A 70,411-nucleotide genomic window follows, 5' to 3' on the forward strand; every position below is an offset into this window, starting at 1 on the left:
TAAACCAAAATGCAGGGGATACCCACACTCTGGTGACAATCATTACAAAGATCCAAACCAAACATAGTTCATCATGACAAACATAGATGCACAGGATATAGCAAACTACCCTGTCTAACTAAAACTAACTAAGATCGAGGCTAACGCTAAGACTGAAGCTTCCATGTATATATTTCGTATTAATTACAAGATCCAACTCTAACGATCTATGGTTCTAGGTTGATCTTGGTCTTGCAGGCGGGATTGCCATAAGACTGGTGTCCACGCTGAGGTGAGCGGTACGGGTGCTGAGTCCCAACGGGAGCGGGGGATCCACCGTCCAGAAAACGACGTTCCGCGCGCTCAGCCCGCAGCAGGGCGATCTCAGCACGAGCCCTACTCAGCTCGTCTAATGCATGGTCCAGCTCCGTGTTTAGCACGGCGGCTAGGTTGACTGTGCTGCTCAACCTAGGATTGCCCTCACCGACGGGTGAGACAATCACGCCTCCTGTGCTGCCAGATGAACGGCGGGGGTAATACTTCAGGTCAAGACCGTCAGCTGCCCCACCGAAAACCGAGCAGTAGTGCGAAAGCGCACGCCGTGCAGCATCTTGCATGGCTGCCTCAGCTGAGTCCCGCTCAGAGATAGAATAGTGCTCTGAACAGGCCTCTGCACCCTGGAGACTGTCCTCCGGGCAGCGCACCAAGCAAGTCGCCTCCCAGCGGTCCGGGTAGACCCCGCGACTATGCTGGTAGACCACACAGCGATACTCGACGGACCAAGTATGCCGGTCAAATGCCCGACGTAGCAGGGTGTCGAGCGCATCATGGAAGTGACACCCGCGAGCAGCGTCGCGAGTGATGGGTCGAGCAACCCATCCTTCCGGCTCAGGATTAGCAGAGAAGTCGGTGTCGTGGCTCAAGCTGTCGTCGCCTCCTCCGTCGTCTGGGTCTCCCCCAGCAGCTACTCCAGAAGCTGGGGCGCCCAGTGGTGGTGCAGGGGGCGGCTCCAGAGAAAGCACAGGGGAGCAGCTCCTCACAGACTCTATCTCCTGGTGGAGCGAGAGGGAAGAGCTCCGCTGCTCCTGTCGTCGACGTTCCTGCTCCTCACGCAGGCGGTGGTGCAGTCTCTCCAAGTGGCTGGACTGTCCGGCCACGGGACGGCGAAGCGGACGCTCAGCAAGACGGGAGGGTAAGAAGGGGATGACTGACTTTCGTGCAGTGTGTCTAAGTCGAGCCATCTACAAAAGACATCGCAAGCAAAAGGGTGAGAACAGAATTAATATGACCAGCAAGTAATGAATCATAAGTAAATGAAGGATTGGAATAAAACATGATTTTTAGCAAGGTATAGTATATAGTAGAACATAGGTTTGGTCAGTAGGACCAACTTTTGAAGGGATATCAAAGTCAAGGAAGAGACAGAGGTCTATAATCCTTAGAACGACCATTCTACTCTAGGTTAGCGGTCCTACAGTCAGCACGGCTTTGATACCACTTATGTCACACCCGGTTTTTAGAAGGCAAACCGAATGCGAACCATGTACGTGCCAGGATCAGTTATTCACGTACACAGCAGTTACATAATATGGACATCATCACACAGTGCTCAAAATAATATTAAAAGGGGAAATAATAGTCGATTACATCATACGTCTGAGACGTCCATATAGTTCTTACAATAAATCAAAGTGCGGAAAAGAAACGTAGATAACGCGGCCTTCACAGGCAGCCGACTGGGGGTTGCCGCTAACCCACACCTAGAACTCGTCGTAATCTTGGAACTCCTGGAAGTCTCCTTCCACAGCTTCATCTTCGCCTGAGCAGTGGTTGCAATGCTGACAACCTGGGGGGGGGGTTTGGTGTGTAGAGCAAGGGTGAGTACACATCAACATACTCAGCAAGTATCCTGTTTGGCTGTAGTGGACTAGCTTTATGTGGGGATAAGTCAAGCAGTTGCTTTTAGTTGGTCAGGTTATTACTTACTAGTAGAAAGCCAGGTTTTAACATTAACCCAAGTTATTAGCCCAATGTATCCTTTCCAAACGGAAAGAATACCACTTACCAGCACCATAATCATAACCAGATTCAACAGTCTCATAACCACCTGTACCACAATATCTCTGATCAAGTACCACTAATCATTGGAGCTCCCTTGGCCGCTCATAACCGCGAGCACGGCTGATATATCAGTTTCATAACACTCTGCAGAGGTTGTGCACTTTACCCACAAGCCGTGATTCCCATTCTGCCCGGAGATCATGACTCTCCATTGATCACTACCAAGGTGATCCAGCAGGGCATCACTACGAAGCCTTTACAAAGATTCCCCGGGGCTGTAGCCACCCGTTAGGTTTCCTAAATGCACCGCACTCCTCCCCAAGGGGCGAACCCAAACTTGGCAGAGCGAGCCGCATACACCGAGCCCCATTGACGGCACGACGGCTAAGTGAACTACACCCCGGATCCTCTAATTATTCAGCTAAGGGCACCCCATTCCACCCTCATGGTTGCACTGTTTTCCCGGGCGGTCATCCATAGAACAGGTCCTTACGGAGAGGCACTCGAGAAACCGCTCGAGTCCCCTTGAAAACCACAAGTATAATCATAAAGAAGAGCGGGAAAACAGCGTATCATAGATAATCACATCATGTTCATTGATTAGAGTTGAGCAATAGCATCAGACTAAGTAGTAATAATCCGACCCAAATAGGTAAACAAGGACATGGATAACAAAAGCTAGTCAATCCTTAGGTATAAATGTGTAAAGCGGGAGGTGAATTAAAGAATGAATAGGACATAGATAGGTCAAAGGACACTTGCCTCCACCAAACGACTGCTGCTCAGGGGCTTCTCCTGCGAATTCCTCGGGCTCTTCGACCGGATCGTTCTCTATGCGAGCGCAAACATACATACATACATCCACATATTTAATACAAAAGAACAGTACACCATACAAGATAACAAATAAAGCGAATATGCATCAAGTATGACATTCGATAACGCATTTGTTATGGTTAGAAAGAAACGGGAAAGGTCTCGCAGGGGGGGTTAAATCTTATGCACTAATGACACAATTGGTTTTTAACAAAAGAATTCTGTTACATATACACTAATGGAAACCTAATCACTTTTAGTTGATCAACATTGCACAGGGTAAACAATTAACTACGTGCATCAATAGCATAACGGAATTTTAAATTAAACTTCCTATTTTCCCATAGCATGAACAGTGATTAGCCTACTTAAAATACAGTAATCATGATTACAGAAAGTAAATAAAATAAAATAAAAAAATAAAAAAAAAACAGAAGGGGGGGGGGGCGGTTGAACCGGCCCTAGGGCGGTTGAACCGGCCCTAGGCGGGGCGCGGGCGCGGGCGGCTGAACCGGCGGGGCAGGGGGCGGCGCAGGGGGCGGCCGAGCCGGGGGGGGGGGCGGCCGAACCGGCGGGCAGGGAGGCGGCGCAGGGGGCGGCCGAGCCGGGGGGCGGGGCGGCCGAACCGGCGGGCAGGGAGGCGGCGCAGGGGGCGGCCGAGCCGGGGGGCGGGGCGGCCGAACCGGCGGGCAGGGAGGCGGCGCAGGGGGCGGCCGAGCCGGGGGGCGGGGCGGCCGAACCGGCGGGCAGGGAGGCGGCCGAACCGGCCATGGGGAAAGGGGAGAGGGGATGGGGGAGGGAGGAGAGGGGGAGGGGGAGCTCACCGGGGAGGGGCGCGACGGCGAGGGGCGGCCGAGGGCGGCGGTTGGGCAGGGGGCGGCGGCGGCTTAGGGCAGGGGTAGGGGCGGCGGCTTAGGGAGAGGGAGAGAAAATGAGAGAAAATGAGAGGGAGAGGGAGAGGGTTTGGGGAAAAAGGGGAGGTGGGGGGGGGCGGTTGGGCCTATTGGGCCCAGGGGGGGGGCGCGCAGGGGCGGCTGGGCCGGCCGGGGTCGGCCCACGGCGCGGGAGAGAGAAAAAAAAGGAAGAGAGAGAGAAAAGAGAAAGAAAAGAGAAAGAAAACATTTTCGAAATCCGATTCTTCTACATGAATGCATTTGCACTTTCAAAGCAATCAAAGGAAATGCAAGGTTCGGCATGGTGCATCGAGCAACATAAAGCATTTAGGGTTTTTCTTACACGGGAAATCCAAACCGAATCCCGCTAGAACTTTGGAAAAGGTCAAGGTTTAGCGAGGGAAAAAGAAAAGGAAAGGTAACGCCCGAATTTTGGCGAGTAAAGAAAAGAAAAAAATTCAACTGCAAAATTCGGGGCGTTACATCTGCGAGGCGGTGTAGAATTCCCCCTTCATTCGCTACAGATGAGATTGTCCCGAAGCAGAATACAGATCCGGGACGCACGGTGATCTTGCTGTGGAAGGTGACGGCCATTGAGCTAGCTTGGATCGTCGACACACCCCCTACCTGGCGCGCCAGCTATCGGTGTTTTGGGTCCGACCGCACACCTGGGGTTACCCCTCAAGGTGTTTTTAGGAGTAGGACGGTGTCAACGACTGTAGCAAAATGGTTCGTGCCGATCGCACGAGGGACAGTGGACAAGATTTGCAGGTTCGGGCCGCTTAGAGATGCGTAACACCCTACGTCCTGATGAGTATTTGAGTGCGGTTACAAGAGGGCTCTCTGGAACTGAGGCACAGAGAGTTTACGTGAGTGGCTAAGTAAAGTAGGGTCGATCGTTCTGAAGGGGTGCCCCCTAGGCCTTATATACTCGACCGTGGGGCAGTACACGTGGATATGATAGCTACAAGTAGCTGAAAGATAGTAAACCTCTTGAGTTTATCCCTACGTAACCCTTCCCGACTTATCCTCGCATGGCTCTGTTGCATGGGGGCTTCAGCGCGGGAAAGTCGGGTCTCTGTTGCGATTTACTCGTTCGACGTTGTGGGCCGTCCGGGTTTGCTCCAATCCAGTCTTATGTCTTCTCCGCTTCGTTGATTGTCTTTCCCCAGGCCCACGAAAGAACGACCTTACGATTTATTGGGCCTTTGGGCCTTTCGTGAGGTCTTTTATCTCTTTAGTGGACCCAGGGGATATCTATCCCCCACAGGTACCCTCGGGGATCCACTTTTGATATAATTGGTTATTCGGATGCCGATTGGGCGGGGTGTAAGATTAATAGGAAGAGCACATCGGGGACTTGCCAGTTCTTGGGAAGGTCCTTGGTGTCTTGGGCTTCAAAGAAGCAAAATTTCGTCGCTCTTTCTACCGCCGAAGCCGAGTATATTGCCGCAGGCCATTGTTGCGCGCAATTGCTTTGGATGAGGCAAACCCTTAGGGACTATGGTTACAAATTAACCAAAGTTTCTCTTTTATGTGATAATGAGAGTGCAATCCGCATGGCGGATAATCCCGTTGAACATAGCCGCACTAAACACATAGCCATTCGGTATCATTTTCTTAGGGATCACCAACAAAAGGGAGATATCGAGATTGCATATATTAACACTAAAGATCAATTAGCCGATATCTTTACCAAGCCACTAGATGAACAAACTTTTAACAAACTTAGGCATGAGCTAAATATTCTTGATTCGCGAAATTTCTTTTGCTAAATTGCACACATAGCTCATAAGTATACCTTTGATCATATCTCTTTTATATGCCATGACTAATGTGTTTTCAAGTATATTTCAAACCAAGTCATAGGTATAGTGAAAGGGAATTGGAGTCTTCGGCGAAAACAAAGGCTTCCACTCCACTCCATAACTCATCCTTCGCCGTCGCTCCGAGCAATTCTTCGTCTTTGGTATAATCTTCACTCATATGTTATTTACCAAAGGGGGAGAAAGTAGCAAAAGGGTTCTAATGATTCCGTTTTTTTGTGATTCATGCCAAAGGGGGAGAGAGTATGAGCCCAAAGCAAAAGGATCGCACCACCACCTAATTTTAAAAACTAATGATTTTCAAATTGGTATCTCATTGTGTTCAAAAGGGGGAGAAAGTAGTATTTTCAAAATTGATATCTTAAAACCCTCTTGAACACTAAGAGGAGGATTTTATTGAGAGGGAGTTTTGTTTAGTCAAAGAAAAAGCATTTGAAACAGGGGGAGAAATTTTCAAATCTTATAAATGCTTCTCAAAATTCTTATTCATTTATCTTTGACTATTTGCAAAAGGACTTTGAAAAGATTTTCCAAAACTTTGCAAAAACAAAACATGTGGTGCAAGCGTGGTCCAAAATGTTAAAAAAATAATAATAAGAAACAATCCATGGATATCTTATGAATTTCTATTGGCTCAATTCTAAGTAATCTTTGCACTTACAAATTATGCAAACTAGTTCAATTATGCACTTCTATACTTGCTTTGGTTTGTGTTGGCATCAATCACCAAAAAGGGGGAGATTGAAAGGGAATTAGGCTTACACCTATTTCCTAATTGATTTTGGTTGTTGAATTGCCCAACACAAATAATTGGACTAACTAGTTTGCTCTAGTCTATAAGTTCTACAGGTGCCAAAGGTTCACAATAAGTCAATAAAAAGACCAAGGATGGGTTCGAACAAAGAGAGCAAGGGATAACCGAAGTGTGCCCTGGTCTGGCGCACCGGACTGTCCGGTGTGCCATCGGACAGTGTCCGGTGCACCAGGGGACTCCAAGCTGAACTCCTCACCTTCGAGAATTCTCAGAGGCGCTCCGCTAAAATTCACCGGACTGTCCGGTGCATCACCGAATAGTGTCCGGTGCCCCAGAGGAGAGCGACTCTGAACTCGCCAGCTTCGGGAATCTGCTCCGCTAAAATTCACCGGACTGTCCGGTGAGCCAGCGGAGCAACGACTACTTCACGCTCAACGGTCGACTGCAACGCATTAAATGCGCGCCAGCGCGCGCAGAGGACAGAGCACACGCGGGTGGCACACCAGACAGTCTACAGGACTTGTCCGGTGCACCACCGGACAGCTAGGCGGGCCCACAAGTCAGAGCTCTAACGGTCGGAACCCAACGGCCAGGTGACATGGCTGGCGCACCGGACAGTGTCCGGTGGCGCACCTGACTGTCCGGTGCACCATGCGACAGAAGCTTTCACCAAACGACTAGTTTGGTGGTTGGGGTTATAAATACCCCCAACCACCCCACATTCAAGTCATCCAAGTTTTCCACCTTCCAACTACTTACAAGAGCTCTAGCATTCAATTCTAGACACACCAAAGAGATCAAATCCTCTCCAAATTCCACACAAAGCCTTAGTGCTTAGAGAGAGTGATTGTTGTGTTCATTTGAGCTCTTGCGCTTGGATTGCTTCTTTTTCTCATTCTTTCTTGTGATCAACTCAATTGTAACCAAGGCAAGAGACACCAATTGTGTGGTGGTCCTTGCGGGGAAGTTTGTTCCCGTTTGATTGAGAAGAGAAGCTCAGTCGGTCCGAGGGACCGTTTGAGAGAGGGAAAGGGTTGAAAGAGACCCAGTCTTAGTGACCACCTCAACGGGGAGTAGGTTTGCGAGAACCGAACCTCGGTAAAACAAATCCTTGTGTCTCACTTCTTATTCGCTTGCGATTTGTTTTTTGCGCCCTCGCTCGGACCCGATTATATTTCTAACGCTAACCCGGCTTGTAGTTGTGCTTAAGTTGTTAAATTTCAGATTCGCCCTATTCACCCCCCCTCTAGGCGACTTTCACATGCACAGTTCGTGGACGCGTACCGGGAGCTGGGTGCGCGGACCGCTGCCTTCGAAGTGCCCGGTCAAGAAGCGGGCCTTCGCTTTCTGGAATGGTTGTAGGAGGAGCTGGGGGTGCTCCCGACCATCGTGACGAGTTTCATGTCCTTCGCCTCCCTCGTCACCTGCGAGGGGGCCGTGAATGCTTTGTCCCGTGAGGGGTGCAGGCATTACGAGGTCTTCGACCAAGCGGACGAGAACTTTGAACGTGAAATCTTCAAGGTCGAAGACCTTGTGCTGAAGCAATCGGCGGGGGCGCTGTTCGATAGGATGTGGGGCCCGCACGGCCGAGAGGCGGTTAGGGAGCGGTCCGACCGGGCAATAGATCAGGTAAAGGCTATTTTTGGTGTGGTTGTGTGTGTAGATGTGTGTGGTTTTGCTGAAGGAGTGTGCTGTTGTTACAGATGGCGCACGCCGAAGACATCGAGGACCTTGGGGGTCTGGACGGCGCGCCGCCTGAGGCCGCGGAGGCCGATCCGGTGCCGCCATCTGCAGCCAACAAGGGCCCCTCGGCGACCCCTGCACCGACTGCAACCAGCGAAGACCCCGCACCAGCCCTTGGGCCGACGTGTGAGGACGCCTCCAAGACGGTGGCCGAGCCGGCTGCCGAAGACTCCACGACCTTGGTCGGGTCGTCGCAGGTGGCTGAATAGGTGTTGGGGAGTTTGTAAATTTTATCTGTGTGATAGTGAAACTCGGTTGTTGCGCAGGTTCTGAGGTTTGGGCCTGCGCACGCAACCGCTACTGACAATACTATTTTTGTGGCGGCTTCGACCATGACTGCCGATGATGATTCGTTTGGCTCTGTGTCTAAGTGTTTTGAGTCTGATGATTCTGGGAGTTCGACTGCATGGACGGAGGAGTCTTCGGATGAGGGCTTAGATTATTTTGTTGCGATGGATGTGGCTGCGGCGGAGACTTCGCCGCGTGTGGAGGGTGCTGGGGATCTTCCTGGTACAAGTACTGGGTATAGGCAGCGAAGGGCGGTGGCGAAACAGAGAGTGAGTGAATTGCCGCGAAGTGGTAGGCGTCATCGTAGTGAGATGGAGAGTGGTCGTCTTCGCGTGGACGGGGCTGTTAAACGAGAGTTGTTATCCTCACCAACTGGGGCGAGTATAGGTGAGGGGGAGATGCAAAATCTGTTTGAAGGTGAAGAATTGAGGATAATGTTGTTTAATTACAGGGAGATGGGTATCATCCCGAAGGTTGAGCCGATGTAATATACGATGTCCTCGCTGTGTGTATGTAACCAAAATTTGTATGATAAGGCTGCGCGCCTTCGTTGATTCGGCTGCACCCGTAGGCTACTTCTGCACGGAGTCTTTTGTAAAGGACTTCGATCTTTGTGTATTTATTGTGCTGTTCCAGCTGCACCCTTAGGCGACTTTTTGCACGGAGAGTCTTTTGGAAATGACTTCGATTTTGCAGTATTCTGTTGTTCCGGCTGCACCCTTAGGCGACTTTTGCACGAAGAGTCTTTGGGAAAAGACTTCGTTTGTCACACTTGTGCTATTGCGGCTGCACCCTTAGGCAACTTTTGTGTGGAGAGTCTTTTACAAAGACTTCGATTGTCGCACTTGTTGTGCTATTCCGGCTGCACCCTTAGGCGACTTTTGCACGGAGAGTCTTTTACAAAGACTTCTATTGTCGCACTTGTTGTGCTATTCCGGCTGCACCCTTAGGCGACTTTTTGCTCGGAGTGTCGCACGCGAGGGTAGTCTACGCTGCCTCTCGCGGTGACTTTGGAGTGGTCGAATGCCGAAGACCGTTGATGCGGTCTTTTTCGACATGTATCTTAATTTTTGTGGGGGATTTTTGCAGATATATTACATGGCTCCGCCTCGTTAAAAACATCACCCCCTGGGAGGAAAAGAGTGCGAGCCGGAATGATACTGTTTGGTGAATTACAAGGGCAAGTTGGCCCTGAGGATTCAAACAAAAAATTTGTGAAGATTATCAATGTTCCAGGAATGATCTAGGTCTTCGCCGGATGACGTTGTTAGCCTGTACACACTAGGGGACGCCTTTGACTTGACGATGAATGGACCCTCCCACTTCGGCTCCAGCTTGCCTCGTGACTCTGTCCGGGTTGTGCGGACGAGTACGAGGTCCCCTTCGCTGAATTCTCTTGGGACGACTGCGTGGTCGCGCCAGGCCTTCGTTTGAGCTTGGTATTTGTTAAGGGCCTGTAGGGCGAAGACGCGGTCTCCGTCAATGAGGTCCTTGGAGGTTGGTCCATCTATGTTGGGGACGGCTGAAGTGCTTGTTTGTGGTGACCCATGCTTTATCTCCTGCGGGGTCATAGCCTCCGATCCGTATAGTAGGCGAAAGGGAGTGAACCCAGTCGCCCGACATTCGGTCGTGTTTAGCGCCCAGACTGCTTCGGGTAGCAGGTCGGCCCATTTTCCCTTCTTGTCGTCGAGAAGCATTTTTTTGATGGCAGAGAAAATCTTGTCGTTGGCGCGCTCGATGACGCCGTTAGTTTGTGGGTGATATACTGAGGCGAAGGCAAGCTTGGTGCTGATGGAGTAGCAGAAGTCCCTGAAGTCCTGGCCGTCAAACTGTTTGCCATTGTCGACTGTTAGCTCGGACGGGACTCCGAATCGGCAAACAATGTTCTGCCAGAAGAATTTCTGGGCGGTCTTCGACATTATTGTTGATACTGCCCTTGCCTCGATCCACTTGGTAAAATACTCGACGGCAACGAAGGTAAACTTGAGGTTCCCCTGGGCCGTGGGCAGTGGCCTGACAATGTCTAGCCCCCAGTGTTGAAGTGGCCATGTGTGAGCAATCAGCTTTGTGAATTGCGAAGGGTTGCCCAAACAAGGAGAGAACTTCTGGCAGGCTTCGCACGACCGCGTAACTCGATTCGCGGCGCAGATTATAGCGGGCCAGTAGAACCCTTGGCGGATCACCTTGGCAGCGAGGGCCCTAGGCCCTGAGTGAGAACCACAAGTTCCACTGTGGACTTCGCGCAGGATCTGGGTGCCTTCGGTTTCGGTGACACATTTGAGCATGGGTTGACTGACCCCCTTCTTGTATAGCTGGCCCTCAATAAGTGCGAAGTCCTGGCTTCGGTGCTTGAGGCGCTTGGCCTCGTTGATGTCACTGGGATGGTAGTATCCTTGCAGGAACAGGATTATTGGGGCCCGCTAGTCTTTGGTCATGATGAGGTTAACTATACGATGGCCCTCAGCGTCATTTGTTATTTGGAGACCCTCTGGATTGCGGACGGCTGGCGTGCCGATGACGTGGTAGAACACGTCAAAGGGCAAGGCTTCGCCTCTGGCCGCTGCTTTGGCCAATGCGTCGGCCTCTTCGTTCCTGGCGCGGTCCACATGCTACAAGGTGAAACCCTTGAATTGTTTCTCAAGGCTGTGAACAGCCGTAAGATATTGCATGAGTGCGGGGTCCTTTGCTGAATATTCTTTCTCAACCTGGCCAGCGACAACTTTGGAGTCTGTCTTGACAATGCAGGTGGCAACGCCGAGTGCTTTCAGCATGCGAAGGCCCAGAATGACGGTTTCATACTCTGCTATGTTGTTGGTGCATCTGTCGGATTCCAGAGCAAAGCTAAGGCGTGCTACGTATCTGTGCTTGACGCCGGTAGGTGATGTGATAATTGCAGCCGCACCTGCCCCCGCATGTCACCATGCGCGTCACAGTGGATGGTCCACACCTTCTCTGAGGGCTCTTCTTGCTGCCGTGCCGGCCCTGTCCAGTCGACGATGAAATCTGCGAGGACTTGCGACTTGATTGTTGTCCTGGGCTCGAAGGTGATGTGGTATTCGGAGAGTTTGACCGCCAATTTGGCGATACGGACGGACGCCTCCGGATTTCTGAATAATTCGCCGAGTCCCCTGTCCGAGGTGACTCGCACCTTGAACGCTTCGAAGTAGTGGCGCAACTTGCGCGATGCCATGACGACTGCGTAGGCAATTTTTTCCAACTCTGTCATGTTGCATTTGGAAGTCGTGAGGACTTCGGAGACGTAATAAACCGGACACTGCCGAGTTGTGCCCTCTCTATCCTGCTCTTGGACCAATGCTGCGCTGACTGCGTGTGGCGAAGCTGCAATGTAAAGCAACAGAGGTAGCGAGGGGTCGGAGCTTGTAAGGGTTGCTATCTCTGATAGGTGCTGCTTGAGTGATGCGAAGGCTGTCGCTTGCTCTGGTCCCCATGCAAAGTCTTTTGCGCCGCGTAGCGTTTTGAGGAAAGGTAGGCTTCGCTCTGCGGACTTGGAAATGAATCTATTGAGGGCAGCCAATCTGCCTGTTAGACGCTGGACATCTCTGGCTGACTACGGAGGCGTCATGTTGATGATGGCCTGGATCTTGGTCGGGTTGGCCTCGATCCCGCGGTGTGACACCAGGTAGCCCAGTATCTTCCCGTGGCGAACTCCAAAGACGCACTTCTCGGGGTTCAGGCGAAGTCGTGCGTCCCTGAAAGGGAAATGTGCCCTTGGGCCATTTCTAAGTATTTTGGTGATTGAGTGCCAACACAAGTGCTTAAATGTGAATCTATACCCATGGATGGACAAAGTGCAAATCAAGAGTAAAGGTATGTTTCTAAGCCTTAGTACATTGTTTTGAAGACTAATGTATTGTGTCTAAGTGCTTGAAATAGGAGAAATCGAGTCAGAGAATAAGTTGGCTGTGTACAGCCAAAAGGCTGTTCGGTCTAGAGCACCGGACTGTCCGGTGGTGCACCGGACAGTGTCCGGTGCGCCAGGCTGTCTCGAGCGAAGTGGCCGCTCTCGGGAATTCGCCGACGGCGTACGGCTATAATTCACCGGACTGTCCGGTGTGCACCGGACTGTCCGGTGAGCCAACGGTCGGCCGGGCCAACGGTCGACCACGGAATCTGCGCGCGACACGTGGCCGGGCCAACGGTCGGAAGGGGGCACCGGACTGTCCGGTGTGCACCGGACTGTCCGGTGCGCCAACGGCTCCCAGATCTGCAACGGTCGGCTGCGCCATTTAAGGAAAGAAATCGGGCACCGGACAGTGTCCGGTGTGCACCGGACTGTCCGGTGCGCCCGATGACAGAAGGCAAGATCAGCCTTCCAGAATTGCTCTCAACGGCTCCTAGCTGCCTTGGGGCTATAAAAGGGACCCCTAGGCGCATGGAGGAGAACACCAAGCAACCTTAGAGCATTCTTGATCATCCACACTCAGTCTTTGCGCATTCGTTTGTCATTTGCAGTGATTCGAGCTCCGTTCTAGTGAGAACTTTGAGATAGTCTTTTGAGCTCGATTCTTGGCCGTGCATGTGCGCATTTTGCTGTGGATTTGTGTGTGTTGCTTCCCTCCCTTACTCCGTATTTCTTTGTGAATCTCAAGTGTAAGGGCGAGAGACTCCAAGTTGTGGAGATTCCTCGCAAACGGGATATTGAAAGGAAAAGCATAACACTGTGGTATTCAAGTTGATCATTGGATCACTTGAGAGGAGTTGAGTGCAACTCTCGTCCGTTGGGACGCCACAACGTGGAGTAGGCAAGTTTTGTACTTGGCCGAACCACGGGATAAACCACTGTGTCTTCTCTGTGTTGATCTTTTGTGGTATTGTGTTTTGTTGAGACTCATCTCTAGCCACTTGGCGATTATTGTGCTAACACTTAACAAGTTTTTGTGGCTATAAGTTTAAGTTTCACAGGATCACCTATTCACCCCCCCCCCCCCCTCTAGGTGCTCTCAATTGGTATCGGAGCTGTTCTCTTCAAGAAGGGACTAATCGCCCGAAGAGATGGATCCTAAGGGGAAGGGAATCGTGATCAACGACAAGGAGAAGGAGTCCTTCGTCAACGAGCCGAAGGATGACAAGCCTACTGACTCGGGCTCGGGCCACAAGCGTAAAGATGGGAAGAAGAAGAAGATAAGGCGCATCAAGGAGATCGTCTACTACGACGATAGCGATGAGTCTACTTCTTCCCAAAAGGACGACGACAACGACTACAGGAAGACGGTCAATTCGAACTTTTCATTTGATTATTCTCGTATTCCACATAGTTCGAATTCGCATTTGCTTTCCATTCCTCTTGGCAAACCTCCACACTTCGATGGGGAAGACTACGGATTTTGGAGTCACAAAATGCGTAGTCACTTATTCTCTCTCCATCCAAGCATATGGGAGATTGTAGAGAATGGAATGAAATTTGATAGCTCGGATAGCCCTATGCTTATAAATGAACAAATCCATAGAAATGCACAAGCTACTACTGTTCTATTAGCATCTTTGTGCAGGGAAGAGTACAATAAGGTGAGCGGCTTGGACAATGCCAAGCAGATCTGGGACACCCTCAAGATCTCTCATGAGGGGAACGATGTCACCTTACTCACCAAGATGGAGTTGGTGGAGGGCGAGCTTGGACGGTTCGCAATGATAAGGGGAGAGGAGCCAACTCAAACATACAACCGGCTCAAGACCCTTATCAACAAAATAAGGAGCTACGGAAGCACGCGATGGACGGATCACGACGTCGTCCGCCTAATGCTAAGGTCCTTTACCGTTCTTGATCCTCATTTGGTGAACAATATTCGTGAAAATCCTAGGTACACCAAGATGTCGCCCAAAGAAGTACTTGGGAAATTCGTTAGCGGGTGAATGATGATCAAGGAGGCAAGATACGTGGACGACGCCTTGAATGGTCCGATCAACGAGCCGCAACCCCTTGCTCTCAAGGCAACAAGGAGCAAGGAGGCGCTACCAAGCAAGGTGGCGCAAGTTGAGGCGGCCGGGCTAAATAATGAGGAGATGACCCTCATCATTAAGCGCTTCAAGACGGCGCTTAAAGGTCGCAAGGGACAGCCAAGCAAGACCAAAGCCAAGGGGAAGCGCTCGTGCTTCAAATGCGGTAAGATTGGTCATTTTATTGCTAACTGTCCCGACAATGATAGTGACCAGGAACACGGGAGCAAGAGGGAAAGGAAGAAGCATTACAAGAAGGCCAAGGGAGAGGCACATATCGGAAAGGAGTGGGATTCGGATTGCTCCTCCTCCGACTCCGACAATGAAGGACTCGCCGCCACTGCCTTCAACAAGTCATCCCTCTTCCCAAACGAGCGTCACACTTGCCTCATGGCAAGGGAGAAGAAAGTAAGCACTCATAATACTAGTACTTATGCTTCTTCAAGTGAGGATGAGTCTAGTGACGATGACGAGATAGATTACTCATGCTTATTCAAGGGATTAGATAGAACCAAGGTAGACAAAATTAATGAATTGATTGATGCCTTGAATGATAGGAATATACTTTTAGAAAAGCAAGAGAATTTGTTGTATGAAGAACATGATAAATTTGTAGAAGCTCAGAAATCTCTTGCTCTAGAAATTAAGAGGAATGAAATGCTCTCTAGTGAATTATCTTCTTGTCATGAAACCATTGCTACTTTAAAGAGTGTTAATGATGACTTAAATGCTAAACTAGAAGTAGCTAGTAAATCTAATTCTTGTGTAGAACATGTTGAGATTTGCACTAGGTGTAAAGATTTCGATGTTGATGCTTGTAGTGATCATTTAGTTTCAATTTCCAAATTAACTGAGGAATTGGCTAGTCTTAATGCCCAACTTAAGACTAGCAAGAATGAATTTGATAAACTAAAATTTGCAAGGGATGCCTACACGATCGGTAGACACCCCTCAATTAAGGATGGACTTGGCTTCAAGAGGGAAGCCAAGAACTTAACAAGCCATAAGGCTCCCATTCCCGCTAAGGAGAAAGGGAAGGACCCTATGGCTACTAGTGCTAAAAAGAACCATGCCTTTTTGTATCATGATAGGAGACAAACTAGAAATGCTTATAGGAGTTATAATGCTTACGATGATTTTTCTCATGCTATGTTTGCTTCTAGTTCTTCATATGTGCATGATAGAAATGTTGGTAGAAGGAATGTTGTTCATAATATGCCTAGAAGAGATGTTGTTAATATTCCTAGGAAAGTTAATGAGCCTTCTACAATATATCATGCTTTGAATGCTTCCTTTGCAATTTGTAGAAAGGATAGAAAGGTAATTGCTAGAAAGTTAGGGGCAAAATGCAAGGGTGATAAAACTTGCATTTGGGTCCCTAAGGAAATTGTGACTAACCTAGTAGGACCCAACAAGAGTTGGGTACCTAAGTCCCAAGCCTAAATTTGCCTTGCAGGTTTATGCATCCGGGGGTTCAAGCTGGATTATTGATAGCGGATGCACAAACCATATGACGGGGGAGAAGAAGATGTTCACCTCCTACGTCAAGAATAAGGATTCCCAAGATTCAATTATATTCGGTGATGGGAATCAAGGCAAGGTAAAAGGGTTAGGTAAAATTGCAATTTCTAATGAGCACTCCATATCTAATGTGTTTTTAGTAGAGTCTCTTGGATATAATTTGCTATCTGTTAGTCAATTATGCAACATGGGGTATAACTGTCTATTTACAAATGTAGATGTGTCTGTCTTTAGAAGAAGTGATGGTTCACTAGCTTTTAAGGGTGTATTAGACGGCAAACTTTATTTAGTTGATTTTGCAAAAGAAGAGGCCGGTCTAGATGCATGCTTAATAGCTAAGACTAGCATGGGCTGGCTGTGGCATCGCCGCTTAGCACATGTGGGGATGAAGAACCTTCACAAGCTTCTAAAGGGAGAACACGTGATAGGTTTGACTAACGTGCAATTCGAAAAAGATAGACCTTGTGCAGCTTGTCAAGCAGGTAAACAAGTGGGAGGAGCGCATCACAGCAAGAATGTGATGACCACTTCAAGACCCCTAGAGCTGCTGCATATGGACCTCTTCGGACCTGTCGCCTATCTGAGCATAGGAGGGAGTAAGTATGGTCTAGTTATTGTTGATGACTTTTCCCGCTTCACTTGGGTGTTCTTTTTGCAGGATAAGTCTGAAACCCAAGGGACCCTCAAGCGCTTCCTCAGGAGAGCTCAAAATGAGTTTGAGCTCAAGGTGAAGAAGATAAGGAGCGACAACGGGTCCGAGTTCAAGAACCTTCAAGTGGAGGAGTTCCTTGAGGAGGAAGGGATCAAGCACGAGTTCTCCGCTCCCTACACACCACAGCAAAATGGTGTGGTAGAGAGAAAGAACAGGACGCTAATCGATATGGCGAGGACGATGCTTGGAGAATTCAAGACCCCCGAGTGTTTCTGGTCGGAAGCCGTGAACACGGCTTGCCACGCCATCAACAGGGTCTACCTTCATCGCCTCCTCAAGAAGACTTCGTATGAGCTACTAACCGGTAACAAACCCAATGTATCTTACTTTCGTGTATTTGGGAGCAAGTGCTACATTCTAGTAAAGAAGGGTAGAAATTCTAAGTTTGCTCCTAAAGCTGTAGAAGGGTTTTTGTTAGGTTATGACTCAAATACAAAGGCGTATAGAGTCTTCAACAAATCATTGGGTTTGGTTGAAGTCTCTAGCGACGTTGTATTTGATGAGACTAATGGCTCTCCAAGAGAGCAAGTTGTTGATCTTGATGATGTAGATGAAGAAGATGTTCCGACGGCAGCTATACGAACCATGGCGATTGGAGAAGTGCGGCCACAGGAACAAGATGAACGAGATCAACCTTCTTCCTCAACAATGATGCATCCCCCAACTCAAAACGATGAATAGGTTCATCAAGAGGAGTGTGATCAAGGGGGAGCACAGGATGATCATGTGATGGAGGAAGAAACACAACCGGCACCTCCAACCCAAGTTCGAGCGATGATTCAAAGGGATCATCCCGTCGACCAAATTCTGGGTGATATTAGCAAGGGAGTAACTACTCGATCTTGATTAGTTAATTTTTGTGAGCATTACTCCTTTGTCTCTTCTATTGAGCCTTTCAGGGTAGAAGAGGCCTTGCTAGATCCGGACTGGGTGTTAGCCATGCAGGAGGAACTCAACAACTTCAAGCGCAATGAAGTTTGGACACTGGTGCCTCGTCCCAAGCAAAATGTTGTGGGAACCAAGCGGGTGTTCCGCAACAAACAGGACGAGCACGGGGTGGTGACAAGGAACAAGGCTCGACTTGTGGCAAAAGGTTATGCCCAAGTCGCAGGTTTGGACTTTGAGGAGACGTTTGCTCCTGTGGCTAGGCTAGAGTCAATTCGCATCTTGCTAGCATATGTCGCTCACCATTCTTTCAGGTTGTACCAAATGGATGTGAAGAGCGCTTTCCTCAATGGGCCGATCAAGGAGGAGGTGTACGTGGAGCAACCCCCTGGCTTCGAGGATGAACGGTACCCCGACCACGTGTGTAAGCTCTCTAAGGCGCTCTATGGACTTAAGCAAGCCCCAAGAGCATGGTATGAATGCCTTATAGACTTTCTAATTGTTAATGCTTTCAAGGTTGGGAAAGCCGATCCAACTCTCTTTACTAAGACATGTGATGGTGATTTGTTTGTGTGCCAAATTTATGTCGATGATATAATATTTGGTTCTACTAACCAAAAGTCTTGTGAAGAGTTTAGCAGGGTGATGACGCAGAAATTCGAGATGTCGATGATGGGCGAGTTGAACTACTTCCTTGGGTTCCAAGTGAAGCAACTCAAGGACGGCACCTTCATCTCCCAAACGAAGTACACGCAAGATCTGCTAAAGCGGTTTGGGATGAAGGATGCCAAGCCCGCAAAGACTCCGATGGGAACCGACGGACACACCGACCTCAACAAAGGAGGTAAGTCCGTTGATCAAAAAGCATACCGGTCAATGATAGGGTCTTTACTTTATTTATGTGCTAGTAGACCGGATATTATGCTTAGCGTATGCATGTGTGCTAGATTTCAATCCGATCCTAAGGGGTGTCACTTAGTGGTGGTGAAGCGAATTCTAAGATATTTGGTTGCTACGCCTTGTTTCGGGCTCTGGTATCCAAAAGGGTCTACCTTTGACTTGGTTGGATACTCAGATTCCGACTATGCTGGATGTAAGGTCGATAGGAAGAGTACATCAGGGACGTGCCAATTCTTAGGAAGGTCCCTGGTGTCGTGGAACTCTAAGAAACAAACCTCCGTTGCCCTATCCACCGCTGAGGCCGAGTATGTTGCCGCAGGACAGTGTTGCGCGCAACTACTTTGGATGAGGCAAACCCTCCGGGACTTTGGCTACAATCTGAGCAAAGTCCCACTCCTATGTGATAATGAGAGTGCTATCCGCATGGCGGAAAATCCTGTTGAACACAGCCGCACAAAGCACATAGACATCCGGCATCACTTTTTGAGAGACCACCAGCAAAAGGGAGATATCGAAGTGTTTCATGTTAGCACCGAGAACCAGCTAGCCGATATCTTTACCAAGCCTCTAGATGAGAAGACCTTTTGCAGGTTGCGTAGTGAGCTAAATGTCTTAGATTCGCGGAACCTGGATTGATTTGTAGCATACATGTGTTTATGCCTTTGATCATGTTCATTCTGCATTTTGTTGCTTATTGTGGTGCTCAAGTTGTACAAACATTCCCTGGACCTCACAAGTCCTTGTGTAAGTGATGCACATATTTAGGGGGAGTTGTGTTACAACTTGACCCTTTGAGACTAACCATATGCTTGAGTTTACTTGATTTAGTCTCGAAGGAGAATTGAAAGGGAAAAGGTGGACTTGGACCATGAAAGACTTCCACTGCACTCCGATGAGAGGGTAACTTATTCCAAGTTCATCTTATGAACTCTTATTGCCATTTGCTCTTAATTGAAGATTTTGGTGAGGCAATGGGGTTATAGGGCCAAGATTGATCCCGTTTTGGTGCTTGATGCCAAAGGGGGAGAAAATAAAGGCCAAAGCGATAAATGGATCAGCTACCACTTGAGAGATTTTGAAAACAGTAGAATAGAGCTTTTGTTTTGTCAAAACTCTTTTGTTGTCTCTCTTGTCAAAAGTTGGCTTCTTGTGGGGAGAAGTGTTGATTATGGGAAAAAGGGGGAGTTTTTGAAATCTTTAATCAATCTCTTTTGGAATGACTCTCTTTATGCTTCAACATGTGTGTTTGACTTAGAGCTAGAGATTTGAGTTTGATTTGCAAAAACAAACCAAGTGGTGGCAAAGGATGATCCATATATGCCAAAATTGAATCAAAATAAATTTGAGTTTTATTTGAAGTGATATTGCACTTGTTCTAGTTGCTTTATGTTGTGTTGGCATAAATCACCAAAAAGGGGGAGATTGAAAGGGAAATGTGCCCTTGGGCCATTTCTAAGTATTTTGGTGATTGAGTGCCAACACAAGTGCTTAAATGTGAATCTATACCCATGGATGGACAAAGTGCAAATCAAGAGTAAAGGTATGTTTCTAAGCCTTAGTACATTGTTTTGAAGACTAATGTATTGTGTCTAAGTGCTTGAAACAGGAGAAATCGAGTCAGAGAATAAGTTGGCTGTGTACAGCCAAAAGGCTGTTCGGTCTGGAGCACCGGACTGTCCGGTGGTGCACCGGACAGTGTCCGGTGCGCCAGGCTGCCTCGAGCGAAGTGGCCGCTCTCGGGAATTCGCCGACGGCGTACGACTATAATTCACCGGACTGTCCGGTGTGCACCGGACTGTCCGGTGAGCCAACGGTCGGCCGGGCCAACGGTCGGCCACGGAATCTGCGCGCGACACGTGGCCGGGCCAACGGTCGGAAGGGGGCACCGGACTGTCCGGTGTGCACCGGACTGTCCGGTGCGCCAACGGCTCCCAGATCTGCAACGGTCGGCTGCGCCATTTAAGGAAAGAAATCGGGCACCGGACAGTGTCCGGTGTGCACCGGACTGTCCGGTGCGCCCGATGACAGAAGGCAAGATCAGCCTTCCAGAATTGCTCTCAACGGCTCCTAGCTGCCTTGGGGCTATAAAAGGGACCCCTAGGCGCATGGAGGAGAACACCAAGCAACCTTAGAGCATTCTTGATCATCCACACTCAGTCTTTGCGCATTCGTTTGTCATTTGCAGTGATTCGAGCTCCGTTCTAGTGAGAACTTTGAGATAGTCTTTTGAGCTCGATTCTTGGCCGTGCGTGTGCGCATTTTGCTGTGGATTTGTGTGTGTTGCTTCCCTCCCTTACTCCGTATTTCTTTGTGAATCTCAAGTGTAAGGGCGAGAGACTCCAAGTTGTGGAGATTCCTCGCAAATGGGATATTGAAAGGAAAAGCATAACACTGTGGTATTCAAGTTGATCATTGGATCACTTGAGAGGAGTTGAGTGCAACTCTCGTCCGTTGGGACGCCACAACATGGAGTAGGCAAGTTTTGTACTTGGCCGAACCACGGGATAAACCACTGTGTCTTCTCTGTGTTGATCTTTTGTGGTATTGTGTTTTGTTGAGACTCATCTCTAGCCACTTGGCGATTATTGTGCTAACACTTAACAAGTTTTTGTGGCTATAAGTTTAAGTTTCACAGGATCACCTATTCACCCCCCCCCCTCTAGGTGCTCTCAGTCCCGCATGTTCGCGAATGTCTCTGCAAGGTCGGCTAGATGATCCTCTTTGTTTTTGCTGGCAACGGCGATGTCGTCCACATACGTGAAAATGTTCCAGCCTACTTGACTCTCGAGCACCGTCTTGGTGAGGCGAAAGAAGGTGGACCCAACGTTCTTTAGTCCCTCCGGCATTCTAACGAAGCAATACGTGCCGAAGGACGTGATGAAACTGGTACTGGCCTTGTCTTCCTCCTTCATATATATTTGGTGATAGCTAGAGAAGCAGTCGAGGAGTGACATGACTTCGCATCCGGTCGCACTATCGACGATTTTGTCGATCCGAGGCAGCGGGAAATTATCATTGGGGCAGGCCTTGTTGAGGCTGGTGAAATCGATGCACATCCGCCACTTGCCGCTTTTCTTTTGCACCATAACTACGTTGGCGAGCCACGTAGGGTAGGTGATTGGCTCGATGAAATTGGCCTCCAGCAGGCGGTGTACTTCGGTTTTGGTGGCTTCTGTCTTTTCATCGGACATTTTGCACAACCGCTGCTTCTTTGGGCGCACAGAAGGGTCGATGCCCAGGCTGTGCTCGATGATAGTGCGACTGACTCCGACCAGGTCGAGGGCGGACCAGGCGAAGACGTCCTTATTTCTGGAGAGACAGGAGAGGAGTTTCTCCTCATCTTGCGAAGTCAGGTCTTCGCTTATGATGACCATTTGTTTTGGTGTTGCCTGGTCAAGGGGGACTGTCTTTGTCCCATCGTTGCTCTGCAGCTGTGCCTTTTCATGTTCGTTGGCGGCTGGGCGGGTAGCCTCGGGGACTTCGCGCTGCGTCGTGAGGTAGTGTACGTTCTGTTGCCCTAGAACGAAGTCTCTTTCAATGTTACGCGCAGTCTGCTGGTTGCCATAGACTGTGATCACGCCTTGCGGACCCGGGATTTTCATGCACAGGTAAAGTCCGTGAATGGCTGCTTCAAACTTGTTGATGGAGCCCCATCCCATTATGGCATTGTACGGGTATACCATATCGACGATGTCGAAGGTGATCTGCTCACTTCGTGCATTGGGTGCTACGCCGAAGGACAAGGGTAGCTCTATCTTGCCCACAGGGAAGGTGCCCTTGCCACCGAAGCCATATAGTGGGTTGTCCGAAGGCTTAAGTAGACTGTGGCTGATGCCCATGCGGTCGAAGGCATGGAGGAAGATGATGTCCGCTTGGCTACCGTTGTCAACTAAGACTTTGTGCAGGTCCCAGCTAGCCACACTGCAGTTGATAACCATGGCGTCCATGTGGGGTGCGCTGCGCAAATCAACATCTCTAGCGTCGAAGGTCAGTGGCACATGTGACCACTTTGTTTGCACGACTGGGCCAGTGATGGTGACGTGGTTGATGCTTCGATAGTGATCCCTCTTCTGTCGCTTCGTGTCGAAGTCGACGCTGGACCCCCCAGTGATCATGTGAATGACTCCACGATACGGTTGATCAGCGAAGTCTTCCTGTTTTGGTGCTTGGGGTGATTTGGGTGGTGGATGTTTGGCTGATGTGGGTGCAGAGGCGGGAGTGGGGGTGGTACGACTTGTACCTCCTGGTGGTGCTGGTATGCGTGGTTAGGTGGATGCTGAGCGGGGCCGTGGTTGTATGGTTGTGGGAGTTGGTGTTGATATGTGTGCGCGACAACTCTTGGGTTGTCAGCGGGTTGTGCCCGAGACATCCTATCCCTGGTGGCCTTCGTTTCTAGGAAATCCCTCGTCGGGTGCGCACAGTCTTCGCCGTGAAATAGGCAGTAAAATCTGCGCGGCTGCTGTGCCCGTCCTCGGCCCCGACCACGAGTGCCATTGATGTGGCCCTGGGGGGATAATCTTGACGGCAAGGGGCGTCGCCGGCGGGGTGCTGGTTGGCGATGTTGTGCACCTGCTGCTGACTGCGGCCGTCCCGACCGGAGTCTGACTGCGAAGGTCTTATCCACGTTCGGCTGGACTGCGGAGGGTCCTTGGGTTTCCTCTAGGACTCGACCTTGCGCTGGTGGAGCTCCTCTAATCTGGCATACTTTTCGAACAGCTGATAGAGCTCTTGGAGGTTCTTGGGTGGGTCCTTGATGCAGTGACTGTAAAGGACGCCAGCCCAAAGGCCACTGATGGCGTAGTGGATGGCAATTTGGTCGTCGACCGAGGGCAGCTGTGACTTGAGAGTCAGGAACTTGCGGTAATACTCCCGCAGGGTTTCTTTCTCTAGCTGCTTGCAGAGTGACAGTTCGGCCAAGGCGTCAGTGTCTAGGCGGTACCCTTGGAAGTTGAGCAGAAATTTGTCCCAGAGACTTCTCCAGGAGTCGATGGACAGTGGGGGCAACCTAGTGTACCAGGTCAGGGCTGGACCCTCGAGGGCGATGATGAAAGACTTGGCCATCGTGGCGTCGTCCCCTCCGGATGATGTGACAACGACTTAATAACTCATGATGTACTATGTTGGGTCGGTGCTGCCGTTATACTTGGGGTAGGTCCCTGCCCTGAAGTTGGCGGGCCATGGTGACACTTGTAGTTGCGGCGCCTGGGGGCTCCGCTCGTCAAGGTAGTTGATGCCTTGGAATGCTGCGACGTGCGGGACGAAGGGTTCGCGCTGAGGGATGAATAGGTCTCCGTCCGGCGCGCGCTGTTGGAGGGGCGGACCGTGTTGCATATCATGTTGGCCTTCGCATTGCATGAGTGCAATCTCTTGCTCGAGTTGCTAAGCCCTCAGTTCCTCGTCTCGTATCATCTGGCGCACCTTGGCTTGCGCGGAGACACGTTGGCGCTTGGCCTCGAGGATTTCTTTCTGCCTCTGGAGGTTGCGGTTCTTCATGCGCAGGGCCCGCAGCTGTAGTTGTTCCTCTACTGGAATGCCGATGATTTTGCCGTCTTCGGTGGCGTCCTCGCCCTCTAGTGGAGCGAAGCCTGGTGGTGGTTCTTGTGGCTGTCCTCCGGAGCTGCAGGTGCGGAGGGTGCCTTCGGAAGTTGGTTGATTGTTGCGTTGTCTCTTGCTGAGTGCGTCGTCCTCGCAGACTTCTTAGTGGGTGGTGTTTGCAAGGGCCTTGCTCTTTTTCTCGGCTAGCAGCGCTGCCTTCACTGCTTCGTCGACGGATGGGATTGCCTTCGAGTTAGCTCTCTTGGGTGCCATCGCGGGTGATTTGTTCGTAGCACGAACGGTGGACGGCAAATGTTGGAGCTTGCTCTTCCGGGCAAGATGATCCAACGAGAGAGTGAAAGAACGCAAGCAAGGTTTTTCTCGAGATGGCAATAGCTCTGTTAATCTAGCCTCTCGAGGGCACTGTACGGGGGTATTTATAGGTGCCCGGGTGCCCAACGTCCTGATGTTAGGACGTTTATGCCCCCAGGCATCTGGATTATCCCTAGGATATTCCCATAATGGAGGGTTACAGACTGTCATTACAGGAAAGTCATTACAAATCGGGCCCGTAACTCATATCGCCGTCGCGGGGCCTGATACGACGGGCCGCTTCCCACGTGGGCCTCCAGGTTGGGTGAGGATAGGGATGGCAGCGGGTCGGGTTGTGTTCGGGTCTGATAATACCCGACCCGATATCATACCCGACCCTTATACAAATATCCATACCCACCAAGTCAATCGGGTAAAAAAATGGACCCATACCCGTACCCACCGGGTATCCGTCGGGTATCGGGTATCCGGTGGATATGGTACTGTAAAATATAAATCTGCATGCAAATTGATGAGCAACACAGTTTATGACAGATGGGAGTTAAAAAACAACATCACAACATGTGAAATATATAAGCAACATCACCAGTTTACAAACCATAGATTCATAGTACAATTCATGACTAGTACACGTCCAATTCACATATCATAGTACAGTTCACAAATCATAGTACACGTTCAGTTCACAAATCATAGACTCATAGTACACGTCCAGTTCACAAATCATAGTTCACACAACACAAATATAAGCAACAACACAATGACAGGAAGTCCATGATGTTCATGTAGTAGCAGGCAGGCAACAACGTCGTAGTAGCAGCCAATAAGTTCATGGATCAATGATTTCAGATTGCATGCCATCCTAACAAAGTGACAAATCATATAGTTATTCAAATAGAAATTTAGTAAAATATAGAATGGCTAAATTTCAATATATCGTTGCTTCATCTTCATCATCAAGGCAAGTCATGAGTGCATTGAGTACATGAGATCCATGACCTAATCAAAGAGAAGTTTGAAACATTAGTGCTATCACAGTGAAAGGAATGAAAATAAAACAACATTATAGTTCCACTAGTATTCATACCAAGCATGTCAGCGCGAGCCCAAGCTTGCATACACATCAAGGCTTCAACCATTTTTGGGGCTAGTCTACTACGACTTGGGCTAATGACCCTTCCACCAGTACTAAAGACAGACTCAGAAGCCACGGTTGTCACAGGAATAGACATGATATCTCTAGCAATCTTTCTCAAAGTGGGATACTTCACCCCTGCCACATTCCACCAACCAATGATGTCTAAGTTTGTAGTTCTAGCCAACATTTCCTCTTCCAAATACAGATCCAATTCTGTGCTAACAAAAGCGGGTGGGGCAGCAGGTTCAGCAGATAAATATTGATCAAAAATGTCAAAAACAGCTGCATCCCCTTCATTTTGGATAGTAGTACTGCTGCAAGGCCCAGCAACACCATCTGTTGTGCCAAAACCCTCCATGGAACCTTGGTATTCCTTCACTAAATCAACCAACAAATCCTTAACTTTCGTAGTTTCTCTACCCACATTCTCATGTCCATAAATTTCAGTAAACATAGCATACAAGAACTTCATTTCAAACCGAGGATCAAGAACCGTGGCAACAGCCATAAGACCATGAACATCTGTCCAATATTTCAAAAATTTATCTTTCATGGCTGTTGACATGTCTTCTATGGTTGGGTTATCACTAGATCGCCATTTCTTAATTGTTAAATAAATTCCACAGATTTTTGGGAAAAAAAGGTTGGCTGTCACATAAGAAGTCCCAGACAACAGTTCTGTAATATCATAAAACAACCCCAACCTATCACAAAGATGCCTAGAAAAATTCCAATCTTCTTCTGTTGGTTGAAAAGGGGCACACAATTTTTCCTTTTTTGCAAGGCGATTAAAAACTGGAACATAAAGCATTGCAGTGCTAAGCATTAGATATGTGGAATTCCATCTAGTTTTAACATCAAGTGCTATTCTTTTGTCATACTTAATGCCCTCTTGACCAACAGCCTTTTCAAATCGTTCATGCCTTTTTGGTGTAGATGACCAAAACCCAACAGTGTCCCGAATCCTACCAATTCCCACTTCCATGACTTTTACTCCTAATGCATCGTTTATACCCATACCATCTTTGACAATAAGATTAATGATGTGAGCAGCACAACGCATATGCAACAATTTGCCATGCAACATGAGGAAGTAAAGAGGCATCTTATCTTGCATTTCCTTCATAACATTGTCATTGGTGCTACAATTGTCAAGAGTTACAGTGGAAACCTTCTTGTCAATCCCCCAATCCATGAGTACATCATGAAGTACATCACTTATGACTTCGGCTGTATGTGGGTGTGGCACATACATAAACCTACAAAATGGAGTAACAAGAAAGTGTAACTCTTGACAAGAAAGTGTAACTAGTATATATGCATGGCAGCAAAAATAAAGAGCAGCAGAAATATTACCTTAAAAGATAGCTTTTTAGACTCCAATTTTCATCAATATAGTGTACAGTCACTGCCATGTAACCCTTCTTTTGATGATTTGCTGTCCACATATCTGTGGTGACCGCAATACGAGATTTTTGTTGTTGGAACATTGTCACCATAGAGAGCTTTTGAACTTCATACATATCCAGAATATCATTTCTAATGGTATTTCTTGACACTAATTTAAACAACGGTTGCAGGGAAGCACAAAACTTTCTAAAGCCTACATGGTCAACCATAGACAGCGGGTACTCATGCACACATATCATTAATGCAAGTTCTTTCCTAGCAACATCTTGATCAAATACATACTTCTCTAAACAAACACTGCCATCTGGATTTTGTGAAAATTTCAAGGAGGATTGTTTTAGGCCTTTTCTAGCTTGTCGTGACTCACATGTATTTATGTGGCTTTGTAAATGGCTGGTACCACTTTTACCTTCAGCTGTCAATAGTTTGCTACACCAATTGCACTTAGCTTTCCGTTTACCAGATACAGTAACTCTAACAAAATCCTCCCATACTTTAGACTTCAACTTCCTCTTACACCCAACCTGTGCAGCATCATCTATTTCAACATCATTCCTTGTCCCTTGGGTTGCTGCATCAGATGGAGTGGGATCTCTAGAGCTACCAACATCAGCAGGAGCTGCTCCTATGCCACTGCGACGACTGCTACTGTCTTGTGGAGTTGACATTGGATTTGGGCTTCTAACTGAGTGAGCTACTGAGTACCTGAGGGCCCGACGGCGGACGGCGCAGGCGCGCAGGCACAGCTCGGGGACGCCGGTCGGGCCTAGGGCTCGGGGACGCCGCAGGTTGGGGACGGTCGCCGGCCATAGTCGCAGTCGTAGCTTGGGGCCGGTCGCCGGTCGCAGCTTGTCAGTCGCAGCTTGGACACCGCTCGGGGCTCGGGGCTCGTCGCAGGCCGCAGGCGTAGCTCGCGCGGGGCTCGTCGCAGGTCGCAGCCGCGCAGGCCGTAGGCGTAGCTCGCGCGGGGATGTGGCCTGGCCGCCGCCGGGGACTGGCTGCTGGGCGGGGGCGCGGGGATGTGGCGTGGGGCGTTGGGGTCCTGCCGTCCTGGCCTCCTGGGATGGGAGTGGCGACTGGGAATCTGGGATGGGTGGACGGGACGAGAGCTCGGGAAGGGAAGGCCGGAAGGGAGTTAGGGAATTTAGGGTTAGCTTAGCCGGTTGCTGATTTAGCCTTTGGGCAGTTGGGCTTCTTTTCTTTGCTTCATGGGCCACAAATCACAATTCGGGTATCCAGTGGATATCCATGGGTAAAACATACTATCCGTACCCTACCCGACGTATTTCGGGTACCCGACCCGATACTATCCACGGGTAAGATTTCAAACTCGTATCCATGTCCACCGGGTACGAAACCCGTGGATATCCATACCCACGGGTCCAATTGCCATCCCTAGGTGAGGACGTGGGATGGCGGGACTTTGTCGTGGCCATTTGTCTTGCGATGAGAAGGACGAAGGGTAGCCTGCGCCGGTCATCTAGCTTCCGTAGGTGCGCAGAGTTGATAAGGGCTTCGAGGGAAGGGTAGTGCCTTTGCCTTCGCCCCAACAATGATGATGATGATCCTACGAATGTCTAAATGAATGTATATGAATGCAATGAATGATGTGATGTAATGTGCAAATGAATGTCCAAACACACGCGTACGAAGCCACATCCAGACCCTACATTCTCTTAGGAATGACCAAAATCTCTTTGTCGTTTATTTTTCGGCTTCATCGCTTATTTTTCGGTGTAAGTTCTACATTCCCTTAGGAACGTCTTTTAAACTTCTTCGTCTTCTATTTCGGTGGTATCACCATTGACTTTTCGGTGTAAGTTCTGCATCCCTTAGGAACGTCTTTTGAACTTCTTCGCCTTCTATTTCGGCGGTATTTAGCTCTGCATTCCCTTAGAAACGACTTTTGAGCAGAAAACTTACGCTGCGCTCCCTTGGGAACGGCTTTTTTAGCTTCGTCGTGCTCTGCATCCCCTTAGGGACGACTTTCGAGCTTCTTCCTGTTTTTTTCTTTTTCTGCACTCGATGATGTATGCTCAGATTTTATATTTTACATTCTTTTGGGGATTCTACTCTTGTATAGCTAAATAAGAAAGGAAAATTACAAGCTAGGGTCCCATTAAAAACCTTTCTCTGCTTTTGTATAAATGACGCGACGGGTTCAGCGCAGAGACAGCCACCGCAGAAGGCAGGGGTATCCGGGTGATCAGGGGAGTGGAGGTACAAGAACAGAAGCCTGAATTCTCGCTGCGCTCGCTTCAGCGCATCAGCGAACCCCTCGGCCACGAAGCGCGGGCCGCGGCCAGCGCCGAACTCGCGCTCGAACTCAGCGACGAAGTCGGCCGCCTCGGCAGCTGACGGCGGCAACTCTAGCAGGCGGTCACCGCTGCCGGCTTGCCCCGCGAGGCCGAGGAGGGAGAGGGAGCGGGACAGCACGCCCCCGGCTACCCAGGCGCCAAGGCGGAACGTGCCGGCGACGAGGCCGACCCCACCCGAGACCACGTGGAAGGGGAGCGTCACCAGCTTCCACGCGATCCCCGGCTGCTGCTGGGGCGGCAGCGGCATCGGCGGCGGGGGCGCGACGAACTCTGCATCTACCGCCAGCGGAGCGGAAGGGGCCGGGTCACGCGAGGAGGTGGAGGCCGAAGCGGAGGGCGAGGAGGGGTTGGCGGTGATGGTGGACACCGCGAGCTGCAGGTCCCAATTGTGCGCGGCGAGGATCTCCGTGCAGAGGTCCGTGTTGGAGATGCCGGTGACGGCCTGGAAGTAGCTGACCTTGTCGTCGACGGTCTCGGCCATGGCCGCCGGCGACGAGGGCTAGGGTTTGCAGATTGAGGCCAGTGGTAGTGGTGGCGGTGGTAGTTAGGAACTAGGAAGAGGCCAGAAGCCGAGAGAGATGCGGTTGCGAGCCGGGAGGGCGACGGCCGACGGGTCAGTGCTGAACTGCTGAGTGCTGACGTCTTCTATTCTCCGTCTCGCCGTCCCGGTAGATTGAACGGCGTGCCGTATTACTGCACTCCGCGACAACGCGTCAGTTTCTACGAGATTTTATTTTACGACTGTGGGGCAAAGAAAACGGGCGAAGAATTCTGAGAACCACATGATCAAATTTTCAAAAAATAAAAATAAAAACACTCCGTTTTGGACCAAAGCTTCGTTTCACAGACTTCGCTCACATAGTCACATGTTCTGCCGACATTTGGCTGACGGCAACCCTCTGAAGCTTGGCTCATCAGCCCAACAGACACCGCAACTGTTGATCATGAACTTGTTTCCATAAAGCTGAAAAACTAGCCCTGCAAATAAAGGACGGCGCAATAGGCTAATGCAACAATTAGTTTCACGATGATGGACAAGACGGAGACACACACTGGAAATACCCGCACAAACTTGCAATCATAAGAATATCTGAACCGCATAAGCTCCAACGCATGGATTAAATCAGCCCGCAATTTAACAAGCAAAGTAAAGCAGGATCGCTTCAACTAGGATTTCAAACTCGTATACAAATACAATTTTTTTCAAAAAAAAGTGTACACAAAAGCAACTAACTGCATTACAAGGACAAGGTCTCTCGTTGGATTCATCCTGAGCGATACACAAGGGTACAGAGCCTCGCGATCCAGTTTCCAGTGGTACATCCATATGCCTACAGCTCCTCGATAAGAACCGCGGATTGTGGTTTGCTCTTTCTATCCGCCTTCCAATTCCCGGTCTCCAACTCCTCCATAGATGCTTTCTGCACCTGGACGATGTGAGCTAAAGATGGCCACGCCTCATCTGGCTGCTCATGGACCCAACAAGTCATGAAGAATAGCTTCCTAGCTGCACTACGAAGCTTCGGAGAGTTCTGTGCCCTCTCCGTCTTGCCCACTTTCTCCACCTTGAGCATGCTCTTACCAACTTCAATGAGTCGATGGAAGTCGCATAAGGCACAAATAAGTGCGTTCTGTCCCAAGGAGAGAATGGCGATGATATCGTCCACGAGTCCAATAGCAAACCTGAAACCACCAGTATGCCTGTAAGCTGGTGAGCATGTCTCCTCGATGCAGGCTGCGAGTGCTTCAGGTACAGTCTCAGGTTTAGCATCCTGGCCCATGACTTTCGACATCGACAGGGCGACAGTGCAAGCACCCAAAGGATCTGAGTGCCAATCACCGTTGTAGAGCCGAAGTGTGAAGCAGTAACTGTACAGAATGTCAACCAAGTGGACAGCAAGCAAAGGAGATGGCTCTGTCCTTGTTAACTGTTTCAATGACGGGAGAGGAGATTCTGGCCCTTCAGGGATTTCGTTGATGCTAGCCTCTTGGTCAGTATTTGGATCTGGATATGGTACAGCAGTGTCTTCTGCGTTTACTTGTCTGATAAGCTGACTTCCATCCAGGCCAAGGGAAATAGATCTGGCTGAGGGTTTTTTCCACCAAGGTGTCCACGGTTCAATCATCTTACTGAGCTCACCTGAGGCCAGAGCTTGACGGAATCGTTTGATTTCACAATCAGAGAGGTCTTCCAGCTTTATCTCTTCCCCTGTACGATAGAAAGAGTAGATCAATATGTGTCTGGTGAGATACTTGATATGCATATCAACATTTACTGATTCCAACGAACTTGCAGTCTAAAAGGGTAAGGACATAAATATCACCCAACGTTTGTAGATGGACGAATGAGTAAAATGGACAAGTATAGACAGTTAGACACTGCTTTATTGCATTGCTCATCTCAAAACATAAACCATGAAAACAATTGATAAAAAAGAAATATCAGAACAAAATAATTGGAGTTGCCACTGATCACCAGCATAGGTAATTGCTAGGAGTTCAGGCCACAGAAAGCCAGGTTAAATATGAGAACAATTGGGCAGAAGGAAATACTAGAACAAAATAATTGGATGTCAGTCCCACCTGGGGGAGGGTGCTGTGGCTACTGCTGCTCCAACTAGTGGGGGCGGCTAGGGCAGGGAGAGGACTGGGTGGCTGCTGTAGATGGCGCAAGGGGAGGCAGAGGCGGCGCAGAGAGAGATGAGGCACAGGGAGAGATGGAGAGGAGACCGAGGCACAGAAGGGGGAGAGCTTTCGCTCTATTTCTGCTTAAGATCTGAAAGGTTAAATGACCCCTCTTATTTATAGTCCTGGGGGACTTTGACTTCCAAGCAATCTATAAAGTCCTTATAGATGTGGACTCTCTTTTCCTAATTAAAAGTCAGGCAGGACTATATAAAAAACTAGAGTCGTGGCGGGAGATTTTAGAGTCAAAAGGTTTTAGACTCAATAGAACTAAAACCGAATACATGAGATGTGACTTCGGCACTACTGAACATGAGGAAAGAGATTAGTTTGAAAGGTCAAGAAGTGCCCCAAAAGGACACTTTTTGGTATTTAGAATCAATGCTACAGAGAGATGGATGTTGATGATGATGTTAGCCATAAAATCAAAATAGAGTGGATGAAGTGACATCAAACATCTAGTGTTCTATGTAACAAGAGGGTAACACAAAAGCTAAAAGTTAATTTTTATAGGACGTCGATTAGACGAGATATGGTGCAGAATGTTGGCTAAAAAAGACATGTTCAATAGGTAAAAATACGTATGTTATGTTAGATTTGTGGACATATAAAAAGAAATCAAGTTCGGAGCGATGATATACGTAATAAGATAGGGGTAGCACCAATTGAAGAAAAACTTGTCCAACACCAGTTGAGATGGTTTGAACGTATCCAACAAGACCTCTAGAGACACCAGTGCGTAATGGAATCCTAAGATGTGGTAGCGATTGAAAGGGAGACAGAAGAAGGGCGAAGTTGACATAAAAAGAGACAGTAAAATGAGACTTGAAAGGATAGAACATACCCAAAGATTAGCCTTGAATAGAAGTGCATGGAAAACATCTATCCATGTGTCATAACCTTGACTTATGGTTTCTATTGGGTCTTAACTCTAGCCGCCCCACCTTGCTTGGGACCAAAAGACTCAAGTTTTTGTTGCAATCTAGACTATCCCGATTGGGAGGCGCGCTACAGTACCGTGCTACAGTCATGGTGGATGTCTGTTTTGGGGCCCAGTCGGATGTCTAAGCTTGGCAGCTTGGCTGACCAGGGCCCTTCTCTAGGCTTTGCAGGGCTTAGCCAGGGGCCCATATTTAGGCCCGTGACATTGGAGTTGACACCGATCACCAGCATTTGACAGCTTAATTAATTCCTAGAAGATCAGGTCACAGAAAGACAGGTTAACCAAAAGGGAGTAATGAACATAATTCTCACACAAAGAGTTAATCAAGAAATTCAACTGTGAAAGCTCTTCCCAGACAAGTGCAATTCAAGTCGACATAAGGTATTATGATTTCTAAGACTAAGAGATAAGAGTGTTTAAAAGACACACAAAATTTCATAAACAATAAATAACCTATTATAGTACTAGGAAAAGCTACTGTGCTGTCACATTTAGAATGGCATGAAAGTAATCATAACGTACCAGACATAACTTTTTGAATAAGCTCCTCTGATAACATGGACTCTGCAGGACAAAAAGGTACATGTCAAAAATAAAATCTTCAGCAGTCTACTAAAGCAATATTGAAGGGCAGGCCTGGTACAGTGGTGAGAGCTGTCGCACAAAGTCACCAGGTCACAGTTTATCCCTTCCCGGACCCACTCATGTGGAGACCTCCGGCACTGGGTTTGCCGTTTCTCAGTCTACTATATAAATATGTACAACCAATTATCTACAAGATGACATATAATTTATCTGTAATACCGAAAGGAAATACATTCATAACAGACAAGCCACCATAACTCGATAACTACCTATAAACAGGAAAACTTAATGTACCAAACAGTAAAATCGTAAGTGTAGCATACTGCGCATGGAGCAGGGGCAGCCCTAGAGCCCAAGCGGTAGGGGGGCTCATCCCGGGGTGAGCCCAAGAAAAATGAGAATACCCCCTGTAATTTTCACCTCAGCAGCCCAGGGAAATTCCAGGTTTGAAGGCCCAGCCCCACCCGACCTAACAACGACACAGCCAGCCTCTCCCTCTCTCGCAGCTGAAAAATATTTTACATGTTGCTTGAACAATGTTAGTTTACATAGTTATTCTTTATTATATAAATTATAGCTTTTAGTTTACGGTTCAATTATATTTAGCTCCTCTCTTGTCTCATGTCTGAATCCACCACTGGCATGGAGGTATCTGTAGTTTTGTCCTCATTAGCAGTTATCACAATATAAAAAAATGAAATTATGTGCACCTCTAGTGTTATTATTAAAGAAAGTAAGATAGATCAATGGCATAGGAACATGTAGCACGCAGAACATACCATCTTCACCATCTGATGCCATCTCTTCTTCCAAGTGGAGCCGCTTGAGGATATCTAGCATCTTTTTCTTTGATTCATCCTCAGGTTGCATCTGCTTAAGCTCGTCCATAACATTCTCACGCATGAAGGATTCAGTGCATTGAACACTATGACCCTATGAAACAAGAATTGAGAAAAACATTTAAAGCAATATCAAGAAAATAAAGCACTCTAGTGCAAAATTAGCAAACAACAATGTTCCTTTGCATCTGTGTGCATAGAAAAGAAGACACACGAACTTGTCAGCTTCAATCTCTCAGTTTTAAATAAGACGTTATAACAACACAAACTGTTAGAGCTGTAATGCCTAATGTAATGGGTTGTGATTGTGTAATGGGCTTATGTAAGGATCTGGTACGCCTAGAGGGGGGTGAATAGGCTACCTGTAGATTTTCAGTTCAAGAAACTATTAAATTCCAGAGCGGCAGTTCCGCTCTCAGCCCGGCACTGGCGCACTGCCATGCAGAAGTCCGGCACTGCCGGACAATAGTAAATGCTCCAAACACGGTCAAATTTTTACAGAATCTGATAGATATGATTTATTACTTCTATGTAGAATATGAGAATGAAATGAGCAATGCGCAGTAAGCAGACAGAATAGGGTAGAGAAGTATTCAAATGTAAACCACTAAAACCCTAACTATTCAAATCACCATCAGATCAGCACACTTGGACACAACATGTATCCGGTGGTTTAGCTCGCCACAAAGGTTTGCCTACCTCCACGTTGTTGAGGAGAGTCACAAAGGCCAATGGTCACACACCCTTCCTCGATCTCAAGCCAAGAGCTCTTGCTCTTAGTATGAGAGGGTTTTCATTATGAATGAGGGAAACTTACAGCAATCCAAGAGGGGGGATGTCACACGCCGGCTAGGAGCAAGCTCCAAGAATCAATGTGTCAAGCGCCTCAGCACCTAACAACGCCGGACCGCGACTACGCAGTCCGTAGTCGCGCTCCAGACCTTCAGGGCTGATTTGGTGACCCGGGATCCCGGGAGGATCGGAGGGGATTGAAGGGGAAATTAGTTTATTTCCCCCTCAATCCCCTCCAATCCTCTCGGGATCCCCTTGTCACCAAATCAACTCTCACCGTGAAGGAAATCCCCACCGGCGGCTTGAGAGTAGCGAGAGAGAGAGAGAGAGAGAGAGAGAGAGAGCAGGTTCAGGATAACTGATTGCTTGATTCCTTTCCTCCAAGTTTGGTTACAATATATATGCCAATGCCCCAACTAATCACTCCTAGATTTAAGGCATGGAAAGGAAACTGATCTCAACTAATCACTCCTAGATTTAAGGCATGGAAAGGAAACTAATCTTTTATTTCTAAATCTGGCCACTAACGGTGGCACCTTCCTGTGTCGCGCGAGCAGCCCGCTCTGCCGCGCGCCTGATGTCACGACGGCGCCTATACGTTTGCCCGTACATGACACAATGAGTGAATGTCGGCCTTAAGTTGCTCCAATGCTCAATGAGAAACTGGGGAAAACCTAGGGTTCTTGTTGTTCTTGGGGTTTTCTCTCAGTTTTGGAGGAGAAGCCACAGAAATTTGAGCCAAGGTGGAGCAAGTGAGGGAGAGGGAGATTCAAATGGGACAAAGGGGTACTTGTAACCTGTCTGTTGTATCCCTATGTCAGGATACGCAACAGGTAACTGTTGGAAACCAAGGAATTAAACAAATCAAGAAAATTCAGATTCCAACGGTCAATAAATGTCCATCAGTGCCGGAGTTAAGGCTGGCAGTGTCGAGGCACCGCAGTGACGCACAACCCACACTGGTTAGATTGATCTGAAATTTTGGCACTAGCTAACTGGGTTTAGGTATGATAGGAAAGTAATCCTTGATTGGTGGTAGTTCTGTTTTAGGAAATAGCTAATATGGTAGTAGTTCAGTCCTATATGGACAGATCTGGTCGACAGGATCAGGACTGGTAACAGTCCGGTTTATTTCCTTGTAATGGTTAGTTTGTTTCCATGTAATGGTCTATAAATATATGGCCTTAGAGGCTAAGAAAAGGCAGTCAATAGGGCGCCACCAAAACACATGTGTTCTGTCTCCGAGTTTCCTGTGTTCTGTCTCCGAGTTTCCTGTGTTCGCATGTGTATGTGAGACTGACCTGGGAGGTAGGAGTTCGCCGGCAACCTGCTGAAGGTTGTCTCTCCGGCGTGGTTCCTGACAAGTGGTATCAGCGCCAGGGGGTGCCAAGATGTCGTTAGGGAAGACTGTTGACACCCGTGCGACATTACCATATCCTACCTGCTGCAAGCCTACAACAAATAGAACATGTTGTAAAATGTAGTTTCACATTAGCTCACAATTAACAGGATCAAATCCGCTAGAACAATTAGAACATGCTATACAAAAACCAAACACCGATCAAATAACCACATACATTGCAAGATTCCTCCGATGTTGGTGTTGTTCTTCTGTTGGCTTCACCACAAGCGACAACGATTCAACGTCAGGCACCAGGGCGTGGGCGTCGTGCTTCGGCAAGGCAATTCGGTCTTCGGTGTGCTGCCGCGTGTTGCCATGTTGGGTTGTCGGTCAGCCGGCCGCACGCACGGGCAGACCGGCGAGAAGTCAGAGGCGGACTAGAGGACAGCCGGAGACGAACTAGAGCCCTGGAGGTGTGGCCACGTGGAGCAAGTAGGCGGACAGCAAGTTGGGTGTGGCGGGCTAGCGGCGGACAGCAACTTGGTGCTTGGGCGGCCAGCGACTGGTGACCTGGTGGCTGGTACTGGAGCGGCCGACAACCAACGACCTGATGGCTGGTACTTGTGCGACCGACGACCGGCGGCCGACGAACGGCGGCTAGCCGGCTGCTACAGTTGCAAAACTCTTGGTCGTCTTGGACTCTTGGCCGGCTACAAGACTCTTGATGTTGTGGCCCGTGAACGTGACTCTGTGGTGGTCGTGGTCTAGCCCATTAGGATGAGGTCGTCAAGGACTGAAGGTGAACGTGACGTGAAGCGTTGGTGTGTAGTGGAAGTTCGGGTAGTATGTCTATTCGGGTACTGATACAACTGACCCAAAATTTGCTAAAAACTTTGGGTACCGGAAGTTCGTACCCAAAATGTTTCTCAAGTTTTTCGGGTTCGGGTTATTTGGGTTTGGGTTTGGTTTTGGGTTCGGGCTTCTAGTATCGGGTTTTCTGCCCACTCCTACATGGCGGCACGGGAGACTCCTTGACAGCACATCGCACACAGGGGTGTGGGAAGCAAGGGAGCAAGAGGGGGAACCACAGAGTGCCTCAAGGAGGTTGTCGTACTCAAAGGAGGAGGCAGCGGAAGGGGAGACGGAGAAGGGAAAGTCGGAGACGAGGACTCTGTAGGTGGAGAGGTCAAGGCACCGGTACCCCTTATGAGCAGGAGAGTACCCAAGGAAGACGCTACGAGTGGAGCGAGATGCAAGCTTATGAGAGCAGTGGCATAGAGATTAGGATAGCAAGCGCACCCGAACACGCGAAGGTGATCATAGGAGGGAGAGGTACCAAAGAGAGCAAAGTAGGGGGTGGGGTGATGAACCGCCTTGGTGGGGAGGCGATTGAGCAGATAGGTAGCAGTGGCCAGTCCAGTAGCGAGCGGGAAGGGAGGCCTGGAACAACAAGGAGCGCATGACGTTGTTTGTGGTGCGAATCATGCGCTCAATCCTGCTGTTCTGAGAAGAAGTGTAGGGGCACAACATCCTCCACTGAACGTCGTGTGAAAGGAAGAAGTCACAGGACGCGGAGTTATCAAACTCTCGCCCAGTGTCACACTGGACAGCCCGGATGGTGAGTCCAAACTGAGTGGAAACCCAAGCGAAGTTAGAGAGTGTGGGAAACATATCAGACTTCAAGCGTAACGGAAAAGTCCACAAGAAATGAGAGTAATCATCCAGAATGAGCAAGTAATATTTATTGCCAGAAATGATGAGAACGGGGGATGTCCAAACATCACAATGAACCAGATCAAAATTGCTCGTTGCTCTGGAAGAGGAGGGAAAAGGGAGCCTAACATGTCGACCTAACTGAAAGGCGTGACACAAATGCTCAAAAGAACCCCGACTACATGAGATGATAGAACTGCTAGACAACTTAGACATCACATCAGGCCTGGGGTGGCCAAGGCGGTGGCGCCAAGTGATAGATGAGGTAGCAGCGGTCAAGGCATGCAGCGTGGAGGTCGGGGAATTGGAGGCAAGCAGGCGAATAGTGTACAGCGGCTCGGAGCTGTCACACCGCGTGTGAAGGATCCTGGTAGCAAGATCCTTCACAGACAAGCCAAAGGGGTCACCGGGAAATGGATCTTCAACAGAAGCTGAAGGTGGATGGCTCCTTGGATCGGCACAAGGCTCGTTGGGTCCTGTGGGCTTCACCTAGCGTCCCAGGGTGGACTATGACAAGACCTTCATCCCCGTGGTGAAGCCTGGTACCATCAAGAGTGTTCTGACTCCGGCTCTCTCACAGGCTTGGCCAGTGCATCAGCTCGACGTCAAGAATGTCTTCATGGCACTCCGACAGAGACGGTGTATTACACTCAATTGGTCAGCTCTGTGGACCCGGCTCACCCAACATCAGGGATGAAAGTGGCAATCCGAACTATTAGAACAAATTTATTATTTTAAAATAGATCTGTATAAAATTTGATGTTGATGTTTTATTATGTTATGAAGCACATTATTAGAAATAAGAATAAAATATTGCATAAATTGTTTTATGCATTATTTGCTCTCTACAACAAAAAGTGAAACATTACCGAATTTGTTTCTGAATCCATACCGAATTTTACATCTATCATTTAAGAAAATATAGGATGAATTTGTGGTTTACCTTTTATGAATATCTAAAAGCTCAATGTTAAAAACAAGAATACAAATTTGTATAGTAGATTATATATCCTATTTATTCGCAACCAAAGAAAAATGACCAAAAATTGATAACTGAATAAATATCGTTCCGACCATTTTCATCCCTACCCGACATGGTTTGCAAGCTCAACTGGTCCCTCTACGGCCTCAAGCAGGTGCCCCGAGCTTGGTGTAGTCGCTTTGTCGCCTTATTGCTCTCACGAGGCTTCTTCGAGACCAAGGCAGACACCTCCCTATTTGTCTTCTATCGTGGCCTGGACACGACGTACAGCCTCCTCTATGTCGATAACATCGTCCCCACGGCCTCCTCGCACGAACTCCTGTGGCGTATCATCTCCTCCCTCTAGCAGGAGTTCGCGATGAAGGACCTGAGTGAGTTGCACCACTTCCTGGGGATCACCATGGAGAGCCGGTCCCAGGGCTTGTTTCTCCACCAGCACCAGTACATCGTCGACATCCTCGATCGCGCTAGCATGGCTGACTGTAAGCCTTGCACGACTCCGGTGGACACTCAGGGCAAGGCCTCCTCCAACGACGGCCCCCGGTGGCTGATCCCACCAGCTACCAGAGTCTTGTTGGGGCACTGCAGTACCTCATCTTCATCCGGCCCGACATCGCATACGTCGTCCAACATGTGTGCCACCATATGCACGCCCCGCAGGAGCCACATCTCACTGCTATGAAGCGGATCCTGCGGTACCTCCAAGGCACTTCCGACTTCGGGCTCCTTCGATGATCTGCGACCAACGACCTCGCCATCTACATCGACGCCGACCGGGCCGGCTATCCTGACACACGTCGATCCACCTCCAGTTTCACCATGTTCCTCGGCGACAGTCTTGTCTCGTGGTCGTTGAAGAGGCAGCCAGTCGTCTCCCGCTCCAACGCCGAGGCCGAGTACCGTGTTGTGGCTAACGGCATAGCCAAGGCAACATGGCTTTGTCAGCTACTTCAGGAGCTGCAAAGTCCGCTAATGTGCAGTACTCTTGTCTACTGCGACAACGCCAGCGCCACGTACCTCTCCACCAAGCTCGTACAGCACCAACGCACGAAGCATGTCGAGCTTGACCTCCAGTTTGTCCGCAAGTGTGTCGTCGTTGGGGATGTGCGTGTTCTTCATGTCATGTCTCCACGACTTCTCAGATCACCGACATCTTCACCAAGGGCCTCCCTACGTCAGTGTTTTAGGAGTTTTGGTCCAATCTCAACATCTGTTGTGGCTAGAGTTTCGACTACGGGGTGTTAGAGTTGTAATGCCTAATGTGATGGGTTCTGATTGTGTAATGGGCTTAGGCCCAAGTACTCCTATTATAAATACATCTCCCAACCCTGGTTAGGGTTAGGGTTTCCAACACAAAGCAGTTTACTTCCAGAAGCTTGTTTCGTGCATGAATAAACAAGCAGTTTCTTTCAAGAACTGATTGAAAGTGTCATACAGACATACTGATCCTCTCAGACCAGCAACTAGAGGTGAATTACAGCATATAAGTAAAAAAAATCATGTTACCTAGAGTCTAGCTTTGACGAATTTTTACAACTTACTGTCACTTCAGATGTCAGCTGATTCAAATTATGCTGGGTTAGGTCAGCAAAGAACCCAACTATTAAACTATTAGGAGAGATTCACTAAAGGGGAGAACATGGAAACTATGACATATAAATTTCTTTGAACTTTTTTGGATTGCTCCTTTAATCTAAATGTATATTTGTTAAACCCAGCACAGCAAAACAAAATGCATTATTCCACGCAGATCACCAAATATAGAGGCCAAAGTGAACAATTGGCATGTGGTTTGTATGATTCAGAGGTAAGTCGTAGTTTATATCATGGATAATTACACATTTTGAGCAGGAATCAGAGGATTTCTTGTCCAAAAGCTTCAAAAGTCAGTGAGCGATTCGGCAAACACCTTGTGGGCGTCAGCAGAGGGCAGCCCGGGCATGAGAGTAACAAAGTGAATGAAATACCCGAACGGTATTCTACAAGCCCTAAGACAGGACGAGCGCGCAACGAGATCACACACACACGAAGCGAGAGGAGGCCGCACCTTGTAGCACGAGAGTGAGCAGTACCGGGCGTTGCAGCGGGGGCAAGTGTACTGCGCGAACTGCTTCTGACACCTGCAAGCAAGCGGCGCATAGAATAACGCATTAGCACGAGCAGGTAGGAACCAAGATCCGCTAGGGCCCGATGCTTTGCGCCAGCAGGAGAGGAGAAGCCGTATGTCAGAGCCAAGCCTTACACGCGGCAGATGACCCTGGTCTCGGCGAAGGAGGAGTACGACGAGGAGGCGGGGGAGGACGAGGACCCAGCGGCCTCGGGTGCGGAGAGCACGACGTCCCTCTCCATCGCCGGCACGCGCGGCGCCTGCTCTTGCGCTTCCAGTCTCTGTCCTTCTCGGCGGTGTTGGCTTTGGGAATTTGGGGATGGGGGGACTTCCTTTCCTCCGGCGTGCGGCGGGCGCGGAGGCTTCTCGATGCTCGGCGAAGGCCCATTGGTGGTCATGGCCCAAGCATAGGATTTCCAAGTGTCATGGCCCATTGGTGGTCCTGATCCTGATTGGCGGTGAAGGCGGCTGGAGTTGAAGAGGAGGGTGCGGAAGAGACGAGGACTCGAGTGTTTGCGAGGGTTGCGGCCTGGGGTTTTCCTTTGCTTTGCGCCGCCTCAATCGGTCGGAAGGGCGGAGCAGCAGCAGGAGCACAACGAGGCTGCCTCCTCGGCTTTTCTGGGAGTTCGGACCCGTGCGGCGCGACGGGCGACGGCGACTGAACATTCCAGAAGGGGGCGCGTGGGAAAGCGACGGGCCGGCGGACGGAGGCCGGGTGGGCGGCGGGATCGGCACAACAACTCAACAAACTTGGCCTATTTCTTGCTGGGCTTTGTGCGGGTCGAACCGCCCTGTGACTGTGATTCTGTATGGTTGTGGCCCGCTCTGTCGGGCGCATTTTTGGGTAGACGTGTGGTCTGGTGACGGCGCCGGCCTGGCCAAAAAGTGGCGTCGTGCGCTGGGCGGCGGTGGGGTCTAGCCGCCGTCTGGGCGCTCCGCTGCCGGGTCGAAGGACCTATAAAACGGAGGGGTCGAGGAAGCTAGTGAGTGCCATCGTTGGGCCGGCGCAAACCCTAGTCGCCACATCACTGCCTCCTCACACCATCTGCCTGTGGTTCCCATGTCATCCTCCCCCGTTTGAGGTCTTCCTGCTCCTTCAGATCCGTCTATGTGTGTGTTTGTCGTGCCTGATACTGGCTCGGAAGGTATTCCGATCTGTTTCTTCGGTGCCGTATATTTCGTTGCGATTTTGGTTCGGTTCTTTCTTGCTCTTCGTGGGTCGTTGCTGGATAACACGGATCGATGATGCTGTTCAAGAAGTACTGCGTTATCTTCCTGATGCAAGTGTTAGGCCCTCGTTACGAAGGCTTCCTGACGACACAAATATCTTGCTGAGATCCAAGTGCGCAACTTCTCTCTTTTTTCTCTTTCTTTTCCGTATTTCTCGCCGTGTGCTTTTTCTCCTCTGGATTGAATTTTGCGTACAGTTTAGTTTTCACCAAATGCAATCGTAACTTACGGGCAGGATGTTTCAGCAACGAAGTAAAGGAGGAGATTATTCCGTCAACCGTAAGGTTCCGCTAAGAGCTTTAGAATATGAAAGGCATTAGTGGTAACAAGATTTGATTTGGTTAGGTGTTAGTACAAAAATGAGATTCCATTCCAATGCTGTTGGGGGTACTGCTAGTGAATATGGCCGGGCATCTATCACGGTGTTGTATGTGTACGAAATAATGTCTGCTTTCGATACGGTAAGTTTTGCTTTAAGTTACATAATCATCTCCAGTGTGACCTATAAAAATACCCTGTAATTTTAAAATTTGAAAATAGTAAATTTTGTATAGTTTAAGACACTAATAAAATATTCTTCAAATCTAGGTTATAGAATAGCAGTATATCTAATGCACTTGATAGGATGTTCTATAATTTTAACAAATTTTAGAAAATAAGATATTATTAAAGTAGTTTTTCTATCTCCAGCTCTATATTTCAATTTGAGTTCAATTTGAAAATAAGACATTGTTGAAAATGCTCAAACATTTTACATTTACGGTATAACAAACCACACACGGAAAGGACATGAATGTGTTTAACATACTACGGTTGGCGCAACTACGGTTTCAAAATAATAGCAAACCACGTAGCGCAAGACGTCTGGACGGCGGGCACATCCAGAAGCGTGGCATTAGTAATCAGAAACAATGAAACTGGAAGTTGTAAGCAGCAAACCCAACCCAACGAAATGGACTGCGTACATGTTTAGTGAATCCAGCGAAAAACAATAGTTCAGCCAGTTGCCAGTTTAAATGTCTTAGTTATCATCTGGCGGACACAGGTTAACTGAGATAATGCACGTAGGTGAGCATCTAACAACACTGTTCCACAACTGTCAAGCGAGCTTATTTACATCAACAACTGCAGCATCCTCCAGTAGCTGCCATCAACTATCTTTCTACCCATCAGCGGCATAGAAGGGAAGTGACTTGAGTGGCATCACCTTCTCCTGCAAAGGGAAATGGAGACTGGTGTGAGTGGATTTATACCTGTGTTAACAGAACATTGCGAACAGTGTGCCTCTGATTCCACCTCAGGGTTCTCCACATGTTCTGAGGGGAAATGAAGCCCAGTGGAACAGTTTTCAAGCACTTCAGGTCTCTTCAGCCATGCTTTGTGAGCTTCGATTGCTTTCATCTTGAAGCGAAACATCTGCAAGTGCCATATCCAACCAATTCAGGTGCAAGGCTGCTATAGAAGTAATTTGCAAGAAGTTGCCTGAATGAAAAATCAGGGACTGACAGCAGAAGAGTGAATATGTGCTCCAGACCTCTGATAAAGAAATGCTTGGCTTCTCAAGTTCATCTCCGTTGACGTGAATTCCAGTACCCTGACATTCTGGGCAAACTATGGACGTTATTTTGCTTCTCTTAGGTGCATTCTTTGCCTTCCTTCCTCGGTTGCTCTTCCCCTTCCTAGCTATTTCATCGTTCAGCATCTCGTATTGGCACAGAATAGTCCAGTGTAAAAGGCAGGAAGTGTGAAATAGATGGTAAGCCTGCATAAATCAAGTGTAGAGAAGTCATTACAGAACATTTGGAATTTGGTGGAAACATAACTGCTATGTTTTCAGGTAAAAAATGTACAAAAAGGTAAACAGGTCCATGCTCTCTAATCTATAAGAGCAATTATTATGAAACAGGAATACAGTAGCAAAGAATGCTCAAAGATGCTCACCCCACTTGAATTTCTACTGCTGCAAGCTAGTTTTCCTGTATTGCAGTTCAGCAAGGTGGCAACATCCTTTCCAGAGAGCATTGGTCTGCCGCAAAGATCACACACTTTCTCAGCTGCTATTCGCTTCTGCTTCCTCAACTCTCTCCTTGCTGCCTTGCTTGATAAGAGACCAACTTGAAGATCATTTGAGGTACCTACCGGTGAACAAGTCACAATAGCTTGCCTACTGCCCTGTAAAGAGCTGTTCTGACCGTTTGACTCTTCTGAAGATGCTTCTTGATCAGAGAATGATTTTCTCATTCGCTTTCCACGGTGTCCAGCATCATCAATTACAAAGAAAGATCCAGCAGAGACAGACAGGTCTTGTTCCTCAGAAGACCACTTCCTGCCTAAATCATAGGTATAAGAGAAGTTGACTATGGCAAATCCAGATTGCTCATAAGTGTTACAACTCTCAAAACCATGGGAGCCTTGTCCTACCCAAGCACACCAGATCTTGCTTATCTTCCTGCAGTTCTTGCTAGCTTCACAGATCCTGTATGAAATATTCCCATAGCCCAAAAGATGCACAGGCAAATCTGAAACAACATCCTTTAGCAATACACCAGGAATAACAACAGGACCATCAGTTCCATGGTTTGAAAGCATGTGATCTTCAGATACAGCAGCAGTTCTACCATTAGCACGGCCTTTTGCACCATAGCGTGCACCTTTCACACCATTAGAGGAGGTTGAACCATCTCTCAGCCTTGATGTCACCTCAGTATCATTCCCTGAAACCTCAGGCTCTGGAACCAGGGCAAGCTCTCTGGTGCTCTGTGAGCTTGAGTCCAGCAGGAGCGGATCCTTCTCGCGTGAGTTGTTGAAGAAGAGCACACCATCATTAAACGGCCATGGCATGGGCCCAAACAGCGTAACCTTGGCCTCAGAATACCGCCGTGAATGCAGGTTTCCCTTGAGGTGGTCAAACAGCACATTGTCGCTGAAGCACTCGGTGAGGCAGATGGTGCAGAAGAAGATGACACGCTTCCCGACACGCCGTAGTTCGACGTAGGTGTGCCCGCTCTGCCGCACCTCCCGAAGCGTGGCCTTTGCAGCAATCTCACGTATGTCAACAGGGCCATTCCTTTGCACCACCAGCTCCTTACCCACCATCGTGGATCAACAGGCTACCACCAACCTCAAATTTCTGCTGCTGTGCTCACAGATCCCTCCAGAAACAACCTCCACGCCCTTGTCTCCTTGAAATTCTCAGGAAATTACCACCAAATTTCACCCCTCTTGAGATCTATGCTTCCCTCCAGACCCTAGAATTACAAACTTAACAACATACTAAACCTAACGAAGTACATAGGGGCGGCGGCGGACCCAGTAAAGGACTTGGGTGTATACATGCAGAGCTGATAATTCAAAAACAATCGAGGTTAGTAGACATAATACATGTAAGCACGCGTAATTAGACCAGATCCGAATACAAATAGCGTAGTTTAGGGTTTGGCTGCTCGGTTTCGCACAGAAAATTGAAGAGGAGGGGTGGAGGGGGAAGGGGGAGGAGCGTACCTGGCAGTGCACGTCGCCGGTGAAGAGCCCGAAGAAGACATGGCACCTGATGGAGACTAGGCACCTGTCGCGGGAGGCCGCAGTAGCGGCGCGGTAGCCCAGGCGTCGCCTCGAGAGGAAGAGACAGATAGAGCTCGAAGGGGGGTTGGGGGGACGGGAGAACAAAAGGAAGGGCCGCACGGATAAAGCGGCGGTCGCCCAGCCGTCGCCCGGAGCGAGAGCGAGAGAGAGAGAGAAAGGGGCGGAGGTGAGGGAGAGAACGCGCGCGCAGGCCGCGGGGAACGGGAGAAGAAAGGCAGGGCTGCACAGATAAACGCGAGAACGAAGAAGAATATTCGGACCAGACGTTCGATGAAGGGAGGGTTGTCGCCGGCGAGCAAAAAAATTGATCAAACTTATTAGAAAAAAACTAACTGTGTTTATATTTATTAGATTCACTGAAATATATTTTTATAGTATTTGGCACTCTTTTTCATAAATTTGATCAGATTTTTGAATATTTTGATTTTCGACAAAACTATTATTGTAATCGTTTGTTGGATAGTCCCATATCGTGTTTATCAAGAGGTGTCCAATCAGAATAACTTACGGTGCGTTTGGTGACGAAGAGTGGAGAAAAATAGAACTCTATTTTTATTTTCTAAATGTTTGGTTTATAATAAAATAGAGTCGAGCGGCTTCTAAGTTTCTATTTCTATTATATACTTAAGACTAGTAAATGACTTAAGACTAGTAAATGACGCGCGCTCTGCGCGTGATATTAAAACTGTCTTTATAACTTTTTGCATGTTTGTAGTAGTGGACAGAAAATAAGATCATACGAAAATGTGATAGCAGTGTTTGATCATAAGATATGAGTTAGTAACATGTTAACTAACATCATAGACATAATATTAATGTTCTGCCCCTAGATAAATGAGCAACCAAAAGTGGAGGAATTTTAGAGGATTAAAATCCAATAAAAAAATTTCCTACGTGGTACATTGAAACAAAGGATTGAGCTCCTCCAAATTCTATAAAATTCTTATGGGATGGCATATTATAGTGAGATTTTAAAAGATTTCTAACATAAGATCCAATCTCTTGAAAAACTTCCCTTTGTATATATCCCTCCCCTCTAATTCCTATGTTCTTACTGTGTTGCATATAAACATTGTATTAGAAGCTTTCCTGCACTTTTAAATCATGTAAGATTGCAAGTATCATGCAACTGCATTTCTACAAAAAAAAAATTTATTCATGCATTTTGTCAATCTTGCGTTCCAAAGGGTGCATTTCTAGGATTTTTAGGAGTCTAGACCAAAATTCAATATTGGAGATCTAAAATTAAAGAATTTCAACTTATTTATTTCTAATATGACTAAACAATAATTTAAGATTTATGTGCGTTTTTCGTTCCTTTCTGGTGGGTTAGATCTGGTTTGTGCAGTCAAGAGGACGCAGTCGAAGCAACATGAAATTGAGGGCTTGAGGCATCGGACATGAATTAAATTGTGAGGGGATGCTAATCATTCCAACATCTAATCATATCCGAATCTAGTAGAATAATAGCAACAAACCGAGAAAGAAATAAAATAAATAAATCAAACAGAAACGCAAAGGTAAGGATGAGAGCGGATGTACTAATTCAGTGTACTAATTTGCTCTGAAAAAGAAATAGCACGTGAGAACTAACAAAATTGGGACAATAAACAGAAGCACAATTCAGTGTGTAAGAGCCTACACGATTGACAATCTGTATCTTTACCGATAGCCTAGATTTATTACTCTCAGAGATGAGAGACTGTGTTCCAGAGAACGCACATTTGGTATATCTAATTGAAACCCACTGGCAGCCCAAATATTGGAATCAATGACATAGTGTGGTTTGATAAGTCACCTGATCACATTCACAGCAAAGTGCAAACGGGGAAGGAAGCATGGATGTGATTTGGGGAAACTAATAGCTAGACACGTATTATAATATCAAACTAAAGAACTGGGATTCTTATCCTCTCGCACAGATCAGAAGCCCTATCCGTAACGAAAAAGATCATTCTGGCCGAAAAATACCGAGGATCTGTTTGCGCCAACAAATGGAAGATCCAAGAGAACAAAAAAAAAGAGGAGACAGGATGACCGCGCCTTTAAGAAATTAGATTAAACAGAACAATCAAGTCACATGGCTAACGCCTACGTAGCGTTTGAACTTCGGACATGTTTTGGAGCTCGGAGATGATTGATTAATCACCTCTTCCTACAGTCAGATGCGACGTTGGGGCTCCGGCAGATGGAGGCGGACGATGGCGTTCGAGCAAGGCGCACGATGAAGCTCCAGGTGGGCGCCCGCGACATGTAGAAGGTGAGCAAGACGCCATCGTTGATGCTGTGGAAGCTGCCCCCACCAACTACCTCCGCCCGGGACTCCTCGCTATCGACGTTAGCTGCTGCTGGCTGTGCGGCGCTCCGGTCCTTTCCCTCTGTCTTGGGTGCGGGGCGTAGCTTCGGCTCCGCCGCCCCCGCCCGCGGCCTTCTCGACGAGGTTGGTGAGCGAGAGCTCGTACTCGAATTCGGTGAGGACGTGCAACATCTCCTTAGCATCCCCTCCCGCTGTTGCGCGATATCCTGCGCCCTCTTCGATGACCCCTCGTCCATCGGCGGCGAGCTCTGCTGCTGCAATGGAGAGGAGTAGAGGATAGGCGGGGGTGCAGGGCAGATGAGTTTTGCGCTTTCCACGTGAGCTTTCTCGATGGCTCTGGAGCCCCATGTCTGGAATAGATAAAATTCCTATAAATATAAAAAGGTGCTGACGTGGAGATATCGAGATGACAGTTTGGCAGCTGTTGGATTGCGATCGGACGTCTAAAAATAAAAGTACCAACGTGGATACCCTCAGCGCACGTCTAGCTGCATGGCTTTAATATAAAGGAATGTCTTTGTTTCATCAATATGATCGGACACGAGCGTTTTGTTCGCTCTCTTGTCCTCTATATTTATATGGCTTTCTAACTAAACAAAGAACGAAATGACTTCGTTCTATTGTATCTTTAAACTAAACAAAAAATTAGAATGACTTCGTTTTACCTAACAAATACGGAGGAGAATGGTTTTATTCTCGTAATCTCCCGACCAAACTACAAAAACCCAAACAGGACACGCACCTTCCGTGAACTTCTCGTGTCGCAGATTCGTGAAGCAGTAGTAAACCACATCCACATGACTGACGCGGGGGTTGCATGATTCTATCAGGCAGATAAAAAAGGCAGCATCACACTTCACACGCCTTGTTTTCTCGAAGGGAATGGCTAGAATATGACGGACACATTCATCTCTTTTCCCTGCCAGCCGTTCGTTTTTTTATTGGCCAGGTCGAGTTTTTAGATGCAATTTTGCCGATGTCGACAGGTTTTAGCTCCACGAAGCGAGAATCGTTTCCGTGCCTACACATTCTATTCTGGCACCGGTTCCCGAATTGACACTTCGCATCTTTGCCTGCACACCAAACAACACCGACGTGACACGCAACCACACAGAAGGAGACACTATTGTAGCGTGATGTATTTCCTAATTTATTATATTTCGTGAATAGCAGTTCGGTTTGTTTTCTAAAAAAAGAAGTAAGTTTCTGTGTGGCTGTCAACGTGAGGCCACATAGAATAGACTAGACCCATGAGGCCACGAGCATCTCTAGAGCATAATCCTTTTTTAGGCCACAAAGATGCCAAGGGATATCTTACGTTCTTTACAGAGACATGTACACTATTTTCTTTCAGAGGTAACCAAACAAAATCCTCCGAGGGCAATAGAAAAACGAAGCTATCAACAACCAGCAGATGAATTCATGATCTGTCGGTGCCATCACCCATCAGCCAAAAGAAATCGGCACACCTACCTCAAGTTTCATGGTGCGCAAGAACAGCAATGACGGATCTAGAAAACTTCGAGAGGCTAGACAAAATAAGTACATATACTATAAATAAACAGCTTTATCTATATGTTACATATATTTAACTATATTTTAATGCTTCGTGCACGTTTACAAATTCATTGGCACTAATGTAAGAGCCTGAGTAAGACCCTAGCCTTGTCTGCACCTGGGTCCGCCCTGCGCTGAGCCATTGATACCCTGTTCCATTTCATATTGCGTTGGTCTCCAACGACGAGGATATCAAGGATATTTTTTTCTAAATAATACTACAAAAACAACAAGAAAGTTATTTATCCAAAATAAGTTGGTGTCGGAAATGACCTCCGGACTATGGGATCCGACGGTCAGTGAGCATGCTGAGAAAAAATTCCCTGATCGCCGGTGGCTGTTAGTTAGTTGGAAGAGACAGGTACGTCGGCCCCGAAAGGACCTGACCCCGGTCGAACCATGTGGCACCGAGCCCAGGGTCAAGTGTGGCGGAGCCTGACAAGAAAGGATGGGCGTGTCAGAAGGGAACCACTCAAATGGATCATGCGTTCGGCCTTGGACTGATTCGTCATAAATGACCGGTTGCATTAACCACGCCTCACACCGAGCCACAGCGTGGGCGCCGGTCCGTTTCCTACCCATCACCTATGGACCCCTCGGGCAACATTGCGCTCATGACCTACGAGCCCCCGGACTGCGACGCATTAATGGCATGTCGTCCCTCGGCCTGCGGCACACTTATGTCCTATTGAACTAGGCCTGTGTGTGCAGACCTCTCGTATGGCACTAAACAACGGGCTACGGCGAGCCCAAGCGAAGCCTGGGGTTGGCGTAGCCGGAATGATGGCACCTGGGACCATCATCGCCCCCACGTCATCCACCACGATAAATACACGACAGCTAGGCAACCCCGGGTCCACAAGTACGCATGGCCTCACTCTTAGTAAAACATTGGTTTTACCCTTTCCTTATGGGCATGGCCTCACTCTTAGTAAAACATTGGTTTTACCCTTTCGTTATGGCTCCTTCCTGGGGAAGCCATCGCTAGCTGATCCCTACTCCGGCCTATAAAAAGGAGATCTCGACCTCCGAGAAAGTGAGGGGAAAACAAGGACAGGTCGAATAGAGAGCTCTTGGAGACAACCTGACGGCTTTAGACAGAGACGAACCCACAAGGACGAATGAGCCGAGGAGCACCGACGAGGACCAGGAGGCCGAAGCCCCGCCAAGCCAAGACTTAGCTAGGACTCCACCTTGCAACTTCTAAGCTCCGCTTCCACCACAATAAGATATCTGGGAGCCTCTCCTCCCTCTCTCGACTGCTTGTAACCCCTACTACAAGTTTAATCATCAATGGTGCCGGTAGCGCAAGCCATCGATGACTGGAAGTAGGGACATTCTGTCTGAGCCAGTATAAATCTTGCGCCCTCCACACACACCCTCCGGAGCCCGAAACCATTGATCTAAGCTCCGGAGCATGGTACGAAATACCGACAGTTGATGTGCTAGGTAGCGGACTTGTGCATTCCGCGATGAGATCATCCGAGCTCCGGATGGCTACCAACGACAGTACCGCGATCTAGACTCCCGGGACAACCATTCGCTTTGGGGGTCTGGATTTCATCGTCAACAAAGGAGAGATGACGAGGGCCTCGCAAGCCCTGTCTCCCTTGGCAAACGACTTGCCCAATGTAGCCATAAGTCTCGGCGACCTCCGACTGGACCCACCTCAGGTGTACCATGGGTCGCAGGGCTCGCCACCAGTCGATTGTACCGAGGTTGTGGGAGTATTGGACCGTGTCTGGGACTCATTCATGAATATCCTCTTGTAAGGGTCGAAAGACGGACTCACGTCCATGCCTATCTAGGCAAGTTGCGACCCTAGTCAGGAATGCTTTGCAGCAAATACCACGGGAGATCACTTACCCGTGTGGGGAGCCTAGGCAAGAACTCGCCCATCATCATGGAGTGCACTATGGTGTCTGCCCTGCCTTAGCTCAACCCTCCTCCCCAGGAGGTGTCGTTGGGCCCGAGCCTCTCACGGAGCGAGCAGCACCCTGCGGCGAAAAGACAAGGAAGCTTACAAGGGTACGGGGCGAACACGCTAAGCAGTGGGGCGACAACACGCCATGACGACAAAAGCCCGCCGTTGCCTGGTTTATGGCAAGGGCGCAACGTCGTGTTTTCCCTGGACAAGCCATAACATCGTTGCTGTTGCGACGCTTCTAGACAAGCTCCCTAAGGCGAAAACACCAAGTGAATGGAAGACCCACCAATAGATCGAAGACCTCCTCGGACTTGCTGTGCAGCAACAAGCCGAAAGTTCCATGTCTCGACGTTGCGAGCCGGAGACCAACCGCTATGCCGCGTTGAAAGGGAAATTGGGTTAACCGTTTCCCACAAATAATTTCGGTGGTTGAATGCCCAACACAAATAAATGGACTAACTAGTTTGCTCTAGAATACATGTTCTACAGGTGCACAAAGGTTCAACACAAACCAATAAATGTTCAAGTTAGGGATCCAATTCAAAGGAGCAAAAGAAGCCAAGTGTGTTGTGGCCTGGCACACCGGACTGTCCGGTGTGCCACCGGACAGTGTCCGGTGCACCAGGACCGTACTGAGTCCAACCAGCCACTCTCGGGTTTCCACAGGCGCACTCTGCTATAATTCACCGGACTGTCCGGTGTACCGCCGGACTGTCCGGTGCACCAGCGGAGCAATGGCTAACTCGCGCAATGGTCGACTGTAAAGGAGCTGACAGAGGAACAGTGCGCGCAGAGTCAAAGCCGTAGAGTCAGAGGCGCACCGGACAGTGAACAGGACCTGTCCGGTGTGGCACCAGACTGTCCGGTGCCACAAGATGACAACGGCGCCAACAATCGACTGCTCTCGAATCCTAACGGTTGGGTGATGTGGCGGCGCACTGGACAGTGAACAGGACCTGTCTGGTGGCACACCGGACTGTCCGGTGCCACAAGAAGACAACGGCGCCAACAGTCGACTGCTCCTAAACCCTAACGGTTGGGTGACGTGGCGGCGCACCGAACAGTGAACAGGACCTGTCTGGTGCCGCACCAGACTGTCCGGTGCGCCCATCGCCAGCAGACTTCCCCAACAACTACTTGGTGGTTGAGGGCTATAAATATCCCCCAACCACCACAACTCCAAGCATCCAAGTTTTCTAAAGATTTCATTCAATACAAGAGCTAGTGCATTCACTACTAGACACAAATCAAAAGATCAAAGCCTCTCCAAGTCCCAAATTCATTCCAACCACCTAGCGACTTGAGAGAGTGTGTGTTCGTGTTCATTTGCGCTCTTGTTGCTTGGATCGCTTTATTCCTTCCTCATTCTTGTTCCAAAGTGACTTGTAATCAAATCAAGAGACACCTAAGTGTGTGGTGGTCCTTGCGGGGTCTAAGTGACCCGTTTGATTAAGGAGAAAGCGCACTCGGTCTAAGTGACCGTTTGAGAGAGGGAAAGGGTTGAAAGAGACCCGGTCTTTGTGACCACCTAAATGGGGACTAGGTTCTTTAGAACCGAACCTCGGTAAAATAAATCACCGTGTTCATTCGCTTGTTTTCCATTTGATTTGTTTTCCCCCTCTCTTCCGGACTTTATTTAAGTTCTAACGTTAACCTCGGCTTGTAGTGTGTATTTAAAGTTGTAAATTTCAGATTACGCCTATTCACCCCCCCTCTAGGCGACTTTCACGCGTCTACGTCGATGACAAATGATGCCACATCATGGCAACCTCTGGAGCTCGAAGGAAGCGTGGCACAAGTCCCACCTCGTTGGCCCCAAAAGCTAGGTCGATGTGCCTGGCCATGGGACTGGGGAGGAGGGACGTGAAAGGTCAGGGTGACTCCTGAAAGGGAAATAGGGTTAACTGTTTCCCACAATTAATTTTGGTGGTTGAATGCCCAACACAAATAAATGGACTAACTAGTTTGCTCTAGAATTGTCGACGTTTCGACCCCGGGGGTCCCTAGACCAACGAGTAAATTGTCGCTGCGTGCCCCAACCCAGATGGGTTGGCGCGAGACGGAACACAAAGAGGGGAAAACCGCGGCTTCGTGTTGTCCTGCGCCAGAGTGGATGCGCTTGCAGTAGGGGGTTACAAGCGTTCGCGAGGGAGAGAGAGAGAGTCCCGCGCGACCACCCTCTCATATGAGGGCCCTGGACCTTCCTTTTTTAGATGTAAGGAGAGGGTCCAGGTGTACAATGGGGGTGTAGCAATATGCTAACGTGTCCGACAGAGAGGAGCCAGAGCCCTATGTACATGCCAACGTGGCTGTCGGAGAGGTGCTAGAGCCCTGTGCATGCGATGTCGTGGCCGTCGGAGGAGCGCTTGAGCCCTGTAGAAGCACAGCTGTCGGGGCTGTCGGGACCTTGCTGACGTCTCCTTGCTTTCGTAAGGGGCTGAGAGCTGCCGTCGTCATGGGTGGACGTGGGGTGCCACCATTACTTGTTCACCGGGGCGAGCCAGATGGGACGCTGGTCTTGTTCCCCGTAGCCTGAGCTAGCTAGGGGTAGAGTAATGATGATCCCCCCTGTGGCGTGGTCGGTCCGAGCCCAAGGTCGGGCGAGGCGGAAACTCCTTCGAGGCCGAGGTCGAGGCCGAGCCCTAGGGTCGGGCGAGGCGGAGTCCATCTTCTGAGGCCGAGGCCGAGCCCTGGGGTCGGGCGAGGCGGAGACTTCTCCCGAGGCCGAGGCCCAAGGTCGGGCGAGGCGGAGCTTCCTGTGGCGCCTGGGGCTGGACTTGACTGTTGTCAGCCTCACCCTGGCGGGTGGCACAGCAGTCGGAGCAGGGCAGGCGGCGCTGTTTTCTTGTCCGGTCAGTCAGTGGAGGGGCGAAGTGACTGCGGTCACTTTGGCCCTGTCGACTGAGGAACGCACGTCAGGATAAGGTGTCAGGCGATCCTTGTATTGAATGCTTCTGCGATACGGTCGGTTGGCGAGGCGATCTGGCCAAGGTTGCTTCACTGCGAAGCCTGCCCGAGCTGGGCCTCGGGCGAGTCGAGGGTGCGCATGTTGCTTGAGGAGGCCCTCGGGCGAGGCGTGAATCCGCCTGGGTCTACTGTTCCTGCCCAAGGCTGGGCTCGAGTGAGGCGAGATCGCGTCCCTTGAGTGGACGGAGCCTCGACCTGAATTGCGCCCATCAGGCTCTACAGCTTGTGCTGATGGTGATTACCAGCTGAGTTTAAGAGTATTGGGGGTACCCCTAATTATGGTCCCCGACAGTAGCCCCCGAGACTCAAAGGGAGTGTTGGTACTCGCTTGGAGGCTTTGTCCCACTTTTTTGCAAGGGGACCGGCCTTTCTCGGTTACATTTTGTTCCGGTGGGTGCGCGCGAGCGCACCCGCCGGGTGTAGCCCCTGAGGCCTCGGAGGAGTGGTTTGACTCCTCTGATGTCTTAATGCCATTCGTGATGCCTCGGCCGGTCTGGTTGTTCCCTCATGCGATCTGATCGTAGCCCGGGTGCATGGTCAGGTTCCAAGTTCTCGGGCTGGTTTGTTGACGCTGTCAACGGTTTGGCTGGAGCCGGGTTTGCGAGAGCAGCCCCCGAGCCTCTGCACAGAGCGAGAGGACGATCAAGGACTGACTCGGCTTTTATCATATGCCCCTTCGTCGTCTTTCCGCAAGGAGGAGGGGGGAAGCGCCATGTTGCCATCGGAGGGCACCGAACATGGTGTTTCCAGTGAGTTGCTAATGGGTGATCCGAGTGGACGCCCGTGCCCCGTTCGATAAGGGTCGGCTAGTGGCCCAGAGGCGCGCTCCAAAAGTACCTGCAGGTGATTTGCCGGACCCGGTCCCGTTTGATAGGGTCCGAGGGCTCGATGCCTCCCTCTGATGGGATTCCGTTACAGAATCGCTCCCGCTGGTCTCGGAAATGTCCTAGGGTACCTCGGGAGCGTAGCCCGAGCCTCGGCCATGTATCGGACGTACCCAGAGTCATCCCTCGCTCTGCGCGTTCTAGGGCGGCTGTCGAACCCTTCGGGGGGGGCAGCCTTCGAACCCCTGATCAGTAGTGGGCGCGGAGCCCGAGTGCTCTGAGGCGGCTGTCGAACCCTTCTGAGGGGCCAGCCTTCGAACCTCTGATCAGTAATGAGCCTGAAGCCCGAGTGCTCTGGGGCGGCTGTCGAACCCTTCCGAGGGGCCAGCCTTCGAACCCCTGATCAGTAGGAGGGCTTGGGGCCCGCTTCCTTCGCGGAGAAGGATCCCTTTCGAAATATCCCCTTTCCGGTCCCTGTAGCAAGAGAGAGAAAGGGGAAGAGGAAAAGGATACGAAATTAAACGATGTGGCGCACCTTTTTTGACGTGGTCATCATGGCGGAGGTGAAACGTCGCCCGCTTCGCCTGCCAAAGGTGTCGCCTGCCCTGCCGCGAAGTTAATGCGACGGGACGGGTGGTTCGCGGGGCAGCCGTTGTGCGTGTGCGAGTCGTTCGAGGAACGGGTGTTTCGCCTTCGAGTTTGAATTTCGCGGTGGGTTCGAGCGAAGTGTTGAACGGGTCTTGCCCGGGCTTTTATATACCCAGAAGAGGGACCGGTGGTGGTTCTTTACTCTGTTGCTCGCCTCCTGCTTTGGTTTCCGCGACCCAAGGGAATAGCCAGAGAAAGAAAACCACGCACCTTGTCCGCTCCGCCGTCGCCCCCTTCGTTTGGCGATGGCCGACCGGGTAACCGTCGTTCCACCGTGCGACCCGTGGCCTTTCTCCACCGTCACAGTGGACGATCTGGAGGCCCTTGTCGCTGATGGTTTGCTCCGTCTCCTCTCCGGTGACCCGCAGCCGGAGTGGATGGTCCCTCTGAGCGGGGCCGACCCGACCCCACCGCCGGGGTACGTGCTGAGTTTCGTCTCCTTCCATGAGCGGGGGTTCGGAGTGCCAGCAAGTCGTTTCATGCGGGCGCTCCTGCATTACTACGGGGTGGAGCTGCACAATCTCAACCCCAACTCCATTGCGCAAGCGGCCATCTTCGTGGCGGTTTGCGAGGGTTTTTTGGGGATTGACCCCCACTGGGATCTGTGGACCCATCTCTTCACCGTGGAGCCTTTTGCCTTGACGACGGGGGAAAAGAAGGTCCGCATGGCGGTGCGGGCCGGTGGCTGCATCCTCCAGTTGAGGCAGGCGCGCGTGCAACAGTACATCCCCGCCATCCTTGTGTCTTCGAACAAGGGGTGGCAGCGCCGGTGGTTTTACCTCCGGAATGACGACGGGAGGCTCCCGTCGTTTTCTCAACGAGTGGTGACTGCCGCCGGCAGCAACTGGCGCTATGGGGCCACGCGCGAGAAACAGGAGAAACTCCAGCCCCTTCTGGAGGCCTTGCAGGAGCTACGAGACGGGGGGGGCTTACCGTCGTGGGGGTGGTTCCGCCATCCATCGTCTGAGGGTGCTTCCCTTGGCAGAGCGGCAGTTGCCGCTTTCGAAGATGACGTTGGGGGTCGACTTGGAGGGTTCACAGGTGTCCTCGGTCCCCCTCTCCGCTGATGACCTCCGCAGGCGGGTAGCGGGCACGGTAGGGAGGCTGGACGCCGGCGCCCTTACCCAGCCCTTGATGCGTCCCGAGCGTGGGTGCGTGTCTCTGGTGAGTGTCTGCTCCTTCTCCTTTCTTGTGTCAGGTTGCCCTTGATTCTCACGGTCGGGATTTCCGTTCGTTTCCAGGAGTTGGGGTGTTACAAGCCTTCCCTGCCACCAGTCTTGGAGGACACGGTGGACCGAGCCGCGCGGAGGGTCGCCGCGGAGAAGAAGAAGGAGAAGAAGGACGTGAAAAAGGCTCGGGCTCGCGAGCGGATGCGGGCTCGGGACGCCTTGGAGAGGCACCGTTGGAGGCAGGAGAGGAACGGGCTCCCGAGGGAGCCGTCGCCGGAGACGCCTGACAACGACGATGACGACGATGATGACGAGGACGGCGACATGGCGGCCCGCCTTGGCCTCAGCCCGGATCTGAGGCTAGGCCAGGGGTCGTCGAGCCAGCCCCTGAGCGGGCTGGTGCCGTCGGTATCTGAGGCCGGGACATCGGGGTCCCAGTCCGAAGAGCAGGGCAGGCTGAGGGGGTACTTGACCCCTTGGCCGAGGTAGTTGAGGTGACCCCGGGGGGTCAGGCCGACCCGCCTATCCCCCAAGAGCAGCTGCTCGTGCCGGCCGTAAAGGAGGTTGATCCTCAGGCCGTCGTGACGTCGCATGGGCAGGCTGTCCCTTCGACGCCCCGGGCGCCCGAAGTGGGAACGGCGCTGAAGCCGGAAGCGGGGCGAACCTCGGCGGCGCCTGCGGGGACCGAGGCCCGAGGGGCCTCCCCGCAGGCACGATTGGCCTTGGTCCGGAGCGGGTAAGTATCTGAGGATACCTATGTCCTGGCTCTTTCTTCGTGTGTCCTGATCCTGCTTTACTTTTTCCTCCCAGCAAATGGAGGCACGGTTCGGCCGATCTGGCTCCCAGGAAGGCCCTTAAGACGGTGCCGGCTTCTACAGCCAGTGCCGCACTATGCCATGCCGGTTGGCTGGCCTCCGCACAAGATGCCCCCAAGCGGGGGGCCCAGGCGGCGCGAGTTGCCATGGGGCGAGCTCCCCAGGCTGACCCCTCCGTCGAGGCAGCCGTCGTGTCGGGGGAGACTGCTGGCGCGGCTGCGGCCTTGAGCCCACCTGACGTACTGCCGGCGCCGGCACCAGCTTCTGTCGAGGCTGTTGCCGTTCTGCCCGTGGAGCCACCCGTCACTGCTGATGCTGAGATGGCTGAGGTGCCGCTGCTCGAGGTCGGTGATTGGAAGCCCACCTCCTTAGCCGAGGGGGTACCCGATGCGTCGACTGCAGGGGGTCCCGACGCCTTGGAGGAGGGGACACAGAACCGCTTCTCGTCTTGGGGAGCGGCGACCTCATCCTCGCGCGACGCGATCCCAATGAGCGGCGTGGACAGGCGCTCCGGTTCTGGACCCGTGGCGCCTCGAAACCCCTCTTCGTCCTTGACGATGAGCGGGAGGAGCAGTCTCGGGATGAGCTCCGTGAGTACGCCGAGGCAGCGATGGGGTCGCTTCGATCGACCATGGAGATCCTTTCTAGGGACGTTCTCAGGATCCTCCAGGTAAGGATTTCAGGCATACCTTTCGCGTGACCAGGGCATTCTTTGTGACGCCCTGCTTCCCTTCCTCAGGATCTAACGGATCTGAGCGCCGCCAAGTCGTCGTTCATCCGCCGCGAGACCGACGTCTGGGGTTCGCTGTGGTTCCTGAGGGCCACGCTTACCGAGGCTACCGAACGCCTTGCCCAATGGAGCACCGAGGCGGCGGACCTTCGGTTGCTCTGTGATGGGCTGGGGGTGGAGGCAGCGACGGCACGCGTAGAGGCGCAGCGGCGGCAGCTGGAGCTTGGCCAGGTCATCGGCAAGCGGGACCAATCTCGGAACCAGGCTGCCGAGGCTAAAAGCTGGGCTGAGGCCCTTGGGGGCCAGCTAGCTGAGGTGTCTGGTCGGGCCGGAGCCCTTGCGGAGGACCTGGCCGTGGCCGTCGGGTCTGCCCAGTCTACCCAAGCCGCAGCTTTGGAGCAGCGTGCCCGGGCTGAAGGTATGTTTTGGCCGCTTTGTGACTTCGATTCAGCTTCATTCTTCAACTCGTGTCTGAAGAATTCTATTTGGCCGTTTGCAGAGTTCGAGTCAGCCTTCAACGAGTCCGTCAAGGCACTTGCCCAGGCAGTTGAGCAGAAGGAGGCCGACCGCGTGGCCATGTCTGAAGCTATCTCGACCTTTTGCCAGGTCTCTGGTCTTGACGATGTCCCCTCGGAAAGCTCCCCCAGAGTCGCCTGCAGGCCTTGGGCGGCCATGTGCGCAACAGACTCCGCGAGGCGCTGCATCACGGCGTTAGGCGGGCCTTCGCCGTGCTCGCTTCCCACTACGACGTGGACCTGGAGCGGGTCAGCGAGGGTACTGTCTACCCGACGAAGATGAAGCTACCTTAGCCGAGGTTCAGAGGCTCGACGCGGCCGTTGCGGGCCCAAGTGCGATGCTAGCGTCCTCCTTCGAGGTGGAGATCCTTCCGCATGCGTTGCCGTCCAGGGCCGGGGCGGACCTCGCCGAGGGTGGAGACGACGCTGAGGATGGAGACGAAGCCGAGGGTGCCGCTCCTCCCCCGGGCGATGCCTGATTCTGCCGGAGCAGTTTGTTTGGAGCATGCATGTGTCTTTCGCGGCCGCCGAGGCCTGAACACTTTGTCGTCGTGCTATAAAGCTGTGTTTCTCTTCCTCTTGTTTCGAGTATCCGGACTTGTTCATTAGTAGCAGAATCGCTTATCCGAGTAAGAGTTGTTTTTCGCGGAAGGTGATGAGTGAGGTATCCGTATCCCGGAGGCGTAGGAGTCCCTCGGCTCGGTCGGCCTTGCTGCTTACATGCGCTCTTATTCGTTTTGCGGGGTTCTGTTACTGATATAGTCGGGAAACACGAAAGTCGTTTGGTAGAAAAACTTTTCCGAGGAAAATTTTTGACGCAGAGGGGGTTCCCCCCTTCTAGCCCCCGAGGGAGGGTCGGGCTTTGCCGAGGCAAGGCTGACCCTTCCTTGACGGTTAGACTTTATTTGTGTATGTAAAGAGAACGAGGTATATGAACAACTTGAAAACATCTTAAGGGTAAAAGCGACGTAGCTGTCGGATGTTCCAAGCGTTGTTGTAGACCTCGCCTTGACTGTTGGCCAGCTTGTATGTTCCGGGCTTCAAAATCTTGGCGATGATGAACGACCCTTCCCAGGGAGGAGTGAGCTTGTGGTGCCCTCGGGTGTCTTGTCATAGCCGAAGTACCAAGTCCCCCACCTGGTGGTCTCGGGACCGAACCCCTCGGGCGTGGTAGCGTCGCAGAGACCGCTGATACCGTGCCGAGTGTAGTAAGGCCATGTTCCGAGCCTCTTCCAGCTGGTGCAGTGAGTCTTCTCGGCTGGTCTGGTTGCTTCGGTCGTCGTACGCCTTCGTCCTCGGGGAACCGTATTCTAAGTCTGTGGGCAAGATAGCCTCGGCCCCATAGACTAGAAAGAACGGTGAGAAGCCCGTGGCTCGGCTTGGCGTCGTCCTCAGACTCCAGACCACCGAGGGTAGTTCCTTCATCCATCGCTTGCCAAACTTGTTGAGGTCGTTGTAGATCCTCGGCTTTAGTCCTTGCAGGAGCATACCATTGGCACGCTCTACCTGCTCATTCGTCATGGGGTGAGTTACGGCGGCCCAGTCCACACGAATGTGGTGGTCCTCACAGAAGTCCAGGAACTTCCTGCCAGTGAACTGGGTGCCGTTGTCGGTGATGATGGAGTTCGGGACCCCAAAGCGATGGATGATGTTGGTGAAGAACGCCACCGCCTGCTCGGACCTGATGCTGTTTAGGGGTCGGACCTCGATCCACTTGGAGAATTTGTCGATAGCGACTAGAAGGTGCGTGAAGCCCCCGGGTGCCTTCTGCAAGGGACCGACGAGGTCCAGACCCCACACAGCAAACGACCAGGTGATGGGTATTGTTTGCAGGGCCTGAGCGGGCAGGTGTGTCTACCTTGCGTAGAATTGACACCCTTGGCAGGTGCGTACAATCCTAGTGGCGTCAGCCACCGCGGTTGGCCAGTAGAAACCTTGTCGGAAGGCGTTTCCAACGAGGGCTCGAGGTGCTGCGTGGTGACCGCAAGCCCTCGAGTGTATTTCTTGCAATAGCTCCTGACCTTCGGCGATGGATATGCATCGTTGGAGGATGCCTAAGGGGCTGCGGTGGTAGAGCTCCTTCTCGTCACCCAGTAAGACGAACGACTTGGCGCGCCGCGCCAGTCGCCGAGCTTCGGCTCTGTCGAGGGGTAGCTCTCCTCGATGGAGATATTGCAGGTACGGGGTCTGCCAGTTTCGATTAGGTGTGACCCCATTTCGCTCTTCCTTGACGCGCAGTGCCTCACCCTCGGCGGCCGAGGGTGCCTCGGGCTGGGCCGAGGCCTCCTTAGGCTCGGGCGCGTCGTCGGTCTTGACGGAGGGTTGATGTAGGTCTCGGGAGAAGACGTCCGGGGGAACCGTTGTCCGCCCTGAGGCTATTTTAGCCAGCTCATCCGCAGTCTCGTTGTACCGTTGAGCGACGTGGCTGAGCTCTAGCCCGTAGAACTTGTCTTCCAGGCGCCGAACCTCGTCACAGTAGGCCTCCATCTTCGGGTCGCTGCAGTGGGAGTTCTTCATGACTTTGTCGATGACAAGCTGCGAGTCGCCACGAGCATCGAGGCGCCGAACCCCTAGCTCGATGGCGATGCACAACCCGTTAACCAGAGCCTCGTACTCGGCCACGTTGTTTGACGCCAGGAAATGGAGGCGTAGCACGTAGCGGAGGTGCTTTCCGAGGGGTGAGATGAAGAGCAGGCCCGCACCTTCTGCTGTTTTCATCAGCGACCCATCGAAAAACTTGGTCCAGAGTTCCGGCTGGAACGGAGCTGTCGGAAGCTGGGTGTCGACCCATTCAGCCACAAAGTCCACCAAGACTTGGGACTTGATGGTCTTCCGAGGAGCGAACGAGATTGTCTCGCCCATGATCTCCACCGCCCACTTTGCAATCCTACCCGAGGCCTCTTGGCACTGGATGATCTCCCCCAGGGGGAAGGACGACACCACAGTCACCGGATGAGACTCGAAGTAGTGTCGCAACTTTCGTTGCGCCACGATTACCGCGTACAGTAGCTTCTGAATTTGTGGGTAGCGGATTTTGGTCTCGGATAGTACTTCACTGATGAAGTAAACCAGCCTCTGGACGAGCAGTGCATGCCCTTCTTCTCGTCTCTCGACTACGATCGCGGCGCTGACCACCTAAGTGGTTGCGGCTACGTAGATCAAGAGGGCTTCTCCTGCAGCGGGGGGCACCAAGATGGGCGCGCTTGTAAGGAGCGCCTTTAAGTTCCCGAGGGCTTCCTCGGCCTCGGGGGTCCAAGTGAAGCGCTCGGTCTTCCTTAAGAGGCGGTACAGGGGTAGGCCTCTTTCGCAGAGGCGCGAGATGAAGCGGCTCAGAACCGCAAGGCATCCCATGACCCTCTGTACTCCTTTCAAGTCTTTGATAGGCCCCATGTTGGTGACGGCCGCGATTTTCTCCGGGTTGGCCTCGATGCCCTGCTCGGAGACGATGAACCCCAAGAGCATGCCTCGGGGGACTCCGAAGACACACTTCTCGGGATTAAGTTTTATGCCTTTCGCTCTCAGACACTTGAATGTCGTTTCAAGGTCGGTGAGGAGGTCAGAGGCTTTCCTCGTCTTGACTACGATGTCATCGACGTAAGCCTGGACCGTTCGACCGATGTGCTCTCCGAACACGTGGTTCATGCACCTTTGGTATGTCGCGCCTGCATTCCTCAAACCAAATGGCATAGTAATATAGCAGTACATGCCAAAGGGTGTGATGAAAGAGGTCGCGAGCTGGTCGGACTCTTTCATCCTGATTTGGTGATACCCTGAGTAGGCATCGAGGAATGACAGGGTTTCGCACCCGGCAGTGGAATCCACGATTTGATCGATGCGAGGCAGAGGGTAGGGAACCTTCGGACATACTTTGTTTAGACCATTGTAGTCTACACACATCCTCCATTTCCCACCTTTCTTTTTCACAAGCACAGGGTTGGCTAACCATTCGGGATGGAATACCTCTTTGATGAACCCTGTGGCCATCAGCTTGTGGATCTCCTCGCCTATGGCTCTGCGCTTTTCTTCGTCGAATCGGCAGAGAGGCTGCTTCACGGGTCGGGCTCCAGCTCGAATATCCAGCGAGTGCTCGGCGACATCCATCGGTATGCCAGGCATGTTCGAGGGACTCCACGCAAAAACCTCGGCGTTCGCGCGGAGAAAGTTGACGAGCACCGCTTCCTATTTGGGGTCGAGCTCGGAGCCAATCCGAACTTGCTTGGAGGCATCATTGCTGGGGTCGAGAGGGACGGACTTAACCGCCTCTACTGTTTCGAAGTTGTCGGCGTGGCGCTTCGCATCTGGCACCTCCTTGGAGAGGCACCCCAGGTCGGCGATGAGGGCCTCGGATTCGGCGAGGGCCTCAGCGTACTCCACGCACTCCACGTCGCATTCGTACGCGTGTCGGTACGTGGATCCGACGGTGATGACCCCGTTGGGGCCCGACATCTTGAGCTTGAGGTAGGTGTAGTTGGGGACGACCATGAACTTGGCGTAGCACGGTCTCCCCAGCACTGCGTGGTAGGTTCCTCGGAACCCGACCACCTCGAACGTGAGGGTTTCCTTTCAGAAGTTGGAGGGAGTCCCGAAGCAGACGGGCATATCGAGTTGTCCAAGGGGCTGGACGCGCTTCCCGGGGATGATCCCGTGAAAGGGCGCCGCACCGGCCCGGATCATGGACAGATTGATCTGCAAGAGCCCGAGGGTCTCGGTGTAGATGATGTTGAGGCTGCTGCCTCCATCCATGAGGACCTTGGTGAGCCTGACGTTGCCGATGACGGGGTCGTGAAACGGAAATGTGCCCTTGGGCCATTTCTAAGTATTTTGGTGATTAAGTGTCCAACACAAGTGCCTAAGTGTTAAATTGTGCCAAGGACTCAAGAAGTGCAAATCAAGATTAAAGGTATGTTTCTAGACTTAGTACATTGTTTTGAAGACTAATGTATTGTGTCTAAGTGCTAGAAATAGGAGAAACAAATTTGGAGAAGTTGGCTGTGTACAGCCAAAAGGCTGCTCGGTCTGGGTGCACCGGACTATCTGGTGGTGCACCGGACAGTGTCCGGTGTGCCAGGCTGGCGTCTGTCAACTGGCTGCTCTCGGGACTTCGTTGGCGGCGTACGGCTAAAATTCACCGGACTGTCCGGTGTGCACCGGACAGTCCGGTGAGCCAACTGTCGGCCCGGCCAACGGTCGGCCGCGTAATCTACACGCGACGCGTGGCAGAGCCAACGGTCAGAAGGGGGCACCGAACTGTCCGGTGTGCACCGGACAGTGTCCGATGCGCCAACGGCTCTGAATCTCCAACGGTCGGCTTCACCAAAGAAGGAAAGAAATCCGCACCGGACAGTGTCCGGTGGTGCACCGAACTGTCCGGTGCGCCAGGCGACAGAAGGCAAGAATTGCCTTCCTGGAATGCTTTCAACGGCTCCTAGCTGCCTTGGGGATATAAAAGGGACCCCTAGGCGCATGGAGGAGAACACCAAGCATTCTCTAAGCATTCCTAAGCACCAAGACTTCAATTCTGCGCATTCGATTCTTTGTGATAGCAACTAGAGCTCCATTTGAGTAGAGAACTCTTTGAGTTGTGTTGAGAGCTCGTGTTGTGACTTGTGTGCATGTTGTCGCTCTGATTTTGTGTCTTGTGTGCGTTGCTCATCCCTCCCTTACTTCGTGCTTCTTTGTGAACATCAAAGTGTAAGGGCGAGAGGCTCCAAGTTGTGGAGATTCCTTGCGAGCGGGATAAAGTATACAAAGCAAAACACCGTGGTATTCAAGTGGGTCTTTGGACCGCTTGAGAGGGGTTGATTGCAACCCTCGTCCGTTGGGACGCCACAACGTGGAGTAGGCAAGTGTTGAACTTGGCCGAACCACGGGATAAACCACTGTGTCTATCTGTGATTGATCTTCTTGTGGTTATCGTGTCTTGCAAGAACTCCTCTCTAGCCACTTGGCTTTATTGTGCTAACTCCTAATCAAGTTTTGTGGCATTAAGTTTCAAGTTTTACAGGATCACCTATTCACCCCCCCCCCCTCTAGGTGCTCTCAATTGGTATCGGAGCCGTTCTCTTCACGTAAGGGACTAATCGCCCGAAGAGATGGATCCTAAGGGCAAGGGGATGGTGGTCAATGATAAGGAGAAGCATTCCTTCGTCAATGATCCAAAGGATGACAAGCCTACTGACTCAGGCTCGGGCCACAAAAGAAAAGACGGGAGGAAGAAGAAAACAAGGCGCATCAAGGAGATAGTCTACTACGACAGCAACGAATCTTCCTCTTCCCAAAAGGACGACGACAACGACTACGAGAAAAAGAAGACGGTTAATTGAAACTTTTCCTTTGATTATTCTCGTATTCCGCAAAGTTCCAATGCTCATTTGCTTTCCATTCCCCTCGGAAACCCCCCACACACTTTGATGGAGAGGACTACGGATTTTGGAGTCACAAAATGCGTAGCCACTTGTTCTCTCTCCATCCAAGTATATGGGAGATAGTGGAAAATGGAATGCACTTTGATAGTACGGATAGTCCCATGTTCATTAATGAGCAAATTCACAAAAATGCACAAGCTACTACTGTTCTTCTAGCCTCATTGTGCAGGGATGAATACCATAAGGTGAGCGGCTTGGATAACGCCAAGCAGATTTGGGACACCCTCAAGATCTCTCATGAGGGGAACGACGTCACCATGCTCACCAAGATGGAGTTGGTGGAGGGCGAACTTGGGAGATTCGCAATGATCAGGGGCGAAGAACCAACCCAAACATACAACCGGCTCAAGACCCTCGTCAACAAAATAAGGAGCTATGGAAGCACGCGATGGACGGACCACGACGTCGTCCGCCAAATGCTAAGGTCTTTTACTGTCCTTGATCCACATCTTGTGAACAATATTCGTGAGAATCCTAGGTACACCAAGATGACGCCCGAGGAGATACTTGGAAAGTTCGTAAGCGGGCAGATGATGATCAAGGAGGCTAGATACATTGATGATGCGTTGAATGGCCCAATCCAAGAGCCTCAAACCATTGCTCTCAAAGCAACAAGGAGCAAGGAGGCGCTACCTAGCAAGGTGGCACAAGTTGAGGCGGCCGAGCTTAATGATGAAGAAATGGCCCTCATCATCAAACGTTTCAAGACGACGCTAAAGGGTCGTAAAGAGCATCCCAACAAGAACAAGATAAAAGGGAAACACTCATGCTTCAAATGTGGTAAGATTGGTCATTTTATCGCTAATTGCCCCGATAATGATAGTGACCAGGAACAAGGGAACAAGAGGGAAAAGAAGAAGACTTACAAGAAGGCTAAGGGCGAGGCACACCTTGGCAAGGAGTGGGACTCGAATTGTTCGTCGTCCGACTCCGACAACGAAGGACTCGCCGCCACCGCCTTCAACTAATCGTCTCTCTTCCCCAATGGGCGTCACACCTGCCTCATGGCAAGGGAAAAGAAGGTAAGCACTCGTGATACTAGTACTTACGCTTCCTCAAGTGATGAAGAATCTAGCGATGATGAAATAGACTATTCATGTTTATTCAAGGGCCTAGATAGAACTAAGGTTGATAAGATTAATGAATTAATTGATGCCTTGAATGATAAAAATAGGTTATTAGAAAAGCAAGATGATCTTTTGTATGAAGAACATGATAAGTTTGTAGAGGCACAAAAATCCCTTGCTTTAGAAATTAAAAGGAATGAAATGCTTTCTTGTGAATTGTCTACATGTCATGACTCTATTTCTAGCTTAAAGAGCATAAATGATGATTTGAGTGCTAAGTTAGAAATAGCTAATAAATCAACATCTTGTGTAGAACATGTTGCAGTTTGCAATAGGTGTAAAGATTTTAATGTTGATGCTTGTTGTGAACACCTAGTTTCAATTTCTAAATTGAATGATGAAGTGGCTAGTCTTAATGCCCAACTTAAGACTAGCAAGAGTGAATTTGACAAACTCAAATTTGCAAGGGATGCCTACACGATTGGTAGACACTCCTCAATTAAGGATGGTCTTGGCTTCAAGAGGGAAGTCAAGAACTTAACAAGTCATAAGGCTTCCATCTCCGCCAAGGAGAAAGGGAAGGCCCCTATGGCTAGTAGTGCTCAAAAGAACCATGCTTTCATGTATCATGATAGGAGACATTCTAGGAACGTTTATAAAAGTTATGATGCTTTTGATTCTCATGCCATGATTGCTTCTAGTTCTTCTATTATGCATGATAGAAATTTGGCTAGGAAAAATGTTGTTCATCATATGCCTAGAAGAAATATTGTTCATGTTCCTAGGAAAGTAATGAATGAACCTTCTACAATTTATTATGCTTGCAATGCTTCCTTTGCTATTTGTAGAAAGGGTAAGAAGGTAACTGCTAGGAAATTAGGGGCCAAATGTAAGGGAGACAAGACTTGCATTTGGGTCCCTAAGACTATTATAACTAACCTTGTAGGACCCAACATGAGTTGGGTACCTAAGACCCAAGCCTAAATTTGCCTTGCAGGTTTATGCATCCGGGGGCTCAAGCTGGATTATCGACAGCGGATGCACAAACCACATGACGGGGGAAAAGAGGATGTTCTCTTCCTACGTCAAGAACAAGGATCCGCAAGATTCAATCATATTCGGTGATGGGAACCAAGGCAAGGTGAAAGGGTTAGGAAAAATTGCTATTTCATCCGAGCACTCTATTTCTAATGTGTTCTTAGTTGAGTCGCTTGGATATAACTTGTTGTCTGTGAGTCAACTTTGTAATATGGGATATAACTGTTTATTCACAAATGTAGATGTGTCTGTCTTTAGAAGAAGTGATGGTTCATTAGCTTTTAAGGGTGTACTAGACGACAAACTTTATTTAGTTGATTTTGCAAGAGAGGAGGCCGGTCTAGATGCATGCTTAATTGCTAAGACTAGCATGGGCTGGCTATGGCATCGCCGTTTAGCACATGTAGGGATGAAGAACCTTCACAAGCTTCTAAAGGGAGAACACGTGATAGGTCTACCTAATGTAACTTTCGAAAAAGATAGACCTTGTGCAGCTTGTCAAGCAGGTAAACAGGTGGGAAGCTCTCATCATGCCAAAAATGTGATGACAACATCAAGACCCCTGGAGTTACTTCATATGGACCTCTTCGGACCCGTCGCCTATCTAAGCATAGGAGGAAGTAAGTATGGTCTTGTTATAGTTGATGATTTTTCCCGCTTCACTTGGGTATTCTTTTTGCAGGATAAATCTAAAACCCAAGGGACCCTCAAGCGCTTCCTAAGGAGAGCCCAAAACGAGTTTGAGCTCAAAGTGAAGAAAATAAGAAGCGACAATGGGTCCGAGTTCAAGAATCTTCAAGTGGAGGAGTATCTTGAGGAGGAAGGAATCAAACATGAGTTCTCCGCTCCCTATACACCACAACAAAATGGTGTGGTAGAGAGGAAGAACAGGACGCTACTAGACATGGCGAGGACGATGCTTGGTGAATTCAAGACGCCCGAACGGTTTTGGACGGAAGCCGTGAGCACAACTTGCCACGCCATAAACCGGGTCTACCTTCATCGCCTCCTCAAGAAGACTTCATATGAGCTTCTAACCGGTAACAAACCCAATGTGTCTTACTTTCGTGTATTTGGGAGCAAATGTTACATTCTAGTGAAGAAAGGTAGGAATTCTAAGTTTGCTCCCAAAGCAGTAGAAGGGTTTTTGTTAGGTTATGACTCAAATACAAAGGCGTATAGGGTCTTCAACAAATCATCGGGTTTGGTTGAAGTCTCTAGCGACGTTGTATTTGATGAGACTAATGGCTCTCCAAGAGAGCAAGTTGTTGATCTTGATGATGTAGATGAAGAAGACGTTCCAACGACCGCAATGCGCACCATGGCGATTGGAGATGTGAGGCCACTGGAACAAAAGGAGAAAGATCAACCTTCTTCCTCAACAACGGTGCATCCCCCAACTCAAGAAGATGAACAGGTTCATCAAGAGGAGGCGTGTGATCAAGGGGGAGCACAAGATGATCATTTAATGGAGGAAGAAGCACAACCGGCACCTCCAACCCAAGTTCGAGCGACGATTCAAAGGAATCATCCCGTCGACCAAATATTGGGTGACATAAGCAAGGGAGTAACTACTCGTTCTAGATTAGTTAATTTTTGTGAGCATTACTCATTTGTCTCTTCTATTGAGCCTTTCAGGGTAGAAGAGGCCTTGCTAGATCCGGACTGGGTGTTGGCCATGCAAGAGGAGCTCAACAACTTCAAGAGAAATGAAGTTTGGACACTGGTGCCTCGTCCCAAGCAAAACGTTGTGGGAACCAAGTGGGTGTTCCGAAACAAACAAGACGAGCACGGGGTGGTGACAAGGAACAAGGCATGACTTGTGGCAAAAGGTTATGCCCAAGTCGCAGGTTTGGACTTTGAGGAGACTTTTGCTCCTATGGCTAGGCTAGAGTCAATTCGCATATTGTTAGCCTATGCTACTCACCATTCTTTCAGGTTGTTCCAAATGGATGTGAAGAGCGCTTTCCTCAACGGGCCAATCAAGGAGGAGGTGTACGTGGAGCAACCCCCTGGCTTTGAGGATGAACGGTACCCCGACCACGTGTGTAAGCTCTCTAAGGCGCTCTATGGACTTAAGCAAGCCCCAAGAGCATGGTATGAATGCCTTAGAGACTTTTTTAATTGCTAATGCTTTCAAGGTTGGGAAAGCCGATCCAACTCTTTTTACTAAGACTTGTGATGGTGATCTTTTTGTGCCAAATTTATGTCGATGACATAATATTTGGTTCTACTAACCAAAAGTCTTGTGAAGAGTTTAGCAGGGTGATGACTCAAAAGTTTGAGATGTCGATGATGGGCGAGTTAAGCTATTTCCTTGGGTTCCAAGTGAAGCAACTGAAGGATGGGACCTTCATCTCCCAAACGAAGTACACGCAAGACTTGATCAAGCGGTTTGGGATGAAGGACGCCAAGCCCGCAAAAACTCCAATGGGAACCGACGGACACACCGACCTCAACAAAGGAGGTAAGTCCGTTGATCAAAAGGCATACCGGTCTATGATAGGGTCCTTACTTTATTTATGTGCTAGTAGACCGGATATTA

General features: G+C 50.1%; 2 protein-coding genes and 1 long non-coding RNA gene across 6 annotated transcripts; 1 reads left to right on the forward strand and 2 right to left on the reverse strand.

Annotated features, from left to right (window-relative positions):
* Positions 1-30,181: 30,181 nt before the first annotated feature.
* On the reverse strand, positions 30,182-41,573 carry LOC100217156 (uncharacterized). 2 transcript variants are annotated; one of them, NM_001143521.1, is made up of 6 exons: positions 41,191-41,573; positions 40,996-41,068; positions 36,213-36,363; positions 34,060-34,213; positions 33,218-33,259; positions 30,205-31,276 (listed from the first exon to the last, which is right to left on the reverse strand). In NM_001143521.1, the coding sequence occupies exons 4-6, from the start codon at positions 34,181-34,183 to the stop codon at positions 30,399-30,401; spliced, it is 1,044 nt and encodes a 347-aa protein (NP_001136993.1). In that variant the 5' UTR covers positions 34,184-34,213; positions 36,213-36,363; positions 40,996-41,068; positions 41,191-41,573; the 3' UTR covers positions 30,205-30,398. The 2 variants fall into 2 exon arrangements, with proteins under 2 accessions (XP_035820289.1, NP_001136993.1); XM_035964396.1 differs by lacking the exons at positions 33,218-33,259; positions 34,060-34,213; positions 36,213-36,363; positions 40,996-41,068; positions 41,191-41,573 and adding an exon at positions 31,651-33,064 and having other exon boundaries at positions 30,182-31,276.
* On the forward strand, positions 41,197-42,766 carry LOC111590561 (uncharacterized). Its single transcript, XR_002749683.2, has 2 exons — positions 41,197-42,397; positions 42,521-42,766. It is a non-coding gene; the product is annotated as an uncharacterized lncRNA (long non-coding RNA).
* A 443-nt stretch (positions 42,767-43,209) lies between these two features.
* Positions 43,210-49,144, reverse strand: LOC100275630 (uncharacterized). 3 transcript variants are annotated; one of them, NM_001149677.2, is made up of 5 exons: positions 45,787-46,060; positions 44,227-45,626; positions 43,820-44,047; positions 43,582-43,701; positions 43,270-43,498 (listed from the first exon to the last, which is right to left on the reverse strand). In NM_001149677.2, exons 2-5 carry the CDS (start codon positions 45,379-45,381, stop codon positions 43,448-43,450), a joined length of 1,554 nt encoding a protein of 517 aa, NP_001143149.1. In that variant the 5' UTR covers positions 45,382-45,626; positions 45,787-46,060; the 3' UTR covers positions 43,270-43,447. The 3 variants fall into 3 exon arrangements, 2 of the variants coding, with proteins under 2 accessions (XP_035821339.1, NP_001143149.1); XR_562579.4 differs by having other exon boundaries at positions 43,210-43,498; positions 43,582-44,047; positions 45,787-46,149; XM_035965446.1 differs by having other exon boundaries at positions 43,210-43,498; positions 44,227-49,144.
* Positions 49,145-70,411: the final 21,267 nt, after the last annotated feature.

Source organism: Zea mays, chromosome 1, assembly GCF_902167145.1.
Source record: "Zea mays cultivar B73 chromosome 1, Zm-B73-REFERENCE-NAM-5.0, whole genome shotgun sequence".
NCBI lineage: Eukaryota > Viridiplantae > Streptophyta > Magnoliopsida > Poales > Poaceae > Zea > Zea mays.

What these genes read in the sequence shown, in the direction of transcription:
- LOC100275630 (XM_035965446.1), bottom strand. Translation starts at nt 45,381, where the DNA reads ATGGTGGGTAAGGAGCTGGTGGTGCAAAGGAATGGCCCTGTTGACATA. An exon ending in GCAGTAGAAATTCAAGTGGG is followed by an intron (nt 44,048 to 44,226) that starts GTGAGCATCTTT and finishes TGATTTATGCAG; the next exon opens with GCTTACCATCTATTTCACAC. An exon ending in AACATGTGGAGAACCCTGAG is followed by an intron (nt 43,499 to 43,581) that starts GTGGAATCAGAG and finishes TTCCCTTTGCAG; the next exon opens with GAGAAGGTGATGCCACTCAA.
- LOC100217156 (NM_001143521.1), bottom strand. Translation starts at nt 34,183, where the DNA reads ATGCGTGAGAATGTTATGGACGAGCTTAAGCAGATGCAACCTGAGGAT. An exon ending in GGCATCAGATGGTGAAGATG is followed by an intron (nt 33,260 to 34,059) that starts GTATGTTCTGCG and finishes TTTGTCCTGCAG; the next exon opens with AGTCCATGTTATCAGAGGAG. An exon ending in TATTCAAAAAGTTATGTCTG is followed by an intron (nt 31,277 to 33,217) that starts GTACGTTATGAT and finishes TCTATCGTACAG; the next exon opens with GGGAAGAGATAAAGCTGGAA.